The following is a 72,089-nucleotide window of genomic DNA, read 5'->3' on the forward strand; positions in this document are numbered from 1 at the left end:
ATGGCTGAAATGAGTCCAGTGGCAGTGTTGGATTGTGTGGGGAACAGCATTAATTTGTGAAAGCGACTGGCTGGGTTGTTGGGTGCTGAAAGGTAATTTGAAAAGGAAAACTGCTTTACTTAGAGAAGTGGTGAAATATGGGACTCGCTACCACAAGGAGTTGAGATGAATAGTAGTATTTCATTTAAGGGGGGAGCTAAGTAAAGTGAATAAGTAAAATGGGAGATCCTAAAATCCCCCTTGGAACATCTAATTGTTCTGTGAATTTTGCCTGCATGACTCAAGAGAAAAAGTGATTTTTATTTTCTCTCTTTAGGTACATCTGAGAGGGCAGATGGCGCTTTGTTTTAACATCACAGCTGACTACTGCAGCACTCCCTCAGTACTGCACTGGAACATCAGCCATAAATTTGTGCTCAGATCTCTGGAATGGGGCTTGAGTCAATAACGTTTTGACTCTGAGATCAGTGTTATTCCAAGTAAGCTACGATTGACATAGATGAACCAAATGGCCTGGCATAACTGTAATTATTTTGTGATGTGATTCTGAAATCTGGCCTCCAATTGTTCCTTAAGTTATTTCAGGGTTTTCATCTTTAGTGATCTGTCTGGGAGATCGTTCCATGTATCGAGGAAGGATATCCTAATAATTTTAAAACTACCTTTTTGCTAATTTGGACCTGTGACCTGTTGTTCCACTCCTACAATTTAATTGAAAGTGATATTCCAGGATTATTTCTTCCATTCCTTCCACAGTCTTGGACACCTGTTTAAGATCACCTCTCCGATGTCTCTCCCCTCTAAGCTGAAATGCCCAAGTTTCTCCATTCCTTCCATATAACCTAAATTTCTAACACTAGCGATCATCTCTTAGGCTCCTCTCCATATTGCCTCCCGTTTTAAATCCTCTCTTTTTTCTTAGTGACCAGAACTGTACGTAGCATTCAAGGGTGCACTCTAATCAGAGCACTGGACAATTTGATGATGGCCATTTCTGACTTTTATATTCTACTGTTTTGGTAATATAGTTCAACATCAAATGATTTTGTAGATTGCTGCTCTGTGTTGCTTGGATGTAATATGCAGTATCTCTGCTAAGACTCCTAAACTGCTTCATAAGGCTTTTTAAAAGAAAGCAAACAAAGGGGTTCATTTCTAGAGGGGTAGATCATAAGGTGGAGGAGAGATTGTGTGGAGTCTGGAGATCATTGGGAAAGGAGAGGTGCTGGCCGATCGCAGGGAGGGATGTGGACCCGGAGTGGGGGATATTGGGGTAATGCTTTCCTGCATCTCCTGGCCCACAAGCCGTGCTGCAAAAGCACCTACCCAGCTGGTAGATCTTGCCTTTCTTTAGCTGCCTGTTTTCCTGAGTTTTAGGAAATGTGACCCACATTTCCTCCAAATGGCTGTCAAAATCTGGAGCATGCAGCTTCATTAACATTATTATAATTACCAATAACTTGAGAGCAAGTTATTCTTCCAACCCCACAGCCCACCCTGAGTAAACCAGAAATAAACACATTTGTGGCAGGTTTGGGTCAGATTTCACAATTTTAACAATATAACAGCAATTTTCTCAGCTCCTCTCCCACCCATCCTGGGGGAGTAAAATGCCCTCAGCTATGTTACACTTCTATAGAAGCTTGGTTAGACCATGCTTGGTGTACTGTGCACAGTTCTGGTCTCCAAACACTGCAGATCAACAGTTGGATGAGCACTGGAAGAGAAAAAAATTGCAGGGCTACAGGGAAAAGGCAAGGGAGTGGGATTAGCTGAGTTACTCTTGCAAAAAGCCAGCATAGATATGATGGGCCAATGGTCTCCTTTTGTGCTGTAACCATTCTATAACTCTCTGGTATTATAAACAAGGGTAGAGGCACTGGGGAAGGTGCAAAAACATCTCCCTACTTTCAAGTTCCCCAGTGTCAACCTATTGCCGGATGCTGGTTCCTGTTTGCTTCCCTGGGTATCTGGCTCCATGCCTGTGTGTTGACTACATCTTATGCTACAATCCTTCTCAATTGGGATCTTCTTTCCCTTGTGCCCTCTCCTTACCTATCTAATTTAAATGATTTCCTATTGCTTCCCCAAATGTTGCTGATAAGTAAGATTGTGGGATTCCTGCCGGGTATTTAGTTTTATATAAATGTTGCATAAACCTTGGTTTTCAAGGGATATTGGTGATCTAGTTAAGAAGAAGAGAGAGGTGTATAGCAGGTATAGGCAACAAGGAGCAAATGAGGTACTTGTAGAGTATAGAAAATGTAAGAAAATACTAAAAAAAAGAAATTAGGAAGGCAAAAAGAAGACATGATGTTGCTTTGGCAGATAATGTGAAGGTAAACCCGAAGGGTTTCTACAAGTATATTAAGAGTAAAAGGATAATAAGGGACACAATTGGTCCCCTTGAAGATCAGAGTGGTCGTCTATGTGTGGAGCCTCACAAGATGGGGGAGATCTTAAACAGTTTTTTTGCATCAGTATTTACTCAGGAAACTGGCATAGTGTATAAGGAAGGAAGGGAAACAAGCAGTAGTGTCATGGAACATATAGAGATTAAAGAGGAGGAGGTGCTTGCTGCCTTACAACGAATAAAGGTAGATAAATCCCCCGGGCCTGACATGATATTCCCTTGGACCTTGAGGGAGACTAGTGTAGAAATTGCAGGGGTCCTGGCAGAAATATTTAAAATGTCCTTAGCCAAGGGTGAGATGCGGAAGGATTGGAGGGTAGCTCATGTTGTTCCGTTGTTTAAAAAAGGCTCCAAAAGTAGACCAGGTAATTACAGGCCAGTGAGCCTAATGTCAGTAATAGTTAAATTATCGGAAGGTGTTCTGAGAGATCGGATATATAATTATTTGGACAGCCAAGGGCTGATTAAGGATAGTCAGCATGGCTTTGTGCGTGGTAGGTCGTGTTTAACGAACCTTGTAGAGTTTTTCGAGGAGATTACCAAGAAAGTAGATGAAGGAAAGGCTGTGGATGTTGTCTATATGGACTTTAGTAAGGACTTTGACAAGGTCCCACATGGGAGGTTAGTTCAGAAGGTTCAGACACTTGGTATCCATGGAGAGGTTGTAAACTGGATTCGAAATTGGCTGTGTGGGAGAAGACAGAGAGTGGTAGTGGATGATTACTTCTCAGACTGGAGGTCTGTGATTAGTGGTGTGCCTCAGAGATCTGTGCTGGGACTATTGTTGTTTGTTGTCTATATCAATGATTTGGATGATAATGTGGTAAATTGGATCAGCAAGTTTGATGATGACACTAAGATTGCAGGTGTTGTGGACAGTGAGGAAGGCTTTCAAAGCTTGCAGAGAGATCTGGACCAACTGGAAAATGGGCCAGAAAACGGCAGATGGAATTTAATGCGGAAAAGTGTGAGGTGTTGCATTTTGGAAGGACAAACCAAGGTAGGACATACACAGTAAATGGTAGTGCACTGAGGAGTGCGGAGGAACAAAGGGATCTGGGAGTTCAGATACATGATTCCCTGAAAGTGGCGTCACAGATAGACAAGGTTGTAAAGAAAGCTTTTGGCATACTGGCCTTCATAAATCAAAGTATTGAGTATAGGAGTTGGGATGTTATGGTGAGGTTGTATAAGACATTGGTGAGGCCAACTTTGGAGTATTGTGTGCAGTTCTGGTCACCTAACTACAGGAAGGATATCAGTAAGATTGAGAGAGTGCAGAGAAGATTTACTAGGATGTTGCCGGGTCTTAAGGAGTTGAGTTACAGAGAAAGATTAAACAGGTTAGGACTTTATTCCTTGGAGCGTAGAAGAATGAGGGGAGATTTAATAGAAGTTTACAAAATTATAAGGGGTATAGACAGAGTAAATGCAATAGGCTCTTTCCACTTAGATTGGGAGAAATAAACACGAGAGGACATGGCTTTAGGGTGAAAGGGGAAAGGTTTAGGGGGAACATTAGGGGGAGCTTCTTCACTCAGAGTGGTGAGAATGTGGAACGAGCTACCATCTGACGTGGTAAATGCAGGCTCACTCTTAAGTTTTAAGAATAAATTAGATAGATGCATGGATGGGAGAGGTCTGGAGGGTTATGGACTAGGTGCAGGTCAATGGGACTAGCGGAATAATATTTCGGCACAGACTAGAAGGGCCGAAAGGCCTGTTTTTTGTGCTGTAGTGTTCTATGGTCCTAAAAGATATCTCAAGATGTTTCACGGGAATGTTTTCAAACAAAATTTGACACTGGGCCACAGAGGAGATATGAAGACAGGTAACCCAAAGGTTAGTCAAAGAGGTAGATTTTGAAAAACGTCCCACAGGAAGGTGGGGGAGGTTTAGAGAGGGAATTCCAGAGCTTAGGGCCTAGGTGGCTGAATGCCTGTCAATGGTGGAGTGGTTAAAATCAGGTGCAGAAGAGGCCAGAATTTGGCGAGCTCAGGGATCTACCACTTATGGTTGCAGGGGTGGAAGAGGCTGCAAAAGATAACGAGGGACAAGACCAGGGAGGGATTTGAAAAGAGGACGAGGGCATTATCAATTCTTAATCAACTGTGCACTCCATGGCTTTTTTTAACTTAAGAGAAACATGCACAAAATTGAATTTTAAAACAGAAAATGTTCCAAAAATCAAGACACGTTTGAGTGGACTAGGGAGCACTGTTTTAAAATTAGGCATTGCCTTTATAGGACTGAGAAGAGGAATTTTTTTCTCCCTGAGGGTTGTGTGACTTTGGAAGGTGGTGGAGGCAGAGTCATTGAATATTTTTAAGGCGGAGGTAGATAGATTCTTGTTAGACAAGGGAATCAAAGGTTATCGGGGGCAGATGGGAATGTGGAATTTGAAACAAACAGATCAGCCATTATCTTACTGAATGGTGGAGCAGGCTCGAGGGGCTGAACGGCCTACTTCTGCTCCTATTACATTTCATATGTTTCACGTATGTTTGGACACAAATTTATGACAATCCTTTAATTTTGTGAAGCGTTATAAGTTCAGCTTGGTGAATACTATTTTTTAGATGCAATTAATGGAATTCATGTGCTGTTTCATACTCTTCTGGAGTATTCTGTTCCTTTTATATTTCTTGGACGTACAAGCAGCTTTCAGGGCTGTCAACAGCAGGGAAATATTAGCAGTGAGATTTACGATCAACAAAACTGACACCAGATTGTGAGCCCATTCGAACATGTGGAGCTGTGTTTATTTTTCTGAGCGTTATACATCAAAATGCCATACAATTTTATACTAAAATGAGTGACTGTCATTCACAGTGAGTGGGATTTGAAAGGCCTGTACTTACCCTTTGAGGATCTGACAGCAAATCATTTTCATCTTCCATTGTTCAAACAAGCTCGCAAACCCAGCAGATTCAGAAGGCCACCCGGTGATATCATAGGTCAAAGGTTAGATCTCAGGGAGTCAAGCACCAACCCTTATTATTATACTTTTTTTTTCCAATCGCTAATTTAACCTTCATGTGATAAAGTGAATAAATGGTTAAAATTATGTTGCTTTTTAATTTACAAAGCGTATGTTACAATGTTGAAGGAAGGACTTTGAGGTAAACTACTTGTCAATCATCACTCAACTGGCGTGAAATGGGCTCTTTCTTTTCGTTTGAAAATCATCGACAGCCTTGGCATTTCCAGCACCGGAAAAATGACCCCATCTTTCTAAATGGATCCAAAATCTCTTGCTTTCTTTTTGATCCCAAATCATACTCCTATCATTTCCCTGTTGTTAGCAGCCTTGGCTCCAGGCATCAATACCTTTGATCATTGTAGACATTGGGGTGTATATTCTGGTTCGGTGAAGCTCAAACCGGAATGCTTAATGTGCGTTTTAACCCTGCCTGCGTGGCAGAGCTGTGCACGTTGATGTTTGAAATGGACACTGAGCTAGTCATTGCTTGCCCGCAAAGCATCCAACCCCCACGCCGGTTTAACTCCAGGGTGTTTGGGAACAAGACTTGGACCTGTGTGGGGAACCTCAAATATTTAACTCCAGCTACAACAACAATCTAACACCGTGATGCATGAGTCACGCACAGTCCCTAAGCCGCCATTATAAGGAGGAGACCAGAAAGATTGTGGCCAGGAGAAGCCCTGGAAAGTCAATGTTTCAACATTTTCCTTCTGGGCCAGGAGGATTGGGAGTGCCCTTCCTGCCTCCACAAAGGAACTTCGGGCCTTCTGCACCCTGGACTTAGCCCCACCCGTCCTGGCTCTGGTTGTCGGACCATCCAAACCCCACCCCCCCACCCTTGCTGGTAACAGTGTCTTTAGCTCTTGGCTGTGCCCTGCAGCCATATGATATCCGCTGCCACTCACTGGCTTTCAGGTTGCCCTCCCCCACCCGGTTTTGGGCAGGCATTAGTGCGGAGAAATTAGTGAGGCCTGAAATTTAAAACGGGCCAGGCCTCTCACTGAGGGGAGGAGGGTTAAACCAGAGTTGCCAACACTCCAGCTTTGTCCTGGAGTGACCAGGAATTAATCTCCACAGCGCCCACTGCAAACAAACCCTCAAGAAAAGTCTTGAAAGCATTTTATTTTAAAAATAGTGTCTTTTTTAAAAACTTTTCTTTGAACATTTTATTAGTTATCAAAACATAAGGGTGGAAAAAAGAAGAGTTTGATTTGGAGTTGAGAATCATCCGGCTGGTAAATGAGTTTGTTTGCCTTACCATTGGCACAGGAAGGCATGTGCTTGGAGGGTGCATGTGTCAAGTGACCAACTGAATGTGGGGGCAGGGCGGGTGGAGGCTGATAAATCACGTGATTAAATTTCCTGGATCGTACCGAACCTGAGTTTGCAGCGATCGGCTGAATAGATTGCCAACCACATCAGCCCACGTGGACCCAGGTTAAAAGTAAGCCCTTCCCTTGTGCTCTGTGATTAGGCACAAAAAAGGGTTGCACCTAAAAGGAATTTCTTAAGAACAAGAAAAGGCCCCTTAGGCTCAAAAAAGCATTTTCTTCTTTCAATTATCGACTGCTGCCTGTAGCCCTGTCACATGTTCTGTGATCCTTTCCCTTTCCAGAAATGTCTCTTCAATCCATTTAAAAATCTCCATGTCAACGTCATTCCTGATAATGTATTTCTCGGTTTTATTATCTTTTGAATGAAGACAATTAGAGCTGACAAACGAAGTGACTCTCTTCCAATACAGTCTCGAGCAGCTTTGCTGTGGGCTCGTGTAACACCTGAATTTGCCACTGTGGTTACTCTATTCACTGAAAACAGAACTCCAACAAAGTTTCATTTTGCATTTTGTTTTTATATTTCATTCACTGCCACTTCTCTCTCAGGAATGTCCACCTTTTTATATTCTTTCATGGGTTGTGGGTATCACCAGTGAGACCAGCATTTGTTCCCCTTGAACTGAGTGACCTTGCTAGGTCATTGCAGAGGGCAGTCAAGGGTCAACTATATTGTTATGGGTCTGGTGTCATGTGTAGGCAGATTTCCTTCCCTAAAGGGGATTAGTGAACCAAATGGGTTTTTACGACAATCAATGATAGTTACTGAGACTAGCTTTCAATTCCAGTTTCTCTTATTTATTGAAATTAAATTTCACCGGCTGCCATAGTGGGATTTGAACCCATGTCCCCAGGACATTAGCTGGGCCTCTGGATTCACTGACTGAGCATCCACAGCTCCTTGGGATAGAGATTTCCAAAGATTCATACCCTCCTGAATGAAAAGATTTTTTTTTCATCTAGAGTCCTGAATGGACTTCTAAACTCCAGCTATTATAAGCCCATTCTGCTCAATCCCTACTCATAGCAAAACCCTCCCATCCCATCAATTAAGTGAACCTTCATTTCATCCCCTTTAAGGTATTTTGATAGACAAGGGGATCAAGTGTTATGGGGGCGCAGCCAGGAAAGTGGAGTTGAGACCACAACCTGGTCCACCATGATCTTAGTGGTTATGGTACTGGGTTTGTAACCCCAAGATCAAGAGTTCAAATCTCACAATGGCAAACTATGAAACAATGTAACTTCATCTGAATAAACAGATGGAAACAGGTTTGTACTCGAAAGAGTTACCACAGAGAGTCACCAGTGCCCATGGAACAGTATCTGAAAAGGAGTCAGTGCGTTCAGGAGGGTCAGTGAGAACACTGGGAAAAAAGAAGATGATCTTACCGAATGGTGAAGCAGGCTCTAAGGGCTGAATGGCCTATTCATCCTATGTTTCTATCTAAGTAAACTCTCCCTTTGGTGAGGAAACCAAAACAGTGCACAGGACTCCAGGTGTGGTCTCACCATACCCCTATATAATAGCTGCAAGATTTCTTTACTCCCATAATCCAAGTCTGTGAAGCACCCCAAGGAGATTTTGCTTTGCTAATAGTGTCGACGTTTCTGGGAGTGAAGTATTTAGCTGTGTGGCTGTAAGGTTGCTGGTATTGAGCTCTTTACGTTGAAAAGTTTGTTTTGATTCTGCTGATCCGTTCTTTTTCTTTCAGGCATTCATTGAGTTCATGCCAAGAATAATGGAATTACAAAATATCGAGACAATAACAATTGTGGCCTGTACAGAGCTGCAACATAATTAAAGAAATGTGACAAGGTCATAAAGCTTAAACAACATTGTAAGCGCACAATACACCAGAGGCTTGCCTGATTGGTCACAGATATGTGACTTTAGCACCGTGGAGAAGATTCTGCGATCCTCAGTCTCAGTGATCCAGGCTGCGTGCCAGGGCTAGAGAGTTGCAAAACCAGCCCCCCCGATGTTCTCGGAGAAGGTCACGGTTTTTGAATTCTGTGGGAATTCTGATATTCTCTTACGTGGCCAGTCAAAGCTACAAAAAATAGAATATTTACAGATCTGAAATAAAATGGGAAAACTGACAATGCTGGAAATCTTAGGGCAGAAAGTGCCAGAAAGGCAAGGCCGATCAGTCAGAACGTCAATCCTGAGGAAGGGTCTGCTGGAATCGATATTTACGTTTTAGATAGTGATTGATCCGCTGTGCACTTCCCAAAGTGCATACTTTAATTAATTTGCAAAGCTAAACCTTGTACCAATCTCATTCTTTAACCTGAGCATCTTAACCTCCATTGGGAAGCTAAATTTCAGGAATAACACCTGATCTGAAAACTCATTGAAAGGTTGGCCATTTTGACAATGGTCTCAGTTTTAACCCTCAGGAGAGAATGAGATTAAATATCAGGATTGGGCAACTAGACCCCCAAGCCAACCCTATTCTTTCACCCCCGCACCCCCCCACCCCTTTAATTATTAAAGTGCAGAAACCAACAATTCGCACCTCCATTTGGGAGTTGGGCTGCCAGGGAGTGATGGATAATTTGAACAAGTTGTATTGCACTGTACAGCTTAAACCCAAGGACTAACCGTAAAATAACTTCAAATCACTTTGGTTCCTGTCTCCTTTACCTGGGCCTAATCGACCCTGTAGAGGGTCACAGAAAATAATCTGTTTTACTTGGTGGAGTTCACTATCCTTCTGTTCACTGATTGGGCTTCTCGAGTGAAGACCTATCCTGGTTTAGTGTGGTTACTATGTGCAAGCAACATTACAAGCTTAGTGAGAAGATTTCCTCTGGTTGCTAGAAATGAAATGAAAGGGGAATCTTCACATGATTCACAATGTCACTAACGTTCTCCTGTATTGCAACAACGACTACACTTCAAAACAAAACTTCATTGGCCATAAAGCACACTGGGGTGCCCTGAGGTCGTGAAAGGCGCTATATAAATGCAAGTTCTTTCTTTCTAACACCCAGTGACTGGAGGAAAGCTTCCTTTGTATCCTGACAGCAATACTTATATATCTACAGCACTGGGATGTATGCATAAATGTATAGAAACTTAAATCACAAATTTCCCAGTGGTAAAGTTTTACAAAAATAATTGTTGCACTGAAATTCCGTGCAGGAGCTTTTTGGGTGTACAATCCTTTTACATTGAAAATAAATGTTACAGCGGTAAAATATTAAATAACACAACTAAAAGTAGGGGCAATTTATTAATATACCTCAGGACATCCCATTGGCTTTGTAGCCAATGAAATACGCTTGAAACGTCGTTGCTGTTGTCAGGCAGTGAACATAGGCCAACATCTGAGAAGAGAAAAGTCAAGTTAACGTTTCACGTATAACATAAGTTCACAGCATCAACCTCTTTTCTTGTTACAGTTGCTGATGGATCTAGTGTTTTCAGCATTTGCTGTTTGTGTTTCAGCTTTCCAGCATTTGCAGTTCATTGCTCTTTTTGTTTATGTTTTAACAGAATATTGTAATGGCCTGGGTCATCCAGACTCAATCCGTCTCACATATTCAAAGCATGATTATGATTCTGTTAATGCATTACTGCTTACCCTCCCCCACAATTATCTGTACAGTGTTTCACAATGCTGTTTCTAATTGGCTAAGTGTTAATCCAATAATAACCAATGTTGCAGTTAGGTAAGCTGTTGACATCAACATCAGAACCAGAAATCTTTTTTCATTTCAGTCCCACTGGAACATCAACTTTCATTTTAACAGCAACTGTTGCAAAGCAATCACCATGGTGATTTGAGGGAAGAATCACAAGCGATTGTTGTCAATTGAGGGAGAAAGGAGCCACTGTTTATGTGAAGTGAAGACCTCGGTCAGAGAAAATCTATGCTGCACCGAACTTGTTAAACAGATCTAAAAAATGGTTGATGAAAATCCAACTGAAATTGGTGTACTTAGTGAGGATGGTTCAAACACAATCCCACTACAATCTGGACTTAAACAGGATGATGTTAACAATCCTGCAAGAAGTGACTCTGGAAAATTAAAAAACAGGTAAATCTATTTTTCTCTCCTCTTGTTGCTATGATCTGGAATGCGCCGTCTTGAGAGGGCGGCGAAAGCAGATTCAATAATAACTTTCAAAAGGAAATTGGATAAATACTTGAAGAGGAAGAAATTGCAGGGCAATGAAAAAAGGACAGGTGGAATGGGATAGTTCATTCAAAGAGCTGCACAGGCGCAATGGGCTGAATGGCCTCCTTCTGTGCTGTACGATTCTATTCTATGATATTTCTCTTGTCCCAAAACCAATGATGGACGTTGGGCTCCGCACAAGTGATAGTTCCTCACCTGTGAAACTGAAGACTGAGTAATAAACGGGGGCATTGGATCCCCTGCTTCTGGCTCAGCTGTGATCATTCAAATCAGTAGAGACCAGGAATGGTTCCGGAACATTCCTGGCTTGGTAAGTCTCAATAGCAATAGTCAGTGCATGTACTCGCCAAAGCAGCTTGTAATAGCTTGTTGGTTCATTACTTTTTAAATCTAAAAAATGTTTTTTTAATCACTTAGTTTAACTTTAAAGAAATATATTGTATTTATATAGCACCTTTTTACAACATCAGAACACTCTACGGTCAATGAAGTACGGTAATTTGGAAATGTCGTCACTATTGTAATGAAAAAATGTGGCAGCCAATTTGCGTGCACTTATGTCCCATACAATCATGACCAGCTTATCTGGGCGGTTTTAGTAAAATTGGTTGAAGGATAAATATTGACTAGAACAAATGGCACAACTCCTATGCTCTTTGGGATAAATTGAATTCTGATCAGTTCAAGACTGCCACAAGCCTCAGAACCAGGAGACCGAGGCCGGAGTTTATTTGAGACTCTGCAATTTCTGTATTTTCAAGACATGTAAAGAAAAAGCTTCAAATGTTTTATTTCACCTGGGCTTTTTAATTGGCACACTTTCCCTGATGGTGTTTTTTGGGAAATTCAAGCCCAAGTAAACAAATAAAACTATCCTATACATATTTAGAAGTGTTTGGTTCACATTACAGCCACAAACTTGATAAAAAAAGATTGACAATAAGTAACTTAATACATGATTCACAAGATCCTGGTTTATTAGATCTGATCATAAATGTTGATTTACTGGAAGCTAATCCATGATACTTGAGTTTTTATTTCAGAAAGAAGATGTGCTGTGTCACTGGGATTCTTCTGATTATCACTGTTATTGTTAGTATCGGAGCAATCGTGCACCTGCTATGGAGATGTAGTGCCTGTGTGTTTCACAAGAACTCCGGTGTAGCTTCAGATGCAGCAGCTTGTTCTAAAATTGGCAGGTAAGCCACAATATTACTTTCTGAATCTTGGCAACACATTTACTCAAAATGTATTGAAATCCTTGAGCTGCTAACACTGTCACAGCCCCAGCAACCTTTTAATAAAATATGTAAAGAGGGGTCTTTGCAGCTCTGTTGGTTGGGCCACGGCTGTGCCTGTGTGCCAGTGCTAGTGTGCTCAAACTTGTCTTTCTTTTTAAAGAAGCAGTCAAGAGATCTGAGTTGCATAATTTCTTAATCAACTGGAGCTGTGTGCACCTCCTGCTGGGAAGTTGGTACATTCGTGCCCATTTCCTACCCCTGCATCTCCCTCATGCTCCTTGAACCCTGCATCGTCAGAGTGGCTTTCCCCAGGTGAACATAGAAACAGGAGTAGGCTGTTTCCCCCCACCATTCAATGAGATCATGGTGGATCTGCGGCTGAATTCCATACACCCACCTTTTATCCCCATATCCTTTAATAACCATGAATAACAAAAATCTATTAATCTTAGATTTGAAAATAGCAATTGACCCTGCATCAATTGCCATTTGTGGAAGAAAGTTCCAAACGTCTACCAGTCTTTGTGGGTATAAGTGTTTCTTAATTTCGCTCCTGACAAGCCTGCTGCTAAGTTTTAGGCTATGTTCCCTAGTCCTGGGCTGATGCATGGGAAGGAGAAAGCAACTGCCGCTAAGTTTTAGGCTATGTTCCCTAGTCCTGGGCTGATGCATGGGAAGGAGAAAGCAACTGACTCTTTGGAGATATATTGAGAGGGTTGAGATTGAGGAACATGGGGTAGGATCGTGATCCAGGGACCTTTTTTATGTAGCCTGTTGCTCATCATCATCGTCATCACCATCCTCATCATCAGTCTCATCAAGTTAACGATGAAAACATTTCTTCCCTCTTCCTCCTCCTCCTCATCATTTTCTTTCACCTTGTCTTCTTCTGACCTCCCTCTCCCCCACTCTGCAAGAATGAAATTCATAAACTAAGAAGAGTTGAGCATAACCCTCAGGGATTAAGTAGACAATAAATGTCAAGAAAGCTTCTGACCATCTACTGCTACTTGGGATATCATGGTGAATATCTAGAGCCCAGTAACTACTGTCCCACCAACCTCGCCACTTCCCCAACAGCTCTATCACCAGCATCTCTCAGGATCATGATTTACCTTGGCTCTCGAGCCCAGTTTGGTCACAGATGCTCATCAACAGTAGATCCAAGCAGAAGACGACAACGTTGTCCATGTATAGGGAGGCTTTGACTTGTATGCCTCCACTGCCTGGGATCATTACCTCTCTTATGCCTGAGTCTACCTAATGGACTTGGCAAATGGTTTAATTCAACACATAAACAGGACAGGGGAGAGAGGACAGTCCTGGCTGACTCCGGATTTGATCGGAAAGCCTTCTGATTCACACCCATTGATTGAAATTTAGCTACTGATGTTTGTGCACAGCAGTTGGATCCAATTGCAGTTTCCCTCACTAACCCTAACCCAAACCCCATTTTGGGGAGCACATCCTTCACATAGGTGTGCGATACTCTGTCAAAGGCCTTCTCCTGGTCCAGGCTGGTGAGGCAGGTGTTCAGCCCCCTGTCCTGCATATGGACAATCATACCCCTGATTAGGGCAAGGCTCTGAGAGATGTCCTGCTGGGTACAGTGCAGGTCTGGTCAGGGTGGATCACCAACTCCAGAGCAGATTAGACCTGATTGGAATTGACCCCCTAGGTTTCTCTTTGGAGTTAGTTTGCATCTTCAAATCTAATTTAGATTATACAAGTTTAGGGAAGTTTTGATGCTAAAATCACTTTACATCAATGCTAAATTTATTGTGCAAATTCTTTCTATAGTTCCTAGTTAGCTGTGGCTTAATAAACTCAGTCAAATTGCAAAAAGAATCTGTACTGCGAGCACTGCATTAAGACTGTGTGTGTCGTAGGATACTCATTTGCATAATTTAACGAGGCCCCATCCTTGTTTGTATCATTCTATTACTCCATGTGTTAGGTGTTCTGCTCTTTTTTTTAAAATTTCTGTTGTTTGGTGCTTTATTTTCTTCCAGGGACATCATGAAGTGGAATGGATCAGTGGTGGATGCAGCCATTGCAGCGCTGCTCTGCATTGGGCTGGTGAATGCGCACAGTATGGGCATTGGAGGAGGCCTGATCCTTACCATCTATGATGCATCAACAGGTTAACTTTATCCTCGTTCCAATATTTCTTCTTTTTTAAATTCTGTTGTGCTAATATTTTAAGTTGATCAAAATACATTTACATGGAATAAAATTAGAAACAGAGAAACATGTTTGCTTTAATATAAAAGCAAAATACTGTGGATGCTGGAAATCTGAAACAAAAGCAGAAAATGCTGGAAAAACTCAGCAGGTCTAACAGCATCTGTGGAGAGAAAGACAGAATTAACTGAAGAAGAGTCATACAGACTGGAAACATTAACTCTGTCTTTCTCTCCACAGATGATAATTGCTTTGCCTTTAACTTCCTTCCTTTTTCTTTCTTGCCTTCTGCTCTTCCTTCCTGCCTTTCTTCCCTTGGCACAACAGAAAGGAGGTAATGTTTCTTTATCTAATGGAATGAAGTAGCTCAGCAGATTTTTCTTTCATGTCACTTAAACAGAGTTATGGCCATTGAATCAGGGTCTTGCCTTTGGCCCCTTGATCTCATCTCCTCTTCAACAGCTGATTGTACAGCTCTTTATAAAAATGTATCTGTGTGGCACCTTATTACATCTGACCTGGAATTGTGTTGAATGAAGTACAGTGGCTATGTAGACAAACAGGAAGATCCCACCACCATCACATTGAAGGCCCTATATAAATTCAAGTTATTTTTGCAAAAATATACTTCATTCATAAAATTTGTAAAGGTACATTACATAACAATTCAAACTTGACACTACATAAAGTGCAATACAGATTGGTTTCTTTCAATAAATGAGTTGCCTCACTATCCTTGCCATTACAGGTTATATTACAATGTACATTTAGATTTCATGTAAAATCTTCTCCGGTCTATATAGTCCGAAGGGTTTTACACAGTTTCCACCCCCAATGTACTAACTTGCATAATCTGCCCATCGACAATGGAGCATTAGTGAAAGCAATAGTTTCAATGACGAGACCCCGGACTGACTCCCGACCAATAGAGGAAGCTAGGTGACCAAGAAGCAGAAGGAAGGAATCATAATAGGGAAATGGAGCGATTGCATAAAAATATATAAAAAGGATAAAATTCATGAAGAGATCTAATTCAATTTTTGACAATTTTTCATGTTTCTCTTCAGGACAGGTTGAAGTTATTAATTCAAGAGAGGTGGCTCCAGAGCGAGAAATTATCAGCAGTTTGGAAACAGGTAAGCTACAGGATTTCCATAGGCCAAGGACGAACCATTATGGTTTTGTTAAGATGCAAAATGGGGACGTCTTTGGATCTCATTTTGAATCATGAAATTCTCAAAATCCAGCGCTTGCTCCCTCGCACATCCATTGTGCAAAACACTGGACCAAATATATTCAAATGCCTTAACTCTACCTTGCATTTATTGGTGCTTGAGCATTCCTACAAGATAACTGTTCTACAGATTCTGTTCATTGTTGAACATCAGGGGTGCGGCAAAACCCCATTTTTAAAAAAATTATTTTTCTCATCCACGTCTATGGACACGTCATTATTCTCGTGGTGGGGAACTTTCGCTTCATATGTTGGTTTATTCTTGGCAGTTTCTTTGGGGGTGAGGTGTCTCAGTGCCCCTGATGTGGTTTTTTTTCAGCAAGCACAAATCATAGTAACACAGGATCAGAGGAAGGGCACCCAATCCCATAAGCCTGTTCCACCATTCAATGGCTGACTTGCGTCTTAATGCCATCTACCATCCTTTGTTAACCTTAACGTATCGATCTTTATTTATGAAATTTTCAGTTGACACCCAGCTGCTGCAGCTTTTGCGGGGAGAGAGTTCCTTTGTCAGTGATGATGGTGTCACCATTATGGCACAGCCATAACTCTGTCCTTTAACTCTACTGAAGAATTCTGGGCCATGACACAATCTCAATCAACCCCTGACCTAGTGTGAAATGTAGTGGTCTGTTGATATCTGCTATGTTTTTGGGTTTTCATACAAGGGTATTTCCTTGAGTTCAGAGTTATGTATCACTGCTGTAAATGTTTTTTAAATTAAGTCATGGGATGTGGGCTTCTCTGGCTGGGCTAGCATTTATTGCTCATCCCTAGTTACCCTTGCGTAGATGGTGGTGAGCTGCCTTCTTGAACCGCTGTAGTCTACGTGGTGTAGTTACACCCACAGTGCTGTTAGGAAGGGAGCTCCAGGATTTTGACCCAGTGACAGTGAAGGAACGGTGATATATTTCCAAGTCAGGGCGATGAGTTACTTGGAGGGAAACTTCCAGGTGGTGGTGTTCCCATCTATCTGCTGCCCTTGTCTTTCTAGATAGTAGTGGTTGTGGGTTTGGAAGGTGCTGTCTAAGGAGCCTTGGTGAATTCCTGCAGTGCATCTTTTAGATAGTAGATGCTGCTGCTACAGTGCATTGGTGGTGGAGGGAGTGAATGTTTGAGGATGTGGTGCCAATCAAGCGGGTTGCTTTGTCCTGGTTGCCAACCAAAGCTTCTTCAGTGTTGTGGGAGCTGCACTCATCCAGGCAAGTGAGGAGTATTCCATCGCAGTCCTGACTTGTGCCTTGTAGATGGTGGACAGGCTTTGGGGTATCAGGAAGTGAGTTACTCATCACACGATTCCTATCCTCTGATCTGCTCTTGTAGGACCTCACATTGCTGTGAACATTTACCTGTCCAATATCTAGGCAAATGTAGTGAGTCCAAAATGCCAAACAGAGATAAAAGCAAAATACTGCAGATGCTGGAAATCTAGAACAAAAACAAAAATACCTGGAAAAACTCAGCAGGTCTGACAGCATCTGCAGAGAGGAACACAGTTGACATTTCGAGTCCGTATAACCCTTCATCAGAACTGAGGAAATAGAGAAATGGGGTGAAATATAAGCTGGAGGGTGGGGGTGGGACAGATAGAGCTCGATAGGGGGCCAGTGATAGGTGAAGGCAAAGAAGAGATTGCCAGAGATGTCATAAACAAAAGGACAAAGGGGTGTTGACGGTGATGATATTATCTAAGGAATGTGCTAATGGGGACATTAAGGGTAGCAAGCAGGACAAGCTAGTGGGGGTGGGGGGAAGGGATTGAAATGGGCTAAAAGATGGAGATAAAACAATAGAACAAAATACATTTAAAACAGGTGGGAAAAGAAAAATATATTTGCAAAAAAATTATAAATTATTGGAGAAAGGGGGATCGGAAAGGGGGTGAGGATGGAGGAGAGAGTTCATGATCTAAAATTGTTGAACTCAATATTCAGTCCGGAAGGCTGTAAAGTGCCTAATCGGAAGATGAGGTGCTTTTCCTCCAGTTTGCGTTGAGCTTCACTGGAACATTGCAGCAGGCCAAGGACAGACATGTGGGTATGAGAGCAGGGTGGAGCGTTAAAATGGCAAGCCACAGGGAGCTCTGGGTAATGCTTGTGGACAGACCGAAGGTGTTCCACAAAATGGTCACCCAGTCTACGTTTGGTTTCTCCAATGTAGAGGAAACCGCACTGGGGGCAGCGAATGCAGTAGACTAAATTGAGGGAAGTGCAAGTGAAATGCTGCTTCATTTGAAAGGAATGTTTGGGCCCTTGGACAGTGAGGAGAGAGGAAGTGAAGGGGCAGGTGTTGCACCTTCTGCGGTTGCATGGGAAGGTGCCGTGGGAGGGGGTTGAGGTGTAGGGGGTGACGGAGGAGTGGACCAGGGTGTTCCGGAGGGAACGATCCCTGAATGATCCTTGTCATTTCAACACTCCACCCTGCTCTCATGCCCACATGTCCGTCCTTGGCCTGCTGCATTGTTCTAGTGAAGCTCAACGCAAACTGGAGGAACAGCACCTCATCTTCCGACTAGGTACTTTACAGCCTTCTGGACTGAATATTGAGTTCAACAATTTCAGATCACGAACTCTCTCCTCCATCCCAACCCCCTTTCTGATCCCCCCTTTTCCAATAATTTATAATTTTTTTACAAATATATTTTTCTGTTCCCATCTATTTTTAAATTTATTTCGATCTCTTGTTTTAACTCCACCTTTTAGCCCATTTCGATCCATTCCCCCCCACCCCACCCCCACTAGGGCCATCTGCCACTAGCTTGTCCTGCTTGCTAACCTTAATGTCCCCATTAGAACATTCCTCAGATAATATCACCACCGCCTTTGTCCTTTTGTCTATGACATCTTTGGCAATCTCTTCTTTGCCTCTACCTATCACTGGCCCCCTATCAAGCTCTACTTGTCCCACCCCCCGTCTACTAGTTTATATTTCACCCCATTTCTCTCTCTTTAGTTCTGATGAAGGGTCATACAGACTCAAAACGTCAACTGTATCCCTCACCGCAGATGCTGTCAGACCTGCTGAGTTTTTCCAGGTATTTTCCAGAGAACCTTTGTCACTGTACTTTGACTGATTGGGGTATATCATATGGTGGCCACAGAATTTCCCTGAGTTTGGAAACTGCAAAATATACACTCTATCAGGCTGTGGTTTAAAGCTTAAACCATTAGAGAAAATTGTTGATCGTTAAACAGGTAAATGGACAGTACTTGGTACAGACAGCACATTTGCCTATCTTATTAAAAAAAGACACTTCTTCAGATAAGATCACTTGCCACTTTAATAGCCATGCACTACCATTGGAGTCCCCTGATCTGTTCTATCATTGCTGGCCTTAGAATAACTTCTGTCAGCTACAGATACATAATGTCACAGAACACAGAAAGAGGCCATTCAGATCACCAGGCCCATTCCAGCCGTTTGAAAGAAGAATAAATCATGTCAAAACTGTATTTCTCATTACTAAAATTAGGTGATCAAGTGATCTCATGATTCAAGGAGTCATTGTACACACACACACAGCTGCCAAACAAACACATACTATAAATAGTATTTCACAGAAACCTAATTGCCAGTGAATAGAATGTCTTGACTAGGTCTTCAGTTTCAAAAGCTTTAAATGATCCAATAAATGAGTCCTTTGTATAAGGACAATTAATTAACCTACTACATATCAAAACCTTCATGTATGATTGGCCATCTCTCCCTTGTCCTGAGCTGGGCATATCAGCCAGTCTGGGATGTACATTCCCTGGAGTCTGTAGAAACGGTCAGCAGTAACCAATTTTAAGCTTCTGGGTACTGCAACCAGCAAAAAAGAACCTCCGTAAATAATCCACCCCAGAGATAAATGTTTCATTTGTTGACACAGTCTCCAGTATCGGTGCAATGAAGGTGTCATTCTACAATTGAAATGGTTGCAGGTGCTTTATGGACGTACCCCAAGTCAATCAACAAGAACCACAGGGCCTTGTGTTTGACAGAATCAAAAGCCTTTATGCCAACAAAAGGCTGTGTAAAATGGTCCATTGAGCACCTGTTGTTTTTTCCCAGCAGTTTGATTACATAGAATTGATGCCTGAACAGTCCATTGAAGGTGCCATTGTCAGTGAAGGTATGTTTCTGCTTATGACCAATGTGGATGGTGGAGTTGGGGGTGGGGGCTGGGATTGCAGGGTACATGGTGGGACCTGTGGCAATGGTAGAGGCTGTACATTCCTCAGGAATAGGGGAGGTGGTGGCATAGCGGTATTGTCACTGACTAGTAATCCAGGGTTCGAATCCCACCACGGCAGAGGAGGAAATTTGAATTCAGTAAAAATCTGGAGTTAAAAGTCTGATGACAACCATGAAATCAAATGAATGTCCTTTTAGCGAAGGAAATCTGCTGGCCTGGCCTAGCCTAATGTAAATCTTAAAGGCAATTAATGAATTATAAAAAAAATTATCGAGCGTGTCAATATTTGCAGCAGGGCGTTTTACAGGGAAGTTGGGACACCAACGTTTGGGAGCTGGGATAGTGCCAGTATCTGCTTACGCATCACAGCCAGTTTAGGAATGGCTTTGTTCCCAATCCAGATATGCAAGAGGACGATGAGTATGATTAGATTAGCCAGATAACGATTTCTTCATAGCTACATTTATACATTGAATTATCTTGTCAGGACAGTTTGAACGCTGGAATCACTCCACTACTTTCCTGTTTTCCATGTTACAGGAGGGCCATCGATTGCAGTTCCAGGTGAAATCAGAGGGTATGCACTCGCCCACCAACAGCATGGCCGGTTACCATGGAAGCAGTTGTTCGAGCCATCCATTAAACTGGCAAGAAAGGGTTTTCCAGTTGGTAAGAGTCTTGCCGTAGCCCTTGAAACAAACAAAGTGCAAATTGAAGCAAGTGCTTCATTATGGTGAGAATGAGTTCACTTACAGTTTAAAAAAATATTCACTCTTGTTAGTTAATATTTCAACTGACCAAAACTAGAATTCGAACCGCAGTTTTGATGCGGAAGAATGTAACCTGCACTTGGGCTCTGATTTGAAAATAAAGTTGATGATAATTCCCCATTAGAACAACTTGATCCCAAATATGAAATAATAGTTGAATTATCCGCTCAGATTGATGACCATTTGGACATTTTTGGCACCATGTTTGAATCTTTGTCTATTTGACTGTCAGCACAGGAATTGTCACCCAGAATGGTACTTATCCATATGAACATACAAATTAGGAGCCGGATTAGGCCATTCAGCCTCTTGAGCCAGCTCCGGCATTCAATAACATCATGGTTGATCTGATTGTAGCCTCAACTCTACTTTCCTGCCTACCCCGATTACCCGTTAACTCCCTTGACAATCAAGAGTCTATAGAACTTAAAAATATTCAATGACCCTGCCTCCACTGCTCTCTGGGGAAGAGAGTTCCACAGACTCACAAACCTCTAAGAGAAAAAATTTCTCATCTCCATCTTAAATGGGAGACTCCTTATTTTTAAACTGTGTCCTTTGGTTCTAGCCTTTCCCACAAGAGGAAATATCCTTTCAGCATCCACCCTAGAAAGTTGGAAGGATTAATACGAGTTTTAACTCATGAGTAACTGTACTACTGACCGACACCCTTTAACCATCCAATGGACTCTCCAACCCTGACCAAGGGACCCCTGACTACCCCCAATCCCTGGCCATCTCCCCCCAGTTAATCCCTAACCTCTCGATTTCCACAGCCCCGTCTTCCCACTACCCTCTCCCAATCACTTCACCCACCGATTGCACCCACACCCTCAACCACCTCACTATCCTCCCAATCACGACCCCCCCCAACCCTCCCACTACCCCCTCCAACCTCTGACTATTCCCCACTCCTGACCACTCGACTCCCTCCCGATTCTCCCCTCCCCCCATCTTTCGACTAACCCTCCCCGACTACACTCCCAACCCCGACTAACCATCCCACCAACCCCCGGACTGCCTGCCTCCATCCCACCAACCCAGACTACCCCTCACCCCCTCCTACCCTCTAAACCCCAATCACCTGACCCCACCCTAACCCCTCACCTTGCACACTTACCTTCTCTCTTGTCAAAGTGGCTGGGCCATTTAAACTTACCACTTTGCGGCAGCTGGTGCTGTATAAAGGGGGAATAGCTTCACTTCCCCTGACGCTCCTACACTACACAGAAGGGACTCACGGAGCAGCTATGCTGCACATTTCCCACCATGCCTGGGTGGGAGATTCAGATGAGGAACGTGGAGCTGTAGACTAAGGTCTGTAAAAATGAGTAGAATGGCAGTCCGACGATGATCGCCTCTCCGCAGAAGATTTGGCCCGTGGTTTGTAAAGATGTTCCCGTAAGACCGAAAGTATTCTGAGTGAGACCTGGGGAGCCTTTGTCCTGTTCTCGCAGTTGCTGTAGGTTTGAGTTGCATCCTGCTGGAGTAATTGACTGACACAGCAAACCAACTCGATTCATAGCAACGAGCATTTCAAAGCCTCATTCAAAGCTTCGTGGTGAGACATTGTTCACTGAAGAAAGGAAAGCAAGTTTACATAGTTTTATTGTGAAGAGATTTTCCGAACACCCGTACCATCGCTTTCACTAGAAGCGGTGGGACCTGAAAGCTTGTACACACAGCTGAAGCAAAAATACAACTCCAGTCACCTAAAGGTGAACAATTCAATTTGAGTTTCAGCCCTAAATTATTTTTTTCTGATCTCCATGAATATCTGATTAATGCACTGCATTCCGGAGAGAGAAATTCAATTTAGTGGGTGCCAGAGTGATTACACAGCCAAACATCAAAACTCTTCCCCGTCAAGCCAATTTAATGCTGTGTTTACAGTATTGACGACAGCCAAACAGTAAACATGAGGAAAGTCCGGTGCTTAAGTTGGCACAGAATGCCACCTCGAAGTGCACTTTCCTACACTGTTGAGGCACAGTGCCACTGATAACAAACATTGAAGGCAATCTGTGGCTGCTATCTGTTTGTGCCCATATTGTTTCCTCCAACCATGGGAAAAGTCTCTGGCCAGAATATCAAAATCCTATTTATGACTTTTAAAGAAGTGTCCATGTTCAGTTACCCAACTGCTACTGGTTCCTAGGATCTGCCTAACAATATGAATTGAAAGGATTATACAGCGACACAAATCAAATCCAACACAACCATTTCAAGGGTGTGATGGAAATGAGCCATCAAATTCTCAACATGCAACTGGAAAATTTTTTACTCTGACATTAAATAACGTCAGCGACAGTCACGCTGCATTTAGAGAGCCACAAACAAATCTCGGGGGCAGGATCTTTCGCTCGGCTTGTGGGCGCGCACCTGACACACCCGAGCGTGAAATAAAGCGCGTTGACATCGGCCAAGTGTGCCAACGTCAATGTGCACACTACGATAGTGTGGGCTACTTATTAAAAGACCCATTAAGTTAACAAGTGTGCTGAATTTTTCATTGCCCGTTCAGCCTAACGGTTAGCGGGCAGGCGAAAAGGCCAAAGCGGCCTTTGAATTTTTTAGGAAATCTCATCCACGGACGGGATGAGGTTTCCTAAAGCAAATAAATTTTTTTTTAAATTTTGCACTTGATTTAAAAACGTGCCCCTGCTCATGTGGCAGAGTCACATGAGGGGACATGCTTTATGACAATTTTATTTGGTTCAATAGTTATTTTAAACAACACTTCATCTCCCTGAAGCAGCTCCGTGCCTCAGGGAGATTGAAGCGCTCCTTCTCATGCATGCGCAAAGTTTGCACTCCGCCCGCTCGCCCCCCCCTCCCCCTACCCACACAGGTTGCGCTGAGCGCTGCCGCTCGCGAATCACGCTGGGCGGGCCTTAATTGGCCCACCCACATAAAATCATGGTGAGGCGCCAATCACAGCTGGTGGTTGGCTGCCCGACCATTCCTGCCAAGCACCCCAACCAAGGGCAAAATTCTGCCATAGGATAAAGAGGCACTGGAGAGGGCGCAGAGAAGATTTACAAGGGTGATACCGAAAATGTGTGGTTATACAGATCAGGAAAGGATTTCTCTTCTTTTGGAAAAAAAAAGGCTAATAAAGGTATTTAAAAATATCCTCATGTGGTGGAGAGTATAATAGAGGCCATCAATATAAAACAGTCATCAAGAGACCCAATAGGGAATTCAGGAGAAACTCCTTTACCCAAAGACTACTGAGAATGTAGAACTCACTACCACAGGGAGTGATTGATGCAAGCGGTATACCACAAGTTTGAAAGATGAATAGTGATCCATACGCTAAAAGGAATTTATTTCTCTAGAGATTAAACAACAAACAATTCATTACTGGATGAGGTAATTGGTAAGTAACTTGCAGCCAATATGTCAGAACGTCCCTCTATCTCTGTCTGTGATCAGAGCTAAAAACAAAAAGAGACAGGGACATGAGGGAAAAGGCTTTTTAAAACAGGAAGATTGTGTGGGCAGTCAGTTTTGTTACATGGAGAGCTGTGATAATCTTTGCTGAAGTAGAAATGATGGTGAATAGTTCAAACCATTTTGTTTCAGTTATGATGTGGTACAGCTGGCATCTCGTTTACTTTGCATTATTGCAAGGTATTAAGTTTTACAGAGCGCATTTAGTGAGCCCAGTCATAATGGTTGTTTTACATGTTCACCTTACTGTGAAATAATGCACCTTAACAATTCATCTTTGATCTTAGCTTGCCAAGTGTTTGCTTGGAGTACCTATATAAAGTATATACATGAAAAGCACAAATAACTGGTTCAGCTCACAAAGGTGTACGATTGCTATGTTTCATCATGCATTCAGGGTGTAGACAGGCTTCTTCTGGGTTTGTCTATTCTCCCAAGGGATCTGCTCGAGACTGTAGTTTGTTAAAACCATTACTGTTTATTTAGCTACGATATACATACTGGGACCTCTGCACGAATTTGGAATTTCTGCTCCCTCCAAATCTCTGTTACTCAATCATATGGTGTTACATCATCATTACATCAGCACCACGTGCTTCTGATGTTACCCTTTACTCTACACTATGGGCAGAATTTTGCCATCAGTGAGCAGGGGGCGGGGCCCGCTCGCCGACATGGAAAATGACGCGGGATGATGTTGGGCGGAACCCCCGATGTTATCCCGCCCCATTTAAATCTTCAGGAAGGCGGGGACGCAGCAAAGTCAGCTGTGGGCCCGCCGACCTGTCAATGGCCAACTGAGGCCATTGACAGGATCATTTAAACAATTAAAGGACCTGCCCGTCCAACCTTAAGGCTGGTGAACAGGCCAGGAGCCCCGGGGGCAAATAGAGAAAACATGAAACCTCACCCAGCGGCGGGATGAGGTTTCATGCAGGGTTTTAAACATTTCAGTAAAGTTATCCTGTAAATTCTGAGCATGTCCCATCTCATGTGACATTGTCACATGAGGGGGACATGTTAGGGAATTTTTTTTCTATTGTTAATAGTTTTCAAAGTGGAAGCGATCTCCCTGAGGCTGCACCTAGCCTCAGGGAGACATGTGCTCTTTCTTGCGCATGCGTGAAAGAGCTCACTCTCGCTTTTAGGGAATACGTCCTCACACGCCCCCCGCCCCCCCCCCCCCACCCCGCCGGCCTGCACAGGAAGTGCATAGCACTTCCCGCCGGACGTCACATTAGGCCCGCCCACACAAAATGGCAGCGCAGCACGCTTCACTGGCGGGATCGGCTCCCCGCCCGCCGGAGATTGGGTCGGAGGCAGAAAATTCTGCCCTATATTCCCAGGTCCCACTCTCTTACAAGTACATATAGGGCAGTGGGATTAACTCCCAGGTAAGACACTGGGATCACTTGTGCAATTGACTCACACCATGGTACCCAAGAGGTTTTGTGACCAAACCCCGCTTATACAAAAATGTTTTGTTCAACTATTCAATAAGAAGCTTCCAAACCAGCTTTCTCAGAACAGGGTTACAAAGTTAAAGTGCTGACTTGTGCTGAACTGTGGGTGAGTTTAGTGATACAACACCTCACAGAGTACCCCATGGGTGTCTGTACCACATTTAGCAGACCTGGGGTAATTTTAACCTAACCTGCCTGGCAGGAAACTGAAGGGATTTTGCCGGCTGCCTATTTTACACTCACTTGGGTGGGTTGTAAAATGAAGGACTGAACTGAACCTGCCTCTTTCCTGCCCCATGGTGTTAGGTTTTGAGGACAAAGGAAGTACCTGATTCTGGGTGATAACAAGCCACTTACCACAAGAAGTAATTTTCGCTGTCTAAGCTCGGTTTTCTGCTGTGTACTTGTGCCTTTTTAGAACTGGATCGAGCCTATTTCAATCTCCAACATCCTGCAGAGAATGTTTAAATATGTCCCACCATTCTGGATTGGATTCGCCCCAATCTCAGGAGAGAAATCAAGATTGTAATCCAACTGTGCAGGTCACACTGTTACTTGAAGCAATTGATCAGATATTGGCTTTGTCAGCACTACTAATTATCCATCAGGTTACTCCCAGTACAGAAGCTGACTGAATATCTGATGGAAAAGATTCCATGATATTAGTTCTAAAATTATTAGGGTAATATATTTTTATTCTTTGTGTCACTTGATAACTTATTTTGAAAATATAACAAAGAAATCCTTTTACAGATTTTGCCACTGCTGTTTCTAATGTAGCTTTTGCAAATTTACAGCAACATATATTTCTTCTTTTTATGGATGCTTCTGAATAAAAAAACATCCATTTGAGGATATATTCATCAATCCTATGCCCTCAGCATGGAATCACATTCTGATGGATTTGTTCTACAATGTTGTAATTCTATCACCCACCCGGCTTTGGAGCATGAATATTCCCATTGGAAATGTTGAATTTACTTCATTGTTAACAATGAGGGAAATTGTTCCTTGATAATCGCTAAAAATTCTTTCGTTTCCACAGCGATGTGTTCTGTAAGAAAAACAGTAAACAAATTTTGAGCGAGAACGACCTAATATATTTTCCAAAATTAGCGGATACACTGCAGATGATAGCAGATAAAGGACCAAATGCATTCTACGATGGACCCATTGCAGAGGATATTGTTCATTATGTCAGTCAATCAGGTGTGTACCTGGATATCTCGCCACTTAGATACATGTTGTGTTATTACTGGGAAGTTGAGACTCCATTCCTCCAAATGCAGGTTCAGTTCCTGAATCAGCCTATTTCCAATGCCTTTTTTTCTGCTTTTCACTTAGAAATGAATACGTTCTCGATCCAGTCTTTAATAACATGTACAACTCCATCCAGAATCTTCCATGAAAAATTTAGCAGCATGATTCATCTCTCCATTGGCTTCAGTTGCACATCACCAGAGAATTTCTTCCAGCTTCCTTTCCTTTTATCTGTTTTTGAGATGTTGGGTGATGTTGGCAAGGCTGCACATGTTGTCCCTCTCTAGTTGCCTGGAGGAGACTGTGGTGGTCCTTCCCCTCGAACTATTGCTGCCCTTGTGCTCCTATAGTGGTGTCAGCTAGGACTTTCAACAGTGACCCAGTAACAATGAGGAATCCAAATCTACGTCAGGATAGGGTGTGATGAGGAACGAGGGAACTTTGACCGACAGTGTTCCCATCATCTTGCTGCTTTTATCTTGCTGGGTAGTGCAGGGTACAGAGTAGGGAGGTGCTGTTGAACTAGACAAGGCAGCTTGCAGCCGTGCACACTGTAGATTGTGCACACTACAGCTGCACTGCACCTGTGGTGGTGTGGATGGAATTTGAGTCACGGTGTCAGAAATAAAGCTGGGAGCTCACATGTGCAACGCTGCTATTGAACTCGAGAAAATTTATTGACGCTAGTTGCTTTCTTTCCCTTCTAGTTTATCCCAACATCATCTTTGTCATGCCCATTCCAAAGGTATCCAGCCTCTGATCTTTTGTATTTATCAAGTTCCAGCTGTCACCCACCCCTCCCCCCTTACAGGATTGTCAACTGCACATTATTCTCATACATTCTTTTTCCCACACCAAGTCCCATTCACCCACAGCCTGGTTGTGGAGGGAGTGGAGGGGGGAGAAATCGGGGCCTGGTGGGGAAGGTCGCTGTGTGGGGCCCTCGATCTCAGAGGCCCCTCGGGCAGGAAGCTAGATCCAGGAGGTAAGTTGAAGGCACTTTACCACCGGAATCCAGTTATCCAATGCTCGGGAAACCTGGCCAATTAAAGTTCAAAAGCTTCATGACCATTAGGTTGGCAGCCTCATTATCAAAGCTGCAATCCACCTCCTTGGGTTAAGTTTGGTTGTCCACCGTCTACCGGCCTTGTTAAAGCTGGAAATGGGCAGGTTGGAGAAGGGTTTGGGTCGGGAAACAGATTTCTGAGACTTTTTAAACTCCCCCCTCCCCCAGCCCACCTGACCCAAACCTGCCGCATCCTTTAATGTTAAAATTCGGCTCATAATCATTGTAGCATTGGAAAAATGGAAGTCAATTTATACACAGCAAGATCTCACAAACAGCAATGAGATATATGGCCAGGTAACGTGGTTTAGTGATGTTGATCGTGGGATAAAAGTTAGGCACAGCACCCGGAGGGAATTCCCCAGCACCCCTTCAGAATGGTGCTGAGGTTGTTCACATCCACCCAGGAGGGCAGACAGAGCACTGGTTTAACATCTCATCCAAGAGACTGCACTCTGACAGTGGCAGCACTCCCTCAGTACAGCATTAGGAATGTCAGCCTGGATTATTCCTGTCTTTTCTCACGGGGTTGTTGCATTATACCCAGTTTCAGCAAAAGTAGTTCATTTTATTCAATTGGCAAATGGTTCGTAAGCTGGAGTTGGGTTGGTGTAGTTCTGTCTGTCTCTCTTTCCTCTTTAGGTGGACTAATTTCCCGAGATGACCTGAAACAATTTAAGGCAAGCCAGGAGACACCGATAAATGTGACTCTAGATGAATATACAATGTATGTTCCGGGTGCCCCATCTGGTGGACCAGTGCTTGCACTCATTCTGAAAATCCTTGAAGGTAACTTTGAGCCTCCACAATCTGCTCTGAAATGTTTTTCTTTTCAGTCTCGAGACCTTCCAGCCAAGATGCCTTTGATTTGAATAAATCAGTGGGTAGAGAAAGTGCTCATTCGCGGCAAGGTAATCAGATCCACTCTAAATTCCATTTTGTCAGTGATCCTCCTTTGCATGTGTGTGTGGGGTGCCAATAATGGCATCAGATTCACCAGGGCAATATTTACAAGGAGGCTTGAGCGGAAAACAGAGGTCAGTTGAGCCTCCATAAGAAAATTTTAGGTCTCCCCATCTGTGATCTCGCCACAGCATTCCCCCCCCCCCACCAACCCCACCACCCCGACCTGCACCCACGCCCCCACCCCTACCAATCACAGGATTCCCCAAGGGACAGCCCACTAACAAGTCTTGTGGTCTAACCTGTTCACCGGTCTTGAAGTGTAAGCAGCATATTAAACCCAAAAATGACCAAGCTTGAAAAGACCATGACCAACAGCTTCAATTGTATACACCCCAACGCAATTCCTTTCCTAACTCCTCTATTTCCCCCAAGAGCAATTAAGGACAGGAACAATCTTCCACAAACCTTCATCTCCAGGCCCTCTCAGGATTCATTTAAGGAAAACCTGTTCCACTTTTTTTTAATTAATGTGACCATCGGCTGCACTCATTGTCACCTCCTCCTGTGCAAGTTCCCTGGTGGAAGACTCCCGAGGGAAACCTTACCAAGTAAAGTATCTAATGCCCAGAAAGGCTGGAAAGTCAGCCAGCAGCTTTTACCCAAGGTGCAAAGTTAAGAGGCCGGCCTCTTCTCCTGGGGACTTTTGAACTGAACCCAAAAGTCACCCACTGAAACCAGGCCCCCAGTTAAAATCGAGATCAGTGTCATGCCACCTTGAATCATTTGCCCTTGAATCATTTGCCCTATCAGTGAAGCAGCACTGGAGTGCTACAGCGCAAATTACCTAGATAACTCCAGTCTGCAAATGTTGGCAGGGAAAACTCACTGAAACTAAAGATTAACAGGCAAATCATGGAAATCCATGGTGTACCTGTGTTAAATATTGAGACCTTTTCACTCTGAGCCTAAGACTGGCTTTGGAGAATTTACACTTCTCAGATCAAAGGTTGATTTAAACAAGAGGTTAGGGATGAGGTTGGTAATCCGGTTCCGTTTTTACTGATGTTTGATAAAGTGACCACATTGTATTTGAGGTGGTGACTGAATTGGGAACATAACCACCAACTGCAGTTTTCACATGGGTTTCCAATTAATCATTTGGTTTTCTGGTCAACCATGCAATCTCTAGCAAGGTGAATTTTTTTTTTACATCAAATTTCCTGTTAAATTTAATGGAAGAAGATTATTTAGAAAGAAATTTTATAGTGCTAAGTCACGTCTTTCACTTGAAGAACTTTGTAATGAATTGCTTTGAAGTACAGGGACGGTGAGTAGACAAATGTGGCAGCCGTTTTGCACAGAGCAAGATCCCACAAACAGCTAACAGATGATAGACTGATTTATTTATTTTTGATTGAAGAAGCAATGTTGGCTAGAACACTGGGACAATTGTACAAACTTGCAGATTCGCTTTTGTCACGTGAATGATAAATGGTTCAGTATTAAGTTGTTATCCTGACATTCTAACTTGCTGCTAAGAATTGACTCTCAACTAAAAGAACCCTTTGGTTAATTGTCTTGGTTTCATTGCTTAATGCGTACCCCATCCCTAAAAGTGAATCAGCCACAAGTAGTATATTTATCAATAAACAGTGTTAAAATGGTGTGGGGAATTTAAGGTTTTCCAATGGGTTGTACATTTCTTGATTGTGGGAACAGTAGAGAAGGAAATTACAGGTCTAAAGCAAATTCATGAGGAAAGCATTTGCTGTAATCCATAATCCTAATTGTACTTTGGAAAATTAGGATTTGATATTTACATTATTTTGTACAACTATAATATTTAAAAAAAAACTAAAAATGTAATGAAGAGGATGGTGCAGATAATTGGCTCACTATCTTCTGGACCTGCGTTTGAATCCAACCAAGATTTGGGATGTGGGTGTTGCTGGTGAGGCCTTATTGCCCATCCCTAATTCTTCCTTAAGAAGAAGGCCCAACATCGCCATCCTAAACAGCTGCAGTTCCTGTGGTCAAAGATGACCCACACTGCTGTTAGGTAGAGTGTTTCAGGATTTTGACTCTTCAATGATGAAGGAACTGCGATATATGTCCAAATCAGGATGGCACGTGTTTTGGAGGGGAACTTGGAAGTGATGGCATACCACAGCAGCTTGTCCTTCTGGGTGGTAGAGGTCGCAGATTTGGGAGGTGCTGTCAGAATCAAACTGATGGAATGAAAGTCTCTATTGAATGTAAAGGTCCTATATAAAATGAATTTGTACAATTTCGTTTAGTTTGGCACTAGTTGGCAAAGAAGTGGCCTGACCATCATCTTTTCATCCTCTCTTAATTACTTTTCTGATCTAATTTAGGGTATCACTTTTCAAGAGAAAGTGTTTCTACTAGGGAAAAGAAAATCTTAACATATCACAGAATTATCGAAGCCTTCAAATTTGCATTTGCAGAGAGAAGCAAGTTGGAATATCCAACATCTAGTGACCACAGAAAGGTAAGCCTATTGCTAAAAGTAAGTCTATTATATCAAAAACTTATAGCTGCATCCACTCTTGGGCTACAATATCTCACTTCATGTTGTCTCATTTTGGTCTACCCTCTGTGACAATGTTTTCTCATTATAAATTCCTATGTCTGTAGTTATACTGGGAACAGCTCATGTAAACATGTCATATTGTAGTTAAACCCCCTCACACTTCACATCTCCCAGCTCCTTTACCGAAGAGAATCTCTTGTAATCCAACCGCGACTTTATTCCATACTTCCAAAATTTGCATAAATGTTGCTATTTAATTTTCAATAATATCCTCAATACACATTCTGGGATTTGATTTGTTCATGTTCATAACGGCTTCACAATGACTGGATACTGTTATTCAGTCGGTGGTAGCCACACGGAAGCCCTGTTATTTTTCTGCCTTTGCTATTCGATGCCCATTAAGTGTGTACAAAGTCCATGTTACCTTGCACTTGTTCATATTGAGATCTATCAGCCACTTAATTGTGGTACATGTTTAGTATTTCTGGAAGTATCAGTAGTTTAAAACTAGTAAAGGACATGGGAATAAAGCCAAACCGTGATAGTATAGAATCATGGAATCATATAATGATACAGCGCAGGAAGAGGACATTTGGTCCATTGTGTCTGTGACTGTCCTTTGAGGGAGTTATCCAACTAATCGAAGTCCCCTGCTCTTTCCCCATTGCCCTGCAATCTTTTTCAAGTATTTATCCAATTCTCTTCTGAAAGTTGTTATTGAATCTGCTTTCACCACCCTTCCACACAGTGCATTTTAGATTATAATAACAATGCATAAATTGTATTTTCCTCATTTTGTCTCTGGTTCCATTGTCAATACCTTACATCTCTGCTTAGCAACCCCTTTGGCACTAGAAGCAATTTCTCCTTATTTACTCTGTCAAAACCATTCATGATTTGGAATACCTCTGTCAAATCTCCCCTTTGTTGCATTTCTATATCTGCTTTATACAAACTAAACCAGTAAACTTGACTTGGTTTATTTTAAGATATATTACAGCATGGCTCGGCAGACAGATATATACTTTAGAGATTCACCAACCATTACTCACAGGGACAGCACAGCTGCAATTCCTGCACACACGCTGCTGGTCACATTCTGCTCTACATCCTGGCTCCTTGCTTATTTGTGCATTCCCTTAAATTGATATCATGACATTCCATTTTTCCAAGATAACATAAAGATAACATACATACACAGTAAGGTGGTTGTGAAAGCTATTTGCATAAAAGAAAGATCACTGTTTAAAAGTCAGCATAACGTATGGGTGGCTTGCTAATCTTCCTGGATCTTGTGATGGTATGACCTTCCTGAGATCTAGACTGACCACTTGAGTGTTCTTGACTTGTAGGTGCATTGGCATCCTGTACATTATCGGACTATAGATTGTTTTCATGGTGGTCTTCCACAGTTTCACTTTCTTGGCTCATCTTTGGATGCCATTGGAGTACTGGGTGTTATACTGTTGTTCAATTCCCTGAGCTGGCTTCTGTTTCTCCTTAACATTGTTCCATTTGACGTTGTAACCTCATAGGATCTAGGCTCCCTGCACACTTTGAATGCTTCTGTGGGTGACCAGGTTCCCTGCGTTGGATGTATGACCCGAACCTTTTGTCATATGCGCAGACTCGGCAGTTCCACAACTGCATGTTGGCCATGTGCCATCTTCATTCTACCTTGTCTTTCAAGAAGTTTCTCCTACATCTCTGAGAACTGGGACAAGTGATGGCTTGGCAAGGTTATCCTAACCTGCCTTCCACACATCATTTCCACTGGTGAGGGTAGGTCCATATTGAAGGGTTTTGCCCTTAGGTGCAACAGAGAAACATGGAGATCTTGTTTTGCTTCCCTGCACTTCATGATTAATGCCTGACCGATGCGAACATTCGCTCAGCAAAACCGTTGTGTCTGGGATAGTGTGCTGAGGCTGTCACATGGTTTATGCCCCATTTAGCACACATTTCCCTAAAAGGTCTGCCAGGATATTGTGGCCCAAGGTCTGAAATGATTTCTTCATGAATAGCGAACAAACTGAATATTGCACTCATGGTGACTGCCAGGGATATGCTTGAGGTACCCTTCAGTTGTCTGATGATTGGAAACTTGAAGAAAGTCATCACCATGGAAAGCGAATAAATCAGTTGTTATTTTGGACCAAGTGTACGATGGAATCTCGTGAGGGTGTAGAGGCTCTTTGTGTTGATGTGGTTGGTGACTCTGGGATGCTTCGCACACCCTCACTATCTTCTCAATATTGGTGTTGATCCCTGGCCAATACACAGTTCCCCTTGACAGGCACCTTGTTTACTCTATGCCCATATGCCCCTGGTGTAACTGTGACAATATGTCCTGGCAAAAAGCTTCAGGTACAAGCACCTGGTTTTCTTTGAAAATCATGCCTCTTGCAATACCTAATTCAAAAGCCAAAAGCATCAGAGGGTGTCTGGCACTTACTGTATCATATCAGGCCAAGCTTATACAACAAGTCTCCATAATGCCTTCAGCTATGGATCATTTTCTGTTTCTTCCTGAAGCTGGGTGTGTCTGTGTTGACCAAAACTCATCAGAAAGCTCTTGTAAATGACTGACTGCACAGGTAAGAATAAAACAGCATGAAACAAAGGTTTTTTTACACATGTTTTCGGCACTGATAGGTGATATCTGAAGTGTGATGTATGCTCCCCAAATAATTTGATAGAGAGTTTATGTGTACGATGTTACCACTAAGGTGCCAATTGTGTTCATTTGTTCCAGTTCATTTTTGTTTTAATTATTAAACAGGTCAATGAGATGATCGCAAAAGCAAATGATATTAGAGAGATGATCAGTGACAGTCGCACCAATGAAAAGATTGATTATTATGGGATAAAGTGCTTTTTACCTGGGCAGGGTGGAACATCTCATCTGTCTGTTGTAGCACAAGATGGCAGTGCAGTGTCTGTCACCAGCACTATTAATGGTCGGTAAGTATTTCCCGTCTTTATTATTTTTATAATATTTTTAAATAATTTTTGTTCATAAATGAATGAAAATGCCACTCCTCAGCCTCAGGAGTTATTTTGACATTTTTACTGATAATTAAAGAACCGAGGATTGTCCCAACCCAAGATGAAGCATGGCAGAGTGAAACTTAGAATCATCAAAGAAGGATGCCATTTGGGCCATCATGCCTGTGCTGGCTCTTTGAAAACTCAGTTCGTCCACATCCTACTTTTTGTCCATGATTCCGTACAATCTTCATCCTCAAGATGCCTGCCCAACTCCCGTTTACAACTATTTATTGAATCAATTTCAACCACCTTTTTGAGGTAAAGCATTCTGCATCTGAACAACTCCCGGAATGAAACTATTTCTCCTCATCTCCCCTCTAGATCTTTTACCAATAATTTTAAATCTATTCTTCCTGGTCATTGACCTCGTTTGTCAAAGAGAATAGATTTTGTGTGTCTACTCTAGGAAAATCTTTCAGAATCTTGAAAACCTCCATTAGGTCAACTCTTAACCTCCTCTGTTCCAAGGAGAACAAGTCCAAACTTTTCAAACTCCTCCTTGTTCCTGTTACTATCCTGGTAAACCTCCTCTGTATCCATTCTCAAACTTTGTGTCTTCCCTGAAATGTGCTCAGAATTGTCCACAATATTCCAGTGGAGGCCTCAACTTAGAAGTTGAGCAAACCATAATGTGGTATGGATCTGATGGATGATGATAATTTGAATTGCGATTCAAACAATAAGGCAACAAAAAGGGATAAACCTGGGGCTGAATTTATACAATCAGAACAGTGTGCGAGAAGGGGTGAACATAGAGGATAGAATGAGGTGGATGTGGTGAAAATGAATTTTGACTGAGTGATTGGTCACTTGTATCAAATCCCAGGGAGAGGTTTCCACTATCTGGAAACTCAACAGACCATTTTACTCCATTCAGGTTTGTGCTGTGAGTGAAGAACTAATGCAGAGTATATTAGTCAATCCAGAATGGTTTGTTCCTTTGGTTCCAGATGTACATTGACTACAGAAACCACCCCTCCCCTCGCACCCCCCCCCACCCCATCCACCACCACCCCTACCCCCTCCACCTAGACTTCTTCGTAATGACTATTTGTTTCAATTGAAGGTTATAAGATGTGTTCTCTCAAACTCACAGAGCACCATTACCATGTTGCTTTGCCTGGCTAATGACAGCAGACCAAATTTTCCCTTTTTTTGAGGTGGAATGAAGTGAATCCTCTTTAAAAGGAAACTATTTTTCAGGGGGTATGGGACTGAAACTCAGTGGCACAGAAGGTACTGTTGCTGCAAGATCAAAGGAAGAAGGCTCTCAACTGCCTATGGCCATAAACTCCATCCCTGTCCAGAATAGAATATGAGTTCCCATGTTTATTTGGGAAAGGTGCATGGCACCTACAAGGGACCATCAGCAAAACCCAAACCTGATGGAGGGTTCTGGAATGCTGGGATGGATCTATGCCACCTTAAAGCCGAGGAGGCCTGAAGTGGGTCTACCAGAGGGACAACTTTGCAACTCCTCAGGGTAGATTCTGACCTGGTGGATTCGAGTAAATCAGGTTGGCACCACATTTAGAATATTGTGAGCAATTTTGGGCCCCGTATCTCAGGACGGATGTGCTGGCCCTGGAGATGGTCCAGAGGAGGTTCACGAGAATGATCCCAGGAATGAAAGGCTTAATATATGAGGAACGTTTGAGGACTCTGGGTCTATACTCGATGGAGTCTAGAAGGATGAGGGGGGATCTGATTGAAACTTACAGAATACTGAAAGGCCTGGATAGAGTGGACGTGGGGAAGATGTTTCCATTAGTAGGAGAGACTAGGACCAGAGGGCACAGCCTCAGAGTAAAGGGAAGACCTTTTAGAACAGAGATGAGGAGAAACTTCTTTAGCCAGAGAGTGGTGAATCTATGGAATTCATTGCCACAGAAGGCTGTGGAGGCCAGGTCACTGAGTGTATTTAAGACCGAGATAGATAGGTTCTTGATTGGTAAGGGGATCAAAGGTTACGGGGAGAAGGCAGGAGAATGGGGTTGAGAAACTTATCAGCCATGATTGAATGGCGGAGCAGACTCGATGGGCCGAATGGCCTAATTTCTGCTCCTATGTCTTATGGTCTTATGGTCTTTACATCTCTCCTGAATTTTTTTTATTTCATTTGACTTCACCCACCAACTGCACGTGTCAGCAAGTCACAAAGATGCTGCCTGTAATAAGCCTGTCCAGCGGGCAAGTCCCCCCATCATCAGCAAGTACTCGGGGGAAAGTCTGTCTTTTTAAATATATCTGAGTTAGTCCCTGAAACAATAAAAATCAGTGCTCATTCACCAGGCCAAGTAGATAGCCCTGTGCAGTGTGAGAGAAAAGGGTTGCACCCCAAGAGTCAGATTCTCATACATGGTTAAGTTCAACAGGATCACCTATGTTTGGTTTTATGGGGCAAGGTACTGTTTAACAATTGAGTTTGTAGCTATTTTAATTCCACAGAGTCCCCACATGAAAAATGGAGAAAATCGTCAGTGGCAGAACGTGGCTGAGTTGAAAATTCAGCTATTGCAATCTCAACTGAAAAAAAAAATCATTGATTTGTAAATTATCATAATCAATCGTACAACCTGCCATTTTCCAGATACCACCAGTGGGAATTACTGCCTGAACTCACAGTGACTGCTTGGTTCTAATTCTTGCCTTGTATTTTGCAGTTTTGGATCATTTGTTCGTTCAAATGTGACTGGGATAATATTCAATAATCAGATGGCAGACTTTTCACGCTATGGAGATAACAACGGTCTGCCACCATGTTCTGAAAACTATGTGGAACCTGGTATGCTTCATGTTGAACTTTTTAAATCAAATACTTTTTGAGGGAGGGGTCACTCAATGGCTACTGGTAAATAAAAATTGCATTTTTTTCCCCAGAGATCATTCTAAACTTCTTGCTCTAATTATGTAATTGAATGCACATGCGATTAAACTTAATTTCCATTTTGCTAAAGAAATAACACATTCCGTGGCAACTTATGCTCCCTTTATGTCACAGGACTGCTTCAAGTAACAGTGGTTCTGGAACACGCTCGAATTCCTGCCGCTGTGGAATCTGTTCAATTAAGATCGTGGGGTGAATTTCACAGAGTCAAACACAACACCAGAATAATGGTGCACCTGTGCACCTAAAATTGCCCGTGCCCAGGTGCTTAAAAATAAAGTATTGCAATTCTTCTTTCTAGCCACAGAATCTGTTCCCAGAGACGAGGGTTGCCAGTGTTGCACATGCTGCCTTGAAGGCACACATGTACAGGTCGAGCACAGCTTCATTGCTTGGTGCTCAGGGGAGAATGCATCGGCATTGTGGGCACTGCTATGTTTAAGCTGAAGATTGTGGAATGTCTAAAAGCTTGGGACCACTTGGCTGTGCTCCCTGAGGTTTGAATGGATGAGTGGCACATTAAGGACCCTCCTATAAGAAATAGTATTTGAACCATTGAACCCTGGGAGGGGACAGTTTGGTGGATTTGCATACCCTTTCTATAATTGTCTGTTTTTCTCTTGGAGTGGCCTTAGTGCCTGGAAGGAGCATGCATTTAAGCAAGTCTTTAGAGAATGGTTCAGAATGGTTGATATGAATATTCCTTGAGGTGAAAGGGCAGAGAATAATGAATAAATAGTCCCTTAATAACAATTATTACATTTTAGATGATAATTATTTATAAGACTGAACAGAGAGAATGGAATAAATTAGTAATAAAATGATTCAACTATCGTTATTGATATTCCCAATTTTCCAATAGGCAGAAGACCTTTTTCTGCTATGTCTCCAGCGATTATACTTGACAAAGATAAAAAAGTGAAAATGGTGGTTGGAGCTTCGGGTAGCTCAAGGATCATCACAGCAACTGCTCTGGTATGTGTTGAAAATAGAACAGGAAATGAAATTAAATGGAATCGATGTGGGCTGAAGAAAGCTCTCGTCACGCTTGCAAAACTATTGATCAAGGAAAAGGTGGTCAGTTGAATGAATCCATTCCTCTGAGGGCTGAATACTTCCACTTTCCCCCAACCCAATAAATGCACTTGGGGGATTGGTGGATGGGGGCATGGCTGTTCAGGAGATAACTAACCATAGAGAAAACTTCAAATAGATCAACACAATTTCTCTCTACCCTTTAAAGTTTATCTGAGCAGAACTTTTAATACCAACTTTTTTTTTTAAATTGACTTGATCTAGCTGAAGGGCCAAGAAGAGAGGATGAGCAGCAGATATGAGATAATTGGTATCAAACTTGCATTTTGTAAAGTGGAGATTGCAGGAAGACATGGGGGTAATTTTTCAGGCAGAATTTTCATCAGATGGCAAATGGGCAAAGTGAGGCTGCCACCAGCAGCCCCTCACCCACCTCCCATCACCTATTGCCTATCGCCCATCACCTACCCACAGAGGGTCACATGTCAGAGGGAAGATAGGTGCTATCTGATCCTTCCTGCTCCACCAAACATTCAGCTTTACTTCCTCTTTTACATGTTTACTATCTTACATGTCTGAAGGTGACTTTCAATCAAATGGTCAGTAATCACACCCAAACAATTTTTTGACCAATGGATTCCTTAATTTGTCCAATTTGGGTCACCTGGATACATCAACAAATCTTACATTATTACAGGAAGCTTTCTCCTCCAAGTTATTTATGGCTAAGCAGCGATGTTCCCAGAACAGGTATGCTTTGTCCAAATTATCATTAGATATTGTCTAACATATTTTTGCCTAGTTACAGATTTATAGTCTTTTGATGAGGATTAAAAGCAAAGCAATTTCTCAGCACAATTTCCCTCCACATCTAATTTTATTCCTTTTCTGGTTCATGCTGCAATATCTGCATATCTTTTGTAAGCTTCACTCCCTAGGGTAGCTTTGATTCCCTTTTATATCGTCCTCTAATTGGAGTATCAGTCTCTGTTCTGAGCCTGCGGAATAATAACATTGAAATGGCAATGATATTCCTGCTTTTAATAAGGAGAGATTTTTAAATTACATACCAGTGCTGGAAGAAGGTAATTGAACGAGTTAGTTAGTTTTATTACTGTTATTCAGAATTTTGTTAAGGCAGTTAAAATATTTCTCCATAAATAGTAGTATTGCCTATTACCCACTTTGCTCAAATTTACTCAAATTTCAAAGCTGTATGAATTATAATTTAACTGAACTATGCTTTGATCATGAAGTCCTTGCTAAAATGCTTACATTAAATTTTTAAATTTGTGTGTAATAAGGTGAAATGAATCTTGCTGTTGAAATTTTTAAAATCAAGAATTGGAGAGAAAAGGTGGGAGTTACTAGCTTTTGAAATGAGTACTGCTGTACGATATTGAATATTTGGACAAATTGTGATAATGGATAGCAATTTTAGTTGTTTGTAAATGTAGCTCAAATGTTGTACAATTCTTCAAACTCAAGTTATCTGTATCTTCCAACACAGAGTTTTGGATGAAAATAGCCTTTCAACCCATTTGATCTAAACAAAAAAAGTTGGCTAAAGAACCAGGAATTGGGAAAGATGAGGGATTTTTTTTTAACATAGCGAACTGCAATGATCTGGACTGTGTTAACCGAAAGGGTGGTGGAAGCAGATTCAATTGTAACTTTCAAAAGACAATTTGATGTATGTTTTTGAAAAGGAAAGAGGTTGCAAGGGCTGTGAGGGAAGAGCAGGGAGTGAGACAAATTGGATAGCTCTTTCAGAGAGACGGGACACATGATGGAATAAATGGCCTCCTTCTGTACTCAAGAGTGTCGGGTAGGGAAAAATTCCAGTACTTCCATCTCCGGGATTACCCCACACCCAGTTCCATTGAAGCAGGCACCATACAAACTGGACGCTGCCACCTCACTTGAATGATCGTGGCATGTAGCCGAGTGGGATCTGCACTGCTGACAGGCTGCACGTTGGAAAGGACCTGGCTGCAGAAGCTCAATGACCTCATACGAGTGGTCAAGGTCAGCGAATGCATCTTCACGTGACATCTTCTACCCACCCCCTCCACCAGCCCGTTTCACTGCTCAGTGCACTGCATCCCCATCACTCGCCCATCAGCAATCAGGGCTGATGTCTAACGTTCACCTTACCTTCACATGCTTAATGGTGCCTGCCTCACATCCACCTCTCACAGCTTCCACATACCTCCCAGCTATTCAGCTGTGGCACGCAGGCACATCACCCAAACACATCGCAACACGATCACTGACATTCTCCTCTGTCTCGAGCAGGACAGCATGGTCCATAACAGGAGGGGACACCACCGTCACTTGGCCTGACAATTGCAGTCACCATCTCCAATTCTAATTAATGCTGTGCGTATCTTAAAGGATAACGTAGAGTCAGGAACTGCTTCTGGTGAGTCACCGAACACGTGGGCTGCACCAAGGCCATGGGGAAAGGACAATTCTTATGCCAGCTCAGAAGAAGGTAAGTTTGGCTGCAGAAGATTCAGGTGAAGACTTCAGTGCAGCAGCACACAGAAGAATGCTGATAAGTACGTAGACGTCTCGGTACATTGGCAAGCCTGGAAAACAGTTTCTTGTCACTCCAGAGGTGTGGAGGAGTCCAGCTCTAACTTAGCACAGTGCATAATACAGAGATTGGAGCCCATTCTTTCCACTGTGGTGACCATTTCCAAAACAACACTGTGGACCCACATGTGTAGTGTTTGGTGGCCAATGTCTCAGCTTCCGTTTGAGGCACAGGTAGGAGCCTGACCATCCCACCCCCAACCCAACTACCCACTTCCTATGCAAGTACCCACCCCTCCCTTACATCCACTCTCAGTCACATAGTCACCCCCCCATTCATTCACCCCCACTCACTCTCATTCACTCATTCACACAAACCCACTCACTTGCCCCCCACCCACCCACTCATCCAATCGCTGGCCCACCCATTCACCCCCTCGCACACCCACTCACCCATGCACCCAATCATTCACTAACCCACTGGAACACTTTTTAAGACCTTTTTAAAAGCTTACCTGAACATGGCAGTTGATGCCTTAAAAAGAGATGTGGCCTCTCTGCTGCTCCTCTTCGCCATGCTCTCCATGAATGCCTGGACTGAGGGATCGTTGCTGCAGACAGGAAGACCCAGCTGGAAGGATACAAAAAGGTTGGGTCACCCTTAGCTTCAGAGTCAGCAGCAATAACCCCAGCATCACTGCTGACCAGAAGATCTGGGCCAATATCATAGAATCGTATAAACTTACAGCATAGCAGAAGGGCATTTGGCCCATTATAACCAATGCCAATTAGTCTTATACCCCTGCTCATTCCTCATAGCCCTGCCTATATTTATCTTTCACGTATAAATTCAGTTTCCTTTAGAAAGCTATTATTGATTCTGATTCCACCAACCATTCAAATTTCATATCATCTCCAAGACTGAAATAAGTAAAAGCTAATATTATGACGTTATTTAACAAGACTGGAAAATAATAAAGCTGGAGTCCTTTTGGTTTGTTGGATAATGTTTTTCTTGTTCAATAGGTTATCATCAATGCCCTTTGGTTTGGTGATGATGCTTGTGACGCAGTGAATAAGCCAAGGGTTCATCACCAATTATTACCAAATCTTGTGCAGTTTGAGTCTGAGGAACTGGCAACAAATGCAGAAAAGGTTAGTAAATTTGGTAAACAAATTTGAGCAATTAAACCACTTAGGAAGTTAGAGTTTCTCTACTTACTCAACGTTAGGATGGTCAAAGCTTTCCTGAACCTTCTCTCTCTCTCTCCTGTATTCTAAGCTGCCGATATCTCATCATGTATTTTTCCTCATACCTTTGCTAGGTTGGTTCCCTCTTCTGTGTTGGCATTTTCCTTCTCTGTGTCAAACTATAAAACTGTTTATCTCACCTCTGTTCTGGGTCCGTCCCCCCTCCAACCCCCCACACAACCCCACCCCCCCCCCCCCCCCAATTTTCCACCTTTTTCTGGCTTTCACGACTTCTGATTTGTCTCCATTTTATTCTTTTCAACCTTGCTGATGTTCTGGAGCAAAGTCCCTGGTCCTTCCTAGTTTCTCAAAGGCAGTTTTTTAAACAAAGCGTCTCTTGTTCCTAAAGGTTAATATACATTTGGTAATTCTAACTTGAAGCCATTTTCCATGAATGCGTTTGATTCCCACAGCTTCACCAGTTCCGTAAGGAAATAGAAGATGACCTAAAGAAGAAAATGCATCTCAGTGGTTTTGCTGATATGCCCTCTGTGGTGCAGGTTATTATTCGAGAAGGGAATGTTTGGCATGCTGTTTCAGATACCACCCGTAAAGGTGGCTGCCCTGCAGGATACTGAAGACTCACAAGCCTATCTAATTTTGTCATACAATATCACTGGATGAAATATGAAGTGGAATACTTCAACCAACATGATTAAGGTTTTTCCTGTGAATTATCACTGCTACATGAATCGCTAAAGACCTTAACATTGTGAACCACACCAAAACATTTTGGTAAAAGCTAGCAAACCTCATGCTGTAATGCATCCAAAACTGTAAGTTAAATATAGGGAGCAATTAATCGCAACAAAAACTCTCACCCATTGTGAGCACATTGAAGACCTGGCCATGCACTGCACATGATCTTCCAAACATTCATCTCAAATGATTAAAAAAAATTGAGCTTTTCAAATATATTTTCAAATGCGCTCCTGGTAGCGATGGGAGTACTAAGCTGGAAAATTTATCCACAATATACTTTCATCAAAGATTGTAATAATTATAATGCAGCATAACATACACTGCAATATGTGACCACATATTAAATTAGGCTAGCCAAGGTTAAAGTTATACCAGCAGTAAGCAAGTAGTACAGGAGTGAAATTAGATGTGAATGTTGATGACCAAGCTGCATTCATTGAATATTTGGCCCTGAATTTCTACGATCATTTACACAGAGCCCCTGAGTGTTCTGTGGCGTTAGGTTAAGAGGCTGGTAGAACCTGAGCAGAAGTTCAGGACCTTTTGTCTTTTGGGTCCAATTCCACTCTGTAAGACAAATAATTGAAAGACAAACGAGAGTACATGTTCTAGCATAGGCATTATTTATTCTTCTCTCTGCTACCTTTAGAAATCAAAGGCAGAGAGCAGGGAAAAGTGTTGAATACAGAGTCTACAGTTTAGGCCCTGTTTTAATACTGCACATCCAGCAGAAACTGTGTTGAGTGGGGAGTTAAATTAACCTGTGTGATTTACCTGCTCTTACAGTCTTACTGTCGGTTGCGATCTTAAGTTTGTTCTTCTGAAGGCAACAGAACCATTCTTTAAACATGTAGATTGGGCTCCAATTACATCATCATGGTCTGACTGCATTTAACCAGTCTTCATCTGGTCTACACCTGCCAGGCAAATCTGTTGGCAAGAAGCACCGGGACCTGAAGAGTCCTGAATATTAAGTATTCCTGCCTTAGGCCTCCATCCCTGACCCCCAAGACCCTCCTTCTCAACCCTCCTACCTCCCAACTATTTAACTAAGCACCAGGGACGTTCCTTCTGGAACAATCAACAGCTTCAGGCTGCCTGGTTATTCTGCTCCTGCCTGCTGGCTTCAGTCGGGAGACTAGAGGGGCATATAAGGGGTTAAAGCCTCCTGGGCTTTATGCTGTGCAGGTCCAGGTGGTTTACCATTTCCCTGGGGCTCCTACCTGCATGACTCGCACCCTCACACCTGTCCAAACTAAAATTGGCTCTTTTGATTCCATAATAACCAAATTATCTTCTCCTTCAGGTAGCTAAAGATTTGCCAATGCATGACAGAGTAATATAGGATGCGTTGGAAACTTTGCGTGACCGAGTTGACGTATGGCCCGGATTGTCACATGTGCTCGGGAAAACCTGACATGTGCACTTTTCCACCTTCCAAAATGCACACCCGACCAATGTGTGATTCTAACGGGATTGTTGCCTTTCTCACACAGTTCAGGTTTGCAGTGCATTTTACGAGTTGCCATAGAATGTGGGGGGTGTGTGGGTGTGGAGGCGGTCTGGTTAGAAGGCCCGCCTCTCTTCTTAAAGACAGGAGCCCAGCTCCCAACATCATTTAAAGGCCCCCTGATCCTCACCCCTCAATCCCCACTCACCCCCTAGGCCTCCCATGTATCCTCCAGAGCCACTCAGCCAACATCCACTATGTACAGTCCGCAGGAGCCATGCAAAACTATGAGAATTCCTTTAAATTCAGTTGAAAAAAATTAGACCTGTGACAATCTAATAAAACTCTCATTCAAACACACTGCCATTGATACTGCAAAAACACTTCTCCATTGAAAAAAAGTTAATCCTCTAAAGGCCATGTAGTTGTCTAAACAAACTCCCATGCGTACTGAAACCACATCAAAGGTAAAGTATGTTATTACAACCTCCTAAAGCTGTAATTCATGCCCCTGGAAAGCTGTGTCAACATACAATTAGCTTTTGGAACTCAGCCAAACATTCATAACGGCCACAGAAATCAAAATGTTAGCTTCCCAAATCCAAAGGTTGAAATTGAAAAGTACAGATGGTGTCTCCCACATTTCAAAGCTGATTGCCTGTCGAGCAATGGAGGATGCTTGGAATTTTTTACCTTTCAAAAGAAGGGGATTTTTTTTTTTACAGTCAGCGCTGCATACATTTAAATCACAGTGCCAAACATCACAGAATATTTACAGTGCAGAAGAAGTCCATTCAGCCCATCGAGTCTGCACTAGCTCCCTGAAACAGCATTCTACCTAGACCTACTATCCTACATTCTCCCCATAAACTTGTACATTCTTTCTTTTCAGATAGCAATCCAATTCCCTTTGGAATACCTCAATTGAACCTGCCTCCTCCACCCTCTCAGGAAGTTCATTCTAGACTCCAACCACTCTCTGGGTGAAATATTTTTTTCCTCACCTCACTTTTACTCCTTTTGCCAATTATTTTGAATCTGTGCCCTCTAGTTTTTGGTGCTGCCTTGAGTGGGAACAGTTTCTCAGTATTTACCTAATCCATAACCCTCAGGATCTTGAATACCTCTATCAGGTCTCCTCTATCAAAAAAGTGATGAGGAGGGTTTTCCAACACATTTTTTCTTCATCTTTGATTGCAGTATGGCAATTTCTCCACTGGGAAAAAGTACTGTATTGCATGTCAGCACTTACACAATGGTGGTCAATGTAATGGTCAACTTACATTTGTAGGAGAGAGCCCTATAATGAGTCACTGCGTTAAAAACACATCTGCATTACAATATAGCATCTAATAGTGATATCTGAAGGTGCCAAAACATTTTACATTTACCTTTCAGAATGTCCTAGACTCCTCAGAAGGCTTCCCACAGTAGTTACAAACTCTCCAAGGAGGTGCATTTTTTTAGGGCTTCGAAAACCCACACCGGTACATGAAAAAGCCACACAAAAATGACATGGTGGGCAGAGGGAATGGGGGGGGTGGGGGGGGGGGGGTGGGGGTGGTGCCAGGAAAGTAGAAGAAAATTGTTTTTCCAGCAAAAAAGAACTAAGATCAGCATTTCGCGACCTGGTTCACACTTCCAGTTTGAGACAAAAATCTGGCCCAGGACACTCATTTAACAGAAAAACATGGTTTTTCTATCAACACCATGTCTGTTAAGGTTTAATTTAATCAAATGTTCCATTACCCCATTCTTATATATCTGCATTAGGCATTGTTTAATTGCAAAGCATATCTTCAAAACACATGCAGTTGTGTATTTTCTAATTGTGCCACAATATAGTTTAAGAAGGTGGAAAGTGTCTATTGGACTAACAAAATTACAATGCCCATAGTGACTACACATTAATCTTGGGTGTGTTCACCTAACTGTACATTCAAACAATTTGGGAATGAATACTTTAAGCGATTCCTATTCTGATGTTCGTGTTTTTGGGAGAAAACACTTTTTCTAACAGATAAGTCGGAACTAAAGCCACCTACCTGTTCAAGATGTTTCTTCAAATAAAAATGCTGGAAATACAAAGCACGTTGTTCAAATTACTGATTCTTGTGTAATCTTACATCAGAACCACGTTTTGATGTCTTCCCCCTTTGGTATTTTCTATTTTAATTTTAGACTTTCAGCAATTTCTTTATGGGCCCAACTTTTCTTCCTCGAGGAATTAGTTCTGATGTTTTCAGGCGCCATCAATTTCCATATAGGTTGCATTTATCTAGCAACTTTTAACATAATAAACATCATCAGATGCTTATCAGATAGAATGCTGAGCAATGATAACGAAGCAAAAGGAAACAAAAGAAAATTTGCATAGCGTCTTTCATGACCTCAGGGTGTCTCAAAGTGCTTTACAGCCAATGATACTTTGAAAGTGTAATCACTGATGAAATGCAGAAGCCTGGCAGCTTATTTCTGCACAGTAAGGAGTTAGAGGAGGTGGCCAAACATTGAAGCAGATTATGAAAGTGGGCAGCAATGTAGCAAGCTGGATATTTAAGGAATGTGTTCCAAAGTCAAATGGGCTTACCTCTGGCGCAGCCTGCATTTATACCATTGACCCAAACTTTGTTCCCAGGGTCCTGCCAACTATATCCCAGGACCCGTGTTGTTGGATGGAGGTCAATGGCAGGGGTTTCAGACCAGACAATTGTCAGATGTAATTCTGCCTCAACCATTTCAAAATTAAATAGCGCTGGGAAAGTATATTATATGAGATAGGCAACTTCAGCACCTACTCTACACAAAAGATAGATAATTGTGGGGCACTTCATTTTCAACGTTTGATCACAATTGACTACTTTGGAATTAGCTCAAAGCAAAGTCTCAGAATGCAGTATTTCTGATACTCCCCGCTTTTTTATTTGGTGTGCTATTAACAAAATGGAATATTAGTTAAGTGAAATGTTAGGTCCCTTGTTTTCCTTATTTTGTTGACATGAATGCAAAACTGTCATTTCCACGTGAAAAGCATTTCCTTAAAGTGTTCCATGAGCTAAGAATTTGTGTGTGTGTATGTATGTTCCCCCTTTTAATTTATGAGTGATTCAATTTGAATGTAGCCCAGCAGGCAAGCTTTAGTCTTAAACAAGACAGGTAAGTATATTACAAAACTACTGTTAAAAGTTATTTAAGTAAAAAGTGATAAAGTTATTAACTAAAATACAGATACAATGATTAAAACACAGATAAAGGAGAAAAAATATACTTAAAGATGAGATTTCAAATCGGTCTCAGTGAGATATCATTGCGGTCCTGGTGCGAGTTTCTTCTTTCTGAAGTGAAGTAGTTGAAACATGAGGTTCTGTTAGCAGCTGGGATGGCTTCTGTAGTTGACCAGGTGATGTTTGCCTTCCTCAGAGCTGGATTCTTATTCCTCACTAATTCTGCAGTTATGGAACTTATGGCCTAAACAGAAATTGATTTCTTGAAAACCTTCCTCTTGGCCCTACCCTGGCTAAGAACTCTTTCTGAAGTTGTTTCTTAGGGTCCTTCCTGAGGTTCTGCACACCACATGTTGAATTTTCCTGCTACGTCTTTAGAGAGCTAAAATGGCCACCGTTTCATGTGATCTGGACAAGATGCCAAGTCATTTTCCAAATAAGGAAAGCAGTATTCCTATTTAGCAAACCAAAATCCCCTTATCAGCTTCAGTGTTCAAAAGGGGCCAAGGTTTCCACACCTTCAGGGAAAGCCATTGTTTGTTTGAGGACCCACTGAATTTCAAAAGCCTTTCCATGTCTTGGTACGTCTGCTTGTAATCCACTCAGAGCCCTCCAGAAGCTTGACAACATTGCAGTCAAAGAAAGGTCAGGTGAATTTTGGCAGCCGTCATCAGGGCTCCTTGTGTCCATTTAAAAATGAAGACTAGCTTTTTTTACAAACTCTATAAAACACAACTACATGTTCATGACAAAAAGCAAGGATGTCATGGTGAATCTTTATAAGTTACTGGTTTAGTCTCGACTGGATTATAGTGTCCAATTCTGGGCACTGCACTTTAGGATGGAGGTGAAGGCTTTAGAGCAGGTTTGTCCAACCAGTGGCCTGTGAGCCTGCTACAGCCCCCAAAGCCTAATGTGGCCCCCAGGGCCAGTCTTCAAAATACCGGCCTAACAGGTAAGCTGGAGTGGAAGATTCTGCAAAGAGCTGCTCGGCCAATCACAGGCCATTCCTCTCCCTTATTTGCTGTAGTGAGTTGGCGGGAAAGAGGTCTACTTTCGGGGGAGGCAGCGGGGGAACACAGGCGTCGGGGGGGCGGGAACACGAGTGCCGGGGCCCAGCAGCAGGGAACCAGAATGCTGGGGCTCGGGGATGAGAGGCTGATTGTGAGGCCCAGTGAGACGCTATGGAGCCCCAGGTCGGAGGAGGTGGGTGGGGAAGAGGCTGAGTGGCATATGTGGGAGATTGAGTGTGAGTGAGAGAGGGAGAGAGAGAATGAGTGAGAGAGTGAGTGTTTCTGTGTGAGTGGGGGATTGTGTGTGTGTGTGTGTGTATGTGTGTGAGTGAGAGAGAGGGAGGGAGTGTGTGTGGGAGTGACAGAGTGTGAGTGTCTGTGGCTATGTGTCTGTGTGTGTGGAAGTGAGAGAGAGAGAGTGTGCGTGGGAGTGACAGGGAGATGGTGTGCGTGGGGGTGACAGAGAGAGAGTTTTGTGTGTGTGTGTATGGGAATGTGAGAGTGAATGTGTGGGAGTGAGAGAGAGAGGGAGTGTGTGTGGGAGTGACAGGGAGTGTGAGTGTCTGTGGCTATGTGTCTGTGTGTGTGGAAGTGAGAGAGAAAGTGTGTGTGTGGGAGTGACAGAGAGAGTTTTGTGTGTGTGTGTATGGGAATGTGAGAGTGAATGTGTGGGAGTGAGAGAGAGGGAGTGTGTGTGGGAGTGATAGGGAGAAAGTTTTATGTGTGTGTGGGAATGTGAGAGTGAGTGTGTGGGAGTGAGAGAGTAAGTGTTTTTATAGAAATGAGGGAATGATTGTGTGTGTGTAGGAGTGAGGTGTGTGGGAGTGAGAGAGTTTGCGTGTGTTGGGGGGGTGGGGGGAGTGGTGGTGAGAGATTGACTGTGTGGGTGTGAGAGTGTGTGTGTCTGCCTTACACCCAGTCTTAGGTTCCTCACTCACTCTCCCCACCACACACACACACACACACACACACACACTCTCAGTAGGTGAGGATGAGGGAGTGAGCCCGCTGAAACTTGGAGTGAGCCTGGCACACACACACTGGCCATTTTTATTAATTACTCTTTTTTAACATAATTTATTGCTGTGACATTGCTTTATTTTTAGTCAGCAATTGTTTCTTTTCTTCATACTATTGTTTGAAATTCAGTTTAACGCTGTGCCACACCTTACCTTTCTGAAATTTGCTCATCAGCCCCTTGAGTGAGAGAGAAAAGGAATTGTGCGACCCCCCCCGCCACCCCCCCACCAAACCAAGCGAAAAAGTTGGACGAGCCTGCTTTAGAGAGATAAACGAGAATGGGTTCATGGCTTCCAGGGCTGGGGGCAGGGGCTTCAGTTACTTGGACAGATTGACAAAGCTGGGGCTGTTTTCCTTAAAGAAGACAAGGTTGAGGGAAAATTTGATAGAGGTGTTCAAGATCACGAGGGGTCTAGACGAAGTAGTTAGAGAATCAGAGGACACGGATTTTAGGTAATTGGCAAAAGACTCAATGGCAACATGGGGAAAAACTTTTTAACACAGCAACCGGTTAGAATGTGGTGGAGGCAGATTCAATCATGGCTCCCAAAAGGAAATTGGACAAGTACCTGAAGAGAAAAGATTGATAGGGCTATGGAAAAGGGCAGGGGAGTGGGGTTAGCTGAGTCACTCTTGCAGAGAGCTGGCACTACATGAAAGGCCAAATGGCCTCCTTCTGTGCTATAACCAGTGGACCACATTCACCATAGCTCATTTTACAGCTTGTGTTATTCTATACAATGCCAATCAAATCTGCTCCGGTTGTGTTGTTTGAGTGATGGATGGCGGACGAGGGGAGAACACACCCGCCCTTCCTTGAAAAGGCTGAGAGAAGACACCATGTAAATTGGCAGAAATAGATCTTTCTTGAATGTTTCATATGAATGCTGGCACCTTCAACACTGCAGTCTTCCCTCAATGTTCCACTCATCAAGGTAAAAGTTCCTTTAAAGCATCTTCAAACAATTTTGTTCACTCTTTCTGATGCACCCCACAGACAGCATTTCAACAATTCACTCATTCTATTGTCTCCTTCCATTGAAGAGATGCCTGCAGTTTTGCCACATTTTGCATCTTTACAGCCTGCAGTCTTGTGGAAACAGTTTGATTGCAGTTAAAACCTGGGAGGTTTTGAATTTTTGAATAACCAAGAACAAAGATTGATGGAGATATCTCCTCAAGTGCTTACTTCAGATACAAAAGTGGTTTGTGGTCCTTAGTGAAATGAGCAGCATTACAATTAGCACATTATCATTCAAACTGCATAACCGTAAATGAGTTGAGATAACATTTCTTTTTAAATCTTTGAAGTCTGCAAATTTCCAAATATATTTTCTTACAAACAAAAATTACCTCTAATTTTTGGCTTTCAATGTTATTCGTGCAAATATAGATAAAACACAGTCCAGTTCCGAGAGTAACACCTTGCTAAGTACTCATTCCAAACAAAGAAAGACGGATATTTACATAGTGCCTTCCACATTTTCAGGATGTCCAAGAGCATTTTGCAGCCAGTGAAATAATTTTGGAGTGTAGTCACGGTTCTAATTTGGGAAACATGGCAACCAATTTGCACACACAAACAGCAATGTGATAATGACTAGAGTATCAGTTATTTTTATATTGGTCAGGGCTCCAGGCTTAATTCTGCTGCTCTTCTTCAAACACTACCATGAGATCTGTTATATTCTCCTGAGAGGGCTGACAGAGCCTTGGTTGAACATCCCACCTGAGAAGGCCTCCCTCAGTACAACACTGGAGTGCCAGCCCATGTCTTTACACTCAAATTGCTGGAGTCAGGATCAGACCCACAAACCTTCTGAATCGATGGCAAGAGTGCTACCCACTGAGCCTCAGCCAAATAGCAGTGAATTAAAATTGACCAATTCTATTCCCCTGAGAAATCACATAAAAACAACCTATAATCACAGATAGGATTCAGGACCGAACCTCTTAAGCAAGAGACATTATTCTGATTTGGTGCTACTCCATTGGCACAGGCCTTTTAATTCACAGCACTCTGGAAATAAAACAAAAAGAAATCTTGCGATGTCTCTTCCTTTACAGCAGTTTGCTTTAGGGGTTAGTAAATGTGCCATTACTAAAACCGCTTAAGGATCTATTGGAAATTGCACAACTAAATTGCTCAGTTTATGACTGGGAAGGCTGCTATAATTCTGCGCTGAATTCACAGTCGATAATTTACTGTGAAATACCTAAAGGGAGTGGAACTGCTTAGTATTTTCAATTCCTGCCTGAAACTCCCGTGTGAAATTGCACCCTCCAGTGGTCAAGTTCACACTATGTTAATTAATCGTTTCAATATACTTTTTATAATATTTATTAAAAATTAATGGGATAAGTCCCCTGGGCAGTAGAGTTTACATTAACATCGATTTTTGATATAGCCACCCAATAAATGAGAAACTGCTTTCAATTAAAACAGTTTTAATGTATTCGGCAGTAACGGTTCATCAGGGAAACTGTTGGAAGTATAAGTAATGCTATCATGACAGACACTGGCATATCAAACCCAGTATCTTAGTTGATAAGAAAATGAGCGCTCACTTATCAGATGCGTTGGTCCATTGGCACATACCCTGCAGCAAGAAGATGTATGACATTGATTTGCCTTGCAGTCACCAACCTTGTTTGTGGCAGCTTACTGTGCACAAGTTGACTTCAAAAGAAAGGTTCTTCCTTGGTTGTGAAGTGCTTTAGGATGTCGTGAGTTTGTGAAATGTACCATACAGATGCAAAGTTCTTTTTTATATTTCTGATCTCAGTTGATGTGCTAACCAGGCGTGGGATCCTTCCCCAGAAATACAGGAGGAAAACCAGAAGAAACCTCACTATCCTTAGACATTGTCGACAAAGGAGCAAAAAACCGTCGGTGCATCAGAACACCGTTAAGCTCCAAGTTCCCCTCCAAGCCACACACCATCCTGACTTGGAAATATAATTCCTCCATTGCCGCTTGGTCAAAAAATCTGAACTTCCCTCTGTAATCGCCTTATGGGAGTGCCCTCACCATGCAGATTGCAGCAGTTCAAGAAGATGGCTCATCACCACATTCTCAAGTGGCAACTGGGGAAGGGCAATAAATGCCAACCTTGCCAGTGATGCCTATTACTCAAGAGTGAATTTAAGTGAGTGATCAAAAGCCTACCCATTTATTTGGTTAATACGTCATGCAACACAAACTTAAAGAAAAGAGAAAACAATACAAGGTTTGGGGTAGGGTTGGTGAGGGGGTGGGTTAAAAATAAATGTGGAATGGCTCCTCCTGTGGCTCAGGCAGCAAATGGCCTGGAACCATTTAGACCAGGAAGTCCCACCTGCATTTCCTGGTCTGTACTAAATTCAGCGTGTCTATTGACACTACTGGGTGAGCAGATGATTTGGAGGTGGAGCAGGATTTACATAAGGACTCACAGTAAACGATAGGCATGATTGTCTGGCCCTGCTCGCCATCAAGATCATCCGGTCCCACCGAAATTCAATGGAAAATAGACTTCTGGCTGGGCCACCGAATTTCCTGTCGTGGGTCCCGCCACAACAGGGCTAGAAAATTTCCACCAACGCATTTTACAGGAAACAAAGTCTAAACTGAGCCTGTACAACGCACTGCAGCAAACAGTCTACAGTTTCTACTTAAAAAGAGTATTTGCGAGTGATAGCAAACACCTGATGATGAAAACTGCAACAATGTCTCCTGGCTAAAGTAATATAATTTCTCCAGCAAAATGCAGTGAGATGTGGATAGTTATCAGATATTTTGTGCCAAAATTAATCCCTGTTGCTTCCAAGTATGATTGATAGGGGAATTAGCCAATCAATTCCATTTGGGCCTGGACTAATGGTGTTGCTTTATGCAGCCTGTTAGCAGACTGTGGCAAGGCAGCCATCAGGATGCTACAACTAGCTTTAGGATAGGGAGGGGTAAAATATCAATTATGATTCCTGGAAAATGTACAGAGTGTAGATGTTGGGCAAGGAGATCCATTGTGAAGCCCTTTATGGAGATTGGTGGCCATTCATTTTCTAGGACACTAATTGAAGAGTTGTTACTTGGGAAAAATACTGGAAAGGTGCCTGTGTCTGTGGAACAGTATTCCAATTAATGTCAGCTTCTTCAGGGGAGAAGAAGAAATAGACATTCTTTTATATAAAGGAATGGAAAACATGTTGGTTCTCACTTGCTGGCAAAGCCAAGAGTCAACATATTCATAGGCCTGACAACCCCTGTAACGTACTGAAAATGGAATTTCTCCCTCTCCCCTGCAGTCTGCTGTACCTGTAAAATCTGAAACACAGCATAATAATGCAAATCCAATCTTTTCTCCAATGCGAGGGAAAATAAGACCCTTCATAACATTTGGAGTTAGGCAAATAGGTTGTAAATGGTTGTTGGTCATAAGTTAGTCCCCTGATTCAGGAGATGTTGCCAGGGTCAAGCATGTCCTCTTTCACAGGACTCAAATATTAATGGCAGCCCCATTTGTCTTCGAGAGCAGTTATGCTTTCAAGAAACAAATTGAACAACTTACTTGTCTGATCATTTGTCTTTCTTACTGGCTAAAGGTATGAGCTCTCAGTACGGCCACATCTTGCACTTCTACAAAGGCACTGGAATCTCATCACCGCTCTATTGTGACCAAGTTAATCATTAAAACATTGTGTTATTAATCTTACATATTCTATGTGAAATAATATTGTGAGAAGTTTTAAGTTACTTAAATACTTCAGGACATGGGGGACTGGGTGGCACGCTGAGTTAGACACTGATACTTTACTTCTGGGACTATTGTGTTCAAATCTAGACTGATGCACTATCACTTGTCTTTGAGGATCCTACAATGAAATAAGCTCGGGCACTTTCAATCAGTTCCTATTGAATATAGTCCCAGCAGACAAGAACTCTTACATTGCACATAGTATTTGATTTTTACCCCTACAAAGAAAAAAATTAACTTGCATTTATATAGTGCCTTCCACAACCTCAGGAAATCCCAAAAATGCTTTGTGGCCAATTAAATATTTCTGAATCACTTTTAATGTAAGAAAGAGGACTGCTAATTTATGCACAGCAAGCTCCCATAAACTGTATTGTAATTATGGCCAGATAATTTGTTTTAATGATATTTGTTGCGGAATAAACATTCCGGTCAGATAGCCGGGAAACCTTCCTTGCTCTCTTTTGAAACGTGCCATTGCATTTTATACATCCTCCTGATAGGGCAGATGGGGCCTGGGTTTAGCACCTTGTTCAAAAGACCCTAAAATGTTTCCCTTTTTTTTGTATCTGGTCATGCCAGTCAACATCCTAGACAATTTGCCCTGCATCCGCTCTAGTCTCGCAACATCCTTTCTACAGTGTAGAGCTCAAACCGACACACTGTGCATATCCATAAATATATGTGACTTTGAAAACAAATAGTGACTATAATCTATCCAATTTGTTGCAAGATCTTCATATATCATGCTCATATAGATAAATATTAAAATATGTATGGTTACTGCAATGAGAGACTAGCTTATGCATAAGATTTTAGAGGCGTCTCCTTACCGGTAAACAGTAACTTCAACTTACAAATAAGAAACTGGTTACAGCAGTAGGATGGATACTATAAGTTTGGACTGAACTGCTGAATTCTGTCATTGATCAAGTTGTTTTCAACCGTAAATAAGTCTACTTGTTTCTCTCTATTACTCAGCACAGAGAAAAGTAACTTTCTGCAGTGAGTTTAATGGGCGGTTAGCTTGAAAATCCAACCAGTTCTTAAAAAGAGTGGGAGGTGTAAGAGCGCAATGCTGTTTGCGTAAAGATGGAAATGCATAAATTGGCCAATAACGTCTTGGCTTGTAGATTATGGCATATCTCGTAATTCCCTAACTTCCCTACTTGTACATTAATAACAGTGTGCATCATTAACACTTTGCTATTGTTCCTGCTAACTAAATCCCCTGTATAAAAAAAAAGCTAAAGGAAAACAACGATTACGAATGAAAAGAAATGGGGTTGACCTTTTCCTGGGCCTGTGATGAAGGGATTGGAGGGAAGGGTGGCGGGTAAAATGGTGGGGTGGGGGGAGAGCCATGTTGGGATGGCCCCCTCAGCTAATGCACTCCTGCCTCCAGGGAACCTTCCAGAGAAACGGACGATCCGTGGAGACGGGCCATCAATTGGGATGGCTGAGGCTCCGATGAGGGACGAGTTTTGCAAGTTTTGCCAGCGTTTGCTAAGGGAGAAACACCTCGCTGCGCGCAGAGGGTGCCAGCTCGGTGGAGACGGCCTCCCTGGGACCGCTGAGGCTCCAGAGCTCCCGGCCACCTGGATGACTTTAATAAGTCAGCCAGCGCGGAGACGGCCAGTTAAGGAGGCCGCCTCCCGGAAGATGGCACCACTCGTCTCACCGCCAGCAAGTGCGGGGTCGTGACCCCTATTTCATCCGGACCCCAGGGTCCCAAAACCCATGAGAAAATCCAGCCCATTGTTTCAGAAACAGTAAGATTTAAAAAAGGGGGGACTGCTGTAAATACTCAGTAGGTCAGGCGACAACTGTGGAGGCCGAAAGGGATTTGATATTTCAGGTCGATGACCTTGCACCGTGAAAGGTCACAGACACGAAACGTTGGCCTGGATTTTCATTCTCGAGGCAGATAGCTGTAGTCGGGAGAATCCCTGGCTTAGCCCACCTCCCCCCTCCCCCCCCCCCCCACCAAAAAACCCCCTTGGGAGGAAGTGCCTGCAAAGATGGGATTTCCATTGTGGGGTGGTGGGTACAGGCTGCAGCTGGGCCCGCTGACCCAGGAAAGAGTTCAGAGGCAGCCATGGGGGGGCCTCCAGGGGCTGAAGGGGGCTGTTTAAAGGGTCCACTCCGTGCTGTGGGACTTCATCCCTGTTAGGATGAAAAGGGTAAGGTCCTCTAGCCGTCGCCCCTCCTCAACCCCTCCCCAAACACTCCCCATGCCCTATCTATGCCAGGTTATGCCCTCCCCCAACACACACCCCATGGCCTCTCATTCCCTCCATTCCAAGCTATACTCCCGCCCACAACCTATGTCCCCTAATGCTCCCCTTGCCAAGCTCTGGCACTTCCATGCCCATTCAACCACTATACACTGTGTCGAGCCAATGAACCCTACGGTAACAGTAGGATATGAAAAAAGTTTTAAAAATAACCATTCACTGGTAACTATCCACCTTCCGAAAAAACCTCCTTTTACAACAGGCCTATAAAATGTCAATAATCCAGACCCTTTAAAGTATCAATAGTGGAAACTGCAAGCACTTGACACCTGTCTATCTTGTGTAGATAAATATTGAGCAATTGACAGAAGAGATCAGAAATCCAGAGCTGTGAACCAAGCAATGCTTTCCCTGGGACTCAGCTGTTTCAACAGTTTAATGGACGCCTGCACTCTCAGCCACGAATGCATAATGAGGTGAAAGGGAATGAAAGTGTCAAAGCTTAACATGGGTAGTATAAGGGGCCATGGTGTGGCTAGGCGGGCATAGCTTAGCATGGGGGAGGGGTGGGGTAGGGGCAGGAGGAGCATCTCTTACCTTTCAAAAGGTTCTGTCCTCCGGATTGCGGTTGATGACACCTCTGAGGTATTGTGAACCATGACTCTTTGAAAAGCTGGCCCGCCTCCATGAAAATTGTGGAGGACCCGGACATGCCTATTCCCCCATTCGAGCCTGACCAGGTCAGCAGTGGAGGGTGTGGGCTCACAACCTGAATCAGCCTGCACCCTTAAATGGCACTTCTGAAAGTCGGAAACCCTGACAATCAGACAGAGAACCCTGGAACATAGACCCTGCTGCCATTTTCACCCCTCCACAGTGTCTCCCCGGCTCCGTGAAAATCATGCAGGCCTTTGCTTCAAAAGTGGACCATTGGTTGTAAGTGTTTTGTGACGTACTGTGATCGTGTAGGATGCTATGTAAATGAAACTTCTTTCTTCTGGCTTATATACATGGTGTGCTCAAATCCAATGTTACAATAAAACTAACTGCAATTCAACACTGAGCAGAATTTTAGGTGAGCCAGTATAGAAACGGCTTGATGATGTCTCAGAATTGATAACCGGTGTTAAAAATGTCAGTTATCCACACAAATCCAACCTCTCTGAGGTAATGCAGACCTGCGAAAATTCTGAAATCGGTTAGAAGCGTGAAATGGAAACTAAAAGATCAAATGAAGATGCCTGGATTGAAGGAGCTGGTAACTGAGTGAAATGACCAAACATCAAAGAGACTGAAACCTGAGTTATAAACAGATGAAGGGTACATTGCCAACATCACTGAAGGGAACCAGAGCCTTTGCTGTGACTGCGTCACTGACTAACTTAACAGAAGTACATTGTAGTGATTTTGCATTTAAGAAGTTTGAACACTCATGTACTCAGAAATGACATTGGCCATAAAGCAACATGTGAGAAATAGTCGAGTTAACCTACCTGTCATGACTAATTGGACAAACCAAGTTAATATCAGTAAAACAAGCATCTTTCACAATTAGTGCTGAAACATTGTACAGCACCCACCTGCAAGGCAAGAAGAAATCTAAAGCTCGATTGTAAAGTCAGTATGCCATTCCTGACTGAAGTCCCCTATTAAAGGAGAGTGGGAGAGGCCAAGATGTTTTTTCCAAAGGCGTTTGATCTTTTACTTCAAAAGGGCCCAATTTGAAAAGAAAATCTGAGTGACAACTGATGGTTTTTCTGCACTGTGACTTATTAAAAGAAATGACGATTATTGCTCACCATTAACACCGTGTCCCTTTTAAGGGGCTGCCCCATTTATTTGTTCATTTGATCTTCTATTAATTTGTGGACTTGTCCCCTTTTTTCTATTGGTTTTTACTAAAAGAGCATTAACACTGCAGCAATCAGCCAGAACAAAGTCATCTGTTTACTCATGATTGAGCTTCCAGTCAGCCCAGCCTCCTCCATCATACGAACATACGAATTAGGAGCAAGAGTAAGCCATTTGGACCCTTGAGCCCGCAGTGCAATTCTGCCATGGCTGATCTGAATGTAACCTCAACCCCATATTCCTGCCTACCCCTGATAACCTTTCACCCCCCTTGTTAATCAAGAATCTAACTAGCTCTAAGATGGCTGAACTTGTTCTCTCAGTGAATAATTTCTCCTTAAACTCCTCTCACTTCCTCCGAATAAAAGGTGTGGCTATGGGTACCCGCATGGGCCCCAGCTATGCCTGTCTCTTTATGGGGTATGTGGAACATTCCTTGTTCCAGTCCTACTCAGGCCCCCTCCCACAACTCTTTCTCCGGTACATTGATGATTACTTTAGTGCTGCTTCATGCTCTCGTCTGGACCGGGAAAAATTTATTAATTTTGCTCCCAATTTCCACGCTTTCATCACTTTCACATGGTCCATCTCTGACACTTCCCTTCCCTTCCTTGACCCCCCGTCTCAATTTCTGGTGATAGGCTGTCCAACAATATTCATTACAAGCCGACCGACTCCCACAGATACCTCGACTACAGCTCCTCACACCCCGCTTCCTGTAAGGACTCCATCCCATTCTCTCAGTTCCTTCGCCTCCGTCGCATCTGTTCTGATGATGCCACTTTCAAAACAGTTCCTCTGACATGTCTTCCTCTTTCCTTAACCGAGGATTCCCACCCACGGTGGTTGACAGGGCCCTCAACCGTGTCCGACCAATCTCCTACACCTCTGGCCTCACACCTTCTCCTCCCTCCCAGAAACATGATAGGGTCCCCCTTGTCCTCACTTATCACCCCACCAGCCTCCGCATTCAAAGGATCATCCTCCGCCATTTCCACCAACTACAGCATGATGCCACCACCAAACACATCTTCCCTCCACCCGCTGGCAGCATTCCGTAGGGATCGTTCCCTCCAGGACACCCTGGTCCACTCCTCCATCACCCCCTACACCTCAAACCCCTCCCATGGCACCTTCCCATGCAACCGCAGAAGGTTCAACACCTGCCTCTTTACTTCCCCCCTTCTCACCGTCCAAGGGACCAAACACTCCTTTCAAGTGAAGCAGCATTTCACTTGCACTTCCCTCAATTTATCCTACAGCATTCGCTGCTCCCAATACGGTTTCCTCTACATTGGAGAGACCAAACGCAGACTGGGTGACCGCTTTGTGGAACATCTTCAGTCTGTCTGCAAGCATGAGCCAGACCTCCCTGTCGCTTGCCATTTCAACACACCACCCTGCTCTCATGCCCACATGTCTATCTTTGGCCTGCTGCAATGTTCCAGCAAAGCTCAATGCAAACTGGAGGAACAGCACCTCATTTTCTGACAAGGCACTTTACAGCCTTCCGGACTGAATATTGAGTTCAACAACTTCAGATGGTGAACTCTCTCCTCCATCCTCACCTCTTTTTGATCCCCTTTTTTCAATATTTATTTTTTAATTTTTATATATATATATTTTTTCCCACCTGTTTCTATTATTATTTTTTAAATTTATTTCCATTCATTATTTTATCCCCACCTTTAAGCCTATTTTGATTGTTTTTCCCCCGCCGACCCCTCCACCACCCCACCCCCACTCGGGCCATCTGTCACTTGCTCATCCTGCTTTCTACTCTTAATGTCACCAAGAGTACCTCCTTTACCAGTATCACCACCACCGACACCCCTTCGACCTTTTATTTATGTCATCTTTGGCAATCTCTCCTTAGCCTCCACCTATCACTGGTCCTCTATCCAGCTTCACCTATCCCAACCCCCTCCCTTAAACAGTATATCTTTCATCACATTTCTATTTCTCTTTAGTTCTGTAGATGAGTGATACAGACTCGAAACGTTAACTCTGTCTTTCTCTCCACAGACGCTGTCAGACCTGCTGAGTTTTTCCAGCAATTTTTGTTTTTGTTTTATCTATCTAACTCTGCCTTAAAAATATTCAAAGCCTCTGTTTCCGCCGCCTTTTGAGGAAGAGAATTCCAAAGACTCACAAACATCTGAGTGAAGAGAAATTCTCCTCATTTCTGTCTTAAATGAGTGACCCCTTATTTTTAAACAATGACACCTAGTTCTAGATTCTCCCACAAAGGAAACATCCTCCCCACATCTGCCCTGTCAAGACCCCTCAGGATCTTAAAGGTTTCAATTAAGTCACTTCTTACCCTTCTAAGCTCCAGTGGATACAAGCCTAATCTGTCCAAATTTTCCTCAGAAGACAACCTGCCCATTCCTGATATTAGTCTAGTAAACCTTCTCTGAACTGCTTCTAACACATTTACATCTTTCTTTAAATAAGGATTCTAATATTGTGCACAGTACTCCAGATGTGGTCTCACCAATGCCCTGTACGCCGGAAGCATTATCTCCCTACGTTTGTAATCAACACCCCTCACAATAAATTATAACATTCGATTGGCTTTCCTAATTATCTATTGTACCTGCATACTAACCTTTTGTCTCACCTTGAACCCTGGATCTCTGCATCATCAGAAATACCTGAAGCAACATCACAATGAAGTGAGTGATAGATTCAGAGAAACAGGGGTCTGGAAATGATAAAGGTTTATATTTTTTGGTTTACAATTAATGAAACTAGCTGAAGCAATGGACGAAAGAATTTCAAATGAATACTTTTGCCTTTTTGGGCCTTTGCTACCCTAGTTATGCTTTCAGCTCATGTATCTTAGTTCATCGTGATGAGTGAGTCCCAACTCCCCTTGAAGAGTGTTCATCCTTGCATTGAGATCTAGATAAGCTTTCAGAAATAGGCTTGAGATAAGTGAACTAATCGCAGATTCTACACTTGTTCAGAAGTAATTCAAGGAACCAGTCCAAACCAACCCTGCAGCATATGCATTGAATTTAACTGGGGCATAGGTTAGTTTTGAACTGCAGTTAGTTTCTGAATGTCTTATGTACTTCAGTTGTGTTGAAAAGAAGAGTAACCAAGCCAAAGGAGGCAAACAAAATTACTGGAAGATAGATTTTCCTGACCTTTGACTTAGGAAATGCTATTTTCCCCAGGTGCAAAAGTCAAAAAAGAAATAAATCCATTTTATCTTGTCCTGCCTCATTGGCTGATCCAGCACAGGGCTATCTGGGATATAAGGAACCGTTGGTCTGACCCCAAACTCAACTGGAGAATCTGCAAGGGTAGGAGAAGGTTAAAAACTGCAGGAGAAATCATTTCTTACCACGTTTATAACCCCTTGAACGTTTAGGTCAAATTAGGACCTCCGGGTTGCTGACAAAGATCAACAGCCAGAAAGTCTCGATTATGGAGATGCAACATGCAGCCACAGTGCTTAAATTTCTTGCCTCTTGGGCTGAAACTAGGTTTGCCCAAGGTCCAAGCCAGCATTGAGGTGCCCTCAAAACCTATTAGCATCCCAGGAGAAAGTGTCCCCATGCTTCTAAACCTAGAAAGCAGTTGTGCACTTTGCCCCTGTCCAGAGCTGGGACAAGGAACCTTTGCCCTTCCTCTTTTGTTAGCAACACTTTAAGATTAGCTGATCTGAATTTCAAAACACAAGCGTATTAATCCAAAAGAGCGTGTTATTTGGCAATGAAGATATTCTGAGCAGTGGACAACAAGCAGAGCTCTTACTGGCACATCAGGAATCCCCATGATCCAGAGGGAATCACATCTGATGTTTCAGAAGCCATATGCTCTCAGTTAGTAAGGTCACTTCAATTGAGTTCAGTACCCCTCAGCAATGGAGGGGAACAAAATCAGCCACCGATGCAACTGTTGACCACCAACTTGGGATCCCCCGCTGATAAACATGCACGTAGATGGCAAGGACTGGGTTCATCTATGGAGCCTCCCACAGTCAAATAGTTCACCAATACTGAACATGAAGAATGGCCAATACAAAAGCAAAATACTACAGATGCTGTAAATCTGAAACGAAAACAAAAAAAAAAAAAAATGCTGGAAAAACTCAGCAGGTCAGGTAGCATCTGTGGAAAGACATGTGAATGGACAGAATCTTCCGGGCCCTCCGGCAGTGCGGAGCTTGGTGGGTGCTGGAATGTAGTTTGGCGGGAGGTCAAAAGTCAGCTTTCCGATGGCGGGTTGAACTTTTGCAATTATGTTCTCAAAACATTAAAGGCAGGTGAGCTTCCTGATGAACAATCTCAGGAAGCCCTTTGCAGGCATTCACATGTCATGCATAAAGGCCAGAGTTAAGCCCCCCCACCTCCAAATTAAGTTTCCTGCCAGTCATTAATTAGAACATTTACAACTGCATAACAGTGATGTGCACCTGGCGAGGTTGACTTATTCCACAACTTTAAAGTGAGTAGCCGCTGGCCTGACTTTCTTGGGGACACAAATGTCAGCCTCTTGACTGAGATCAGGTGCTGGACGGCTGGACAGGGGTAGGAGGAACAGTGGGGAAGGGTGGAGCAGAGGCTGGACATGGTCAGATGGACCAGTGGGGAAGGGTGGAAAGCTGTCCTGGGAAGGAAGCCGGACTGTCCTGGGCATGTTAGAATGGGAAGCATGTCATGCATGTATTGGTCCCCTTGTAGAGGAGTGAAAGGCCACGCTGGGCAGTGAGCATCGGAGAGAGATGTGGCTGAAGAAGATAATCTATGAATTCAAGAATTTGGTCCTAGGGGTTTGAAGGAGGTTACTGGGACTCAAAGGGTACAGTCACAGCCAGAAGAGGGATGTGGTCAGGTAGCAGGGAAATACTAGGCTCATGAGCAGGTAGTGTGGATAGTCTCATGGGAGGGTGCTCAGGGTACAACTGGCCTCAAGAATAGGACGGGTGAGGGTCAGGAGGGGCACAGGCACATCAACATTGAAGGGAACAGGGGGAGAGCAGGAATGTCAACATAAATAATAATTGGGTCCAGGGTATTGTGGGGAAGCTGAACGATGATTACAGGAGGGAGAGGAATGAGAAAGTGGTGATTGTGGAGGGGAATTGGGGGGAACTTGGTGGGTAACAGGGGAGAGTAGAAGGTACTTGACACGCTGGCAAATCTCACAAGCACCATGCTGAATCTCTCATGGTTGTTCCGCAGTTCGTAAAACCTTTCAAACATTCGAGATGGGAGGGATCTCAGAACAGGTGGGAGAAGTTAAAGGGCTGAGTGAAGAGGCACCTTCTTCACAGAATCACGGAATGGTAACAGCATAGGAGGCCATTTGGCCCATTGTGTCTGCGCTGGCTCTCCAATTCACCTCGTGCCACTCCCCCACCTTCTCCCTGTAACCCTGCATATTCTTCCTTTTCAGATAATAATCCAATTCCACTTTTGTATGCCTCAATTGAACCTGCCTCCACTACACTCTCAGGCAGCGCATTCCAGACCTTACTCACTCACTGCGTGTAAAAGATTATCCACATGTCTCCGTTGCTTCTTTTGCCAACTACCTTAAACCTGTGCCCTCTCGTTCTCAATCCTTCCACAAGTAGGAACGGTTTCTCCCTAACTACTCAGTCAAGGCCCCTCATGATTTTGAAAATCTCTATCAATTCTCCTCTGAACCCTTCTCTTGTGCAAGGAAAACAGTCCCAACTTCTCTATCTATGTAACTCAAGTCTCTCATCCCTAGAAACATTCTTGTGAATCTTTTCTGCACCCTCTTAAATGCCTTTAATTATTAGTCCACTCCATGGAGAACCCCGCTCAGTGAGTTCTGCTCTCGAGGTTCCAAAGCCCAATAAACCAGTGTTGCTCCACAACAAATGGATCGCGTTCCAGTGAGAACCCATCAAGGCCTGGAGCTGCCGTTCATTCTGCCAGATTTGCCACCTGCTGATGTCAGAGGCAGGGGTTGATGGGAAGGAGCGAGGTGGATGCCTCCAAGGGCCACAGCTGGTGGATGGCAGCAAACTACCCACTCCAAACCTCCATCCTCCTGGGTAAATGGTTTTGGCTGACAAGGGCTCACGTGGTCAGTCTTTCTATGCTGCCAAGGCAATGACCTCTCTCTAGAGTCTCGGTGGTAATGAAGGCAAGCTCAATAGCGCCTGAGGGAGGGTTCTTGCACATGGCTGTCATCATTCCAGTCAAAGGGTAATGTCCTCATGCATAGTCATGTATGAATGGGAGGAACATTCATCTCTGTTCCTCCAGAATGTCCTTCACCTGGAAAGGGTGGGGTGGGGATGCCATGTCTAGATGGAAGCCTGGCTCAGGGTTTAGCACTGACTCGGTGGCTCTGGGCTGGAGGCAAATCTGAAAAGAAAATGCTCAGTAGATTGATTGCTACAATCCGTTCACAGATCCACTGAGGATTAGATGATGCAGGTCCAGGCAGCCTTGCCTTTCTACTGGCATTCATTCAGATGAGGAAGAGAAGGGACCAGTGCAAGTTGGCACAGGTCCAGGAGGGGTAACACCTCGAGCAGCAAGAGGCAGCAAGGCCTCAAGGTCAGGATACTGGTGACCAGGGGACAGTGCGCTGGTGAGCATTGGCCTGACCACAGGTATATCATAGGTGGTGCAGCTATCTACAGATGAGCAAAAGGTAATGCCTTAAGCTGTCCCGGAATGTGGTTGCACACATCCACCAGCTTCTCCACAAGGATATGTGGCTACAAGGACTTGGAGGCAATTCCATGTCCGTGGCACTAAAGCTCACTGCCACCTTAAATTTCTTTGCCAGTGGCTCCTTCCAGGACTCCACTGCGTAATCACCACTCACCCATAGTAAATCCAAATCCCTTGACATCTTTATCATGCCAAAGTTTCGAGGTTACTTTGGAGTCCACTCTCTGAACGTGCCTCAACTGCACTTTGGGTTGCTGAGTAGCAACCACTCCAGACCCTCTAATCACAGAGACTCTTACAAGTCTCAGTCCTAGATGGTCATAGCATTAGTGTGACACTGTGATCCGTCACTGTGGACACCCCGGCCAAAGTAAACACCTTTCTTGCAGAGCCCTGTAAAAGCTCTTGATACTTCACATGAACAGCCTCACAGTCCTCAGTATGGTCCTGCATACAGGCCTATTCTACTGTCTCAAACCTCATGGACTAATACCCCAGTCCTTCAATAAGCTCCAATATACTTTGGTGGCAAACCCTTTATGCGAGGTCTACAACTCTTGATAAGGAGTTGAGCAGGCCAAACAAATCTCCATGTGAGGTCTGACAAAGGCTTCAATCAACTGCACACCCACCTCCTTAATCCTATGCTCAATACTTCTTGCAGTCAAGTGTACTTGCCTCTGACTCCTTACTTACAGCCTTCACCTGCATGTTAGCTCAAAACGACAAATCAACACCAATAAGAATTGGACGTGCCCTACACTTTCTCCAGGCAAGCCTCCGTTTTTCTATTATTAAGAAGACAGTGTAGAGCTTCACTCGTTCAACCTTGAAACTTCATCAACAGTGTTCCTTGCCACTCACAAAGCATGTTCAATTTCCCTTAAAATATTCCTTGCATCTACCCACATCTCACATCAGGGCAACAGCAGCAGGAGATGAAATGACCTCACTGAACACTCTGCACAGAGTTCAGAACATGATGAGCTGCAAGTAAAAGCTTGTGTGATGTGTGGCCAGGCTGCACACTCACAAATGATAGCCTGTCATGCACATGTAGGATTATTGAACAATCACAATGTTGATAAGGTGAGAGAAGTGAACCTATAGGAGTTCATTATCAGAGTCTCATGGGGGCCCATACTCCACACCGTTAACTGCCCATGAACATTGAAGCAACTGGCAGCAAGATGGAATCCAGGAAACTTCCAAACAATAATATATTTACAAGTGTCAAATCGATATAAGATGCCATCACCAAACATATCTTCCCTTCACCCCCCTGGCTGCGTTCCGCAGGGATCGTTCCCTCTGGGACACCCTGGTCCACACCTCCATCACCCCCTACACCTCAACCCCCTCCCACGGCACCTTCCCATGCAACCGCAGAAGGTGCAACACCTGCCCCTTTACTTCCCCTCTCCTCACCGTCCAAGGGCCCAAACACTCCTTTCAAGTGAAGCAGCATTTCACTTGCACTTCCCTCCATTTAGCCTACTGCATTTGTTGCTCCCAATGAGGTTTCCTCTACATTGGAGAGACCAAACGCAGACTGGGTGACCGCTTTGTGGAACACCTTCAGTCTGTCCACACGCATGACCCAGACTTCCCTGTCGCTTGCCATTTCAACACACCACCCTGCTCTCATGCCCACATGTCCATCCTTGGCCTGCTGCAATGTTCCAGCGAAGCTCAATGCAAACTGGAGGAACAGCACCTCATTTTCTGACAAGGCACTTTACAGCCTTCCGGACTGAATATTGAGTTCAACAACTTCAGATGGTGAACTCTCTCCTCCATCCTCACCTCTTTTTGATCCCCTTTTTTCAATATTTATTTTTTAATTTTTATAGATATATTTTTTTTCCCACCTGTTTCTATTATTATTTTTTAAATTTATTTCCATTCATTATTTTATCCCCACCTTTAAGCCTATTTTGATCGTTTTTCCCCCACCATCCCCTCCCCCACCCCACCCCCACTCGGGCCATCTGTCACTTGCTCATCCTGCTTTCTACTCTTAATGTCACCAATAGTACCTCCTTTACCAGTATCACCACCACCGACACCCCTTCGACCTTTTATTTATGTCATCTTTGGCAATCTCTCCTTTGCCTCCACCTATCACTGGTCCTCTATCCAGCTTCACCTATCCCAACCCCCTCCCTTAAACAGTATATCTTTCATCACATTTCTATTTCTCTTTAGTTCTGAAGATGAGTGATACAGACTCGAAATGTTAACTCTGTCTTTCTCTCCACAGATGCTGTCAGACCTGCTGAGTTTTTCCAGCAATTTTTGTTTTTGTTTTATCTATCTAATTCTGCCTTAAAAATATTCAAAGCCTCTGTTTCCACCGCCTTTTGAGGAAGAGAATTCCAAAGACTCACAAACATCTGAGCGAAAAGAAATTCTCCTCATTTCTGTCTTAAATGAGTGACCCCTTATTTTTAAACAATGACACCTAGTTCTAGATTCTCCCACAAAGGAAACATCCTCCCCACATCTGCCCTGTCAAGACCCCTCAGGATCTTAAAGGTTTCAATTAAGTCACTTCTTACCCTTCTAAGCTCCAGTGGATACAAGCCTAACCTGTCCAGCCTTTCCTCATAAGACAACCCGTCCATTCCTGATATTAGTCTAGTAAACCTTCTCTGAACTGCTTCTAACACATTTACATCTTTCTTTAAATAAGGAGACTAATATTGTGCACAGTGCTCCAGATGTGGTCTCACCAATGCCCTGTACGCCGGAAGCATTATCTCCCTACGTTTGTAATCAACTCCTCTCACAATAAATTATAACATTCGATTGGCTTTCCTAATTATCTATTGTACCTGCATACTAACCTTTTGTCTCACCTTGAACCCTGGATCTCTGCATCATCAGAAATACCTGAAGCAACATCACAATGAAGTGAGTGATAGATTCAGAGAAACAGGGGTCTGGAAATGATAAAGGTTTATATTTTTTGGTTTACAATTAATGAAACTAGCTGAAGCAATGGACGAAAGAATTTCAAATGAATACTTTTGCCTTTTTGGGCCTTTGCTACCCTAGTTATGCTTTCAGCTCATGTATCTTAGTTCATCGTGATGAGTGAGTCCCAACTCCCCTTGAAGAGTGTTCATCCTTGCATTGAGATCTAGATAAGCTTTCAGAAATAGGCTTGAGATAAGTGAACTAATCGCAGATTCTACACTTGTTCAGAAGTAATTCAAGGAACCAGTCCAAACCAACCCTGCAGCATATGCATTGAATTTAACTGGGGCATAGGTTAGTTTTGAACTGCAGTTAGTTTCTGAATGTCTTATGTACTTCAGTTGGATTGAAAAGAAGAGTAACCAAGCCAAAGGAGGCAAACAAAATTACTGGAAGGTAGATTTTCCTGACCTTTGACTTAGGAAATGCTATTTTCCCCAGGTGCAAAAGTCAAAAAAGAAATAAATCCATTTTATCTTGTCCTGCCTCATTGGCTGATCCAGCACAGGGCTATCTGGGATATAAGGAACCGTTGGTCTGACCCCAAATTCAACTGGAGAATCTGCAAGGGTAGGAGAAGGTTAAAAACTGCAGGAGAAATCATTTCTTACCACGTTTATAACCCCTTGAACGTTTAGGTCAAATTAGGACCTCCGGGTTGCTGACAAAGATCAACAACCAGAAAGTCTCGATTATGGAGATGCAACATGTAGCCACAGTGCTTAAATTTCCTGCCTCTTGGGCTGAAACTAGGTTTGCCCAAGTCCGAGCCAGCATTGAGGTGCCCTCAAAACCTATTAGCATCCCAGGAGAAAGTGTCCCCATGCTTCTAAACCTAGAAAGCAGTTGTGCACTTTGCCCCTGTCCAGAGCTGGGACAAGGAACCTTTGCCCTTCCTCTTTTGTTAGCAACACTTTAAGATTAGCTGATCTGAATTTCAAAACACAAGCGTATTAATCCAAAAGAGCGTGTTATTTGGCAATGAAGATATTCTGAGCAGTGGACAACAAGCAGAGCTCTTACTGGCACATCAGGAATCCCCATGATCCAGAGGGAATCACATCTGATGTTTCAGAAGCCATATGCTCTCAGTTAGTAAGGTCACTTCAATTGAGTTCAGTACCCCTCAGCAATGGAGGGGAACAAAATCAGCCACCGATGCAACTGTTGACCACCAACTTGGGATCCCCCGCTGATAAACATGCACGTAGATGGCAAGGACTGGGTTCATCTATGGAGCCTCCCACAGTCAAATAGTTCACCAATACTGAACATGAAGAATGGCCAATACAAAAGCAAAATACTACAGATGCTGTAAATCTGAAACGAAAACAAAAAAAAAAAATGCTGGAAAAACTCAGCAGGTCAGGTAGCATCTGTGGAAAGACATGTGAATGGACAGAATCTTCCGGGCCCTCCGGCAGTGCGGAGCTTGGTGGGTGCTGGAATGTAGTTTGGCGGGAGGTCAAAAGTCAGCTTTCCGATGGCGGGTTGAACTTTTGCAATTATGTTCTCAAAACATTAAAGGCAGGTGAGCTTCCTGATGAACAATCTCAGGAAGCCCTTTGCAGGCATTCACATGTCATGCATAAAGGCCAGAGTTAAGTCCCCCCACCTCCAAATTAAGTTTCCTGCCAGTCATTAATTAGAACATTTACAACTGCATAACAGTGATGTGCACCTGGCGAGGTTGACTTATTCCACAACTTTAAAGTGAGTAGCCGCTGGCCTGACTTTCTTGGGGACACAAATGTCAGCCTCTTGACTGAGATCAGGTGCTGGACGGCTGGACAGGGGTAGGAGGAACAGTGGGGAAGGGTGGAAAGCTGTCCTGGGAAGGAAGCCGGACTGTCCTGGGCATGTTAGAATGGGAAGCATGTCATGCATGTATTGGTCCCCTTGTAGAGTAGCGGAAGGCCACGCTGGGCAGTGAGCATCGGAGAGAGATGTGGCTGAAGAAGATAGTCTATGAATTCAAGAATTTGGTCCTAGGGGTTTGAAGGAGGTTACTGGGACTCAAAGGGTACAGACACAGCCAGAAGAGGGATGTGGTCAGGTAGCAGGGAAATACTAGGCTCATGAGCAGGTAGTGTGGATAGTCTCATGGGAGGGTGCTCAGGGTACAACTGGCCTCAAGAATAGGACGGGTGAGGGTCAGGAGGGGCACAGGCACATCAACATTGAAGGGAACAGGGGGAGAGCAGGAATGTCAACATAAATAATAATTGGGTCCAGGGTATTGTGGGGAAGCTGAACGATGATTACAGGAGGGAGAGGAATGAGAAAGTGGTGATTGTGGAGGGGAATTGGGGGGAACTTGGTGGGTAACAGGGGAGAGTAGAAGGTACTTGACACGCTGGCAAATCTCACAAGCACCATGCTGAATCTCTCATGGTTGTTCCGCAGTTCGTAAAACCTTTCAAACATTCGAGATGGGAGGGATCTCAGAACAGGTGGGAGAAGTTAAAGGGCTGAGTGAAGAGGCACCTTCTTCACAGAATCACAGAATGATAACAGCATAGGAGGCCATTTGGCCCATTGTGTCTGCGCTGGCTCTCCAATTCACCTCGTGCCACTCCCCCACCTTCTCCCTGTAACCCTGCATATTCTTCCTTTTCAGATAATAATCCAATTCCACTTTTGTATGCCTCAATTGAACCTGCCTCCACTACACTCTCAGGCAGCGCATTCCAGAACTTACTCACTCACTGCATGTAAAAGATTATCCACATGTCTCCGTTGCTTCTTTTGCCAACTACCTTAAACCTGTGCCCTCTCGTTCTCAATCCTTCCACAAGTAGGAACGGTTTCTCCCTAACTACTCAGTCAAGGCCCCTCATGATTTTGAAAATCTCTATCAAATCTCCTCTGAACCCTTCTCTTGTGCAAGGAAAACAGTCCCAACTTCTCTATCTATGTAACTCAAGTCTCTCATCCCTAGAAACATTCTTGTGAATCTTTTCTGCACCCTCTTAAATGCCTTTAATTATTAGTCCACTCCATGGAGAACCCCGCTCAGTGAGTTCTGCTCTCGAGGTTCCAAAGCCCAATAAACCAGTGTTGCTCCACAACAAATGGACCACGTTCCAGTGAGAACCCATCAAGGCCTGGAGCTGCCGTTCATTCTGCCAGATTTACCACCTGCTGATGTCAGAGGCAGGGGTTGATGGGAAGGAGCGAGGTGGATGCCTCCAAGGGCCACAGCTGGTGGATGGCAGCAAACTACCCACTCCAAACCTCCATCCTCCTGGGTAAATGGTTTTGGCTGACAAGGGCTCACGTGGTCAGTCTTTCTATGCTGCCAAGGCAATGGCCTCTCTCTAGAGTCTCGGGGGTAATGAAGGCAAGCTCAATAGCGCCTGAGGGAGGGTTCTTGCACATGGCTGTCATCATTCCAGTCAAAGGGTAATGTCCTCATGCATAGTCATGTATGAATGGGAGGAACATTCATCTCTGTTCCTCCAGAATGTCCTTCACCTGGAAAGGGTGGGGTGGGGATGCCATGTCTAGATGGAAGCCTGGCTCAGGGTTTAGCACTGACTCGGTGGCTCTGGGCTGGAGGCAAATCTGAAAAGAAAATGCTCAGTAGATTGATTGCTGCAATCCGTTCACAGATCCACTGAGGATTAGATGATGCAGGTCCAGGCAGCCTTGCCTTTCTACTGGCTTTCATCCAGATGAGGAAGAGAGGGGACCAGTGCAAGTTGGCACAGGTCCAGGAGGGGTAACACCTCGAGCAGCAAGAGGCAGCAAGGCCTCAAGGTCAGGATACTGGTGATCAGGGGACAGTGCGCTGGTGAGCATTGGCCTGACAACAGGTATATCATAGGTGGTGCAGCTATCTACAGATGAGCAAAAGGTAATGCCTTAAGCTGTCCCGGAATGTGGTTGCACACATCCACCAGCTTCTCCACAAGGATATGTGGCTACAAGGACTTGGAGGCAATTCCATGTCCGTGGCACTAAAGCTCACTGCCACCTTAAATTTCTTTGCCAGTGGCTCCTTCCAGGACTCCACTGCGTAATCACCACTCACCCATAGTAAATCCAAATCCCTTGACATCTTTATCATGCCAAAGTTTCGAGGTTACTTTGGAGTCCACTCTCTGAACGTGCCTCAACTGCACTTTGGGTTGCTGAGTAGCAACCACTCCAGACCCTCTAATCACAGAGACTCTTACAAGTCTCAGTCCTAGATGGTCATAGCATTAGTGTGACACTGTGATCCGTCAC

General features: G+C 43.4%; 1 protein-coding gene across 1 annotated transcript; it reads left to right on the forward strand.

The window, feature by feature from the left end:
* The first annotated feature begins 10,530 nt into the window (after positions 1-10,530).
* On the forward strand, positions 10,531-38,247 carry LOC121291728 (glutathione hydrolase 1 proenzyme-like). The gene is made up of 11 exons (XM_041213230.1): positions 10,531-10,783; positions 11,929-12,084; positions 14,139-14,269; positions 15,378-15,446; positions 20,265-20,457; positions 26,459-26,622; positions 28,382-28,528; positions 31,021-31,157; positions 33,985-34,166; positions 36,917-37,038; positions 38,003-38,247. The coding sequence occupies exons 1-11, from the start codon at positions 10,650-10,652 to the stop codon at positions 38,224-38,226; spliced, it is 1,659 nt and encodes a 552-aa protein (XP_041069164.1). The 5' UTR covers positions 10,531-10,649; the 3' UTR covers positions 38,227-38,247.
* Positions 38,248-72,089: the final 33,842 nt, after the last annotated feature.

The sequence above is a fragment of the Carcharodon carcharias genome, chromosome 19 (genome assembly GCF_017639515.1).
Source record: "Carcharodon carcharias isolate sCarCar2 chromosome 19, sCarCar2.pri, whole genome shotgun sequence".
NCBI lineage: Eukaryota > Metazoa > Chordata > Chondrichthyes > Lamniformes > Lamnidae > Carcharodon > Carcharodon carcharias.

What these genes read in the sequence shown, in the direction of transcription:
- LOC121291728 (XM_041213230.1), top strand. Translation starts at nt 10,650, where the DNA reads ATGGTTGATGAAAATCCAACTGAAATTGGTGTACTTAGTGAGGATGGT. An exon ending in TCTGGAAAATTAAAAAACAG is followed by an intron (nt 10,784 to 11,928) that starts GTAAATCTATTT and finishes TTTTTATTTCAG; the next exon opens with AAAGAAGATGTGCTGTGTCA. An exon ending in CATTCTGAAAATCCTTGAAG is followed by an intron (nt 28,529 to 31,020) that starts GTAACTTTGAGC and finishes GATCTAATTTAG; the next exon opens with GGTATCACTTTTCAAGAGAA.